This window comes from Larimichthys crocea, chromosome XX, assembly GCF_000972845.2.
Source record: "Larimichthys crocea isolate SSNF chromosome XX, L_crocea_2.0, whole genome shotgun sequence".
NCBI lineage: Eukaryota > Metazoa > Chordata > Actinopteri > Sciaenidae > Larimichthys > Larimichthys crocea.
In genome coordinates this window covers 1,118,174-1,184,613 of record NC_040030.1, presented here as the reverse complement: position 1 = coordinate 1,184,613, position 66,440 = coordinate 1,118,174, and the positions used below count along the sequence as shown (strand labels likewise).

General features: G+C 44.0%; 2 protein-coding genes across 11 annotated transcripts in view; one reads left to right on the top strand and one right to left on the bottom strand.

Moving 5' to 3' along the window:
- The first annotated feature begins 6,715 nt into the window (after positions 1 to 6,715).
- Positions 6,716 to 32,673, top strand: kmt2e (lysine (K)-specific methyltransferase 2E). Of its 9 annotated transcripts, none has more exons than XM_019278448.2 (25): positions 6,716 to 7,084; positions 15,782 to 15,966; positions 20,289 to 20,400; positions 20,648 to 20,877; positions 20,979 to 21,118; positions 21,582 to 21,763; positions 21,860 to 21,898; positions 22,001 to 22,195; positions 22,314 to 22,444; positions 22,656 to 22,773; positions 22,916 to 23,025; positions 23,129 to 23,375; positions 24,323 to 24,421; positions 26,288 to 26,425; positions 27,002 to 27,187; positions 27,277 to 27,603; positions 27,701 to 28,000; positions 28,252 to 28,402; positions 28,507 to 28,733; positions 28,820 to 28,876; positions 28,981 to 29,526; positions 29,659 to 29,927; positions 30,017 to 30,096; positions 30,182 to 30,261; positions 30,343 to 32,673. In XM_019278448.2, the coding sequence occupies exons 2-25, from the start codon at positions 15,896 to 15,898 to the stop codon at positions 31,360 to 31,362; spliced, it is 5,055 nt and encodes a 1,684-aa protein (XP_019133993.2). In that variant the 5' UTR covers positions 6,716 to 7,084; positions 15,782 to 15,895; the 3' UTR covers positions 31,363 to 32,673. The 9 variants fall into 9 exon arrangements, with proteins under 9 accessions (XP_019133993.2, XP_019133992.2, XP_019133994.2 ...); XM_019278447.2 differs by having other exon boundaries at positions 20,286 to 20,400; XM_010738910.3 differs by having other exon boundaries at positions 6,717 to 7,084; positions 20,286 to 20,400; positions 26,288 to 26,359.
- Positions 32,674 to 35,807: 3,134 nt separating this feature from the next.
- lhfpl3 (LHFPL tetraspan subfamily member 3) overlaps positions 35,808 to 66,440 on the bottom strand; it is a 39,478-nt gene continuing 8,845 nt past the window's right edge. Inside the window, exons 2-4 of one of the 2 annotated variants that reach the window (XM_027272488.1) lie at positions 40,197 to 40,456; positions 37,969 to 38,025; positions 35,808 to 36,749 (exon numbers count right to left, since the gene is read on the bottom strand). In XM_027272488.1, coding sequence (XP_027128289.1) covers positions 37,993 to 38,025; positions 40,197 to 40,456 — 293 coding nt within the window. In that variant the 3' untranslated portion in view covers positions 35,808 to 36,749; positions 37,969 to 37,992. The remainder of the gene's footprint in view (positions 36,750 to 37,968; positions 38,026 to 40,196; positions 40,457 to 66,440) is intronic. The other variant, XM_010738915.3, reaches the window with a different exon arrangement.

The following is a 66,440-nucleotide window of genomic DNA, read 5'->3' as shown; positions in this document are numbered from 1 at the left end:
TTCAAGCTGCGCCATGTGGAAGAAAAGACAGTAATAACAGCAGTAGTTGTCATGTTAACAAAGACAAAGAAACACCTACAGCACCTAGTCTTTTCCCTTTATAGATACCATTGTGGTGTATTAATTTACATTTAATAATAATATATTTTATTTCATAGGCGCCTTTCTGTCACCCAAGGACACCTTACAATATATAAAAGTAGACAGCAAATTAGATTAGATTAGATTAGATTAGATTAGATATACTTTATTCATCCCACCACGGGGAAATTTACTTATAACAGCAGCAAGATATAGAAACAAAAGTAGAAGAGGCCAAAACATTAAAAAAAAACCCCACAATAAACAGACAGAAATATCTAAACTACACAAAAAAGTATAACAAACAAAAAAGTATATCAAATTACTGTATAAGAATACAACATTAAAAACAGGTTAAAATAGGACAAGGCTATTATACAAGTGGGTTTTAAGTGCAGACTTGAATTGGAGTGAGTTGATGTTCCTTTTGACAGGTGGGGTAAAGAGTCCCAGAGCTGTGGAGCAGGCAGATGTTGGTTTGCAGAGGGAGAGATGTACAGGACAACAGTGCTGACATGCGGGATCTCTCTCAGCAGATAGTAAAGATGGAGTCCAACGGCTAGCAGTTCAACATCCAGGCGACAGGGCTGTGTGAATTAGACGTGACATGCACTGATTAAGTCATCCAATGACTGTTTACTTTATTTAATCTAGACTCAAATGTACAAGAGAGACTTTTTGATTTGTATTCTCGTCTTCAAACACTGACTTGTTAACCCATCTACTAGTTCAAACTCAAGTTTAATTGTCACATATAACTCGATCACACAAGTGCACTCATAGTGAGATGTATAATTATGATTAGTAGTAAAAAAAATAAAACATTTATCAGCTTATGTCAGGGTTGTTAAAAACATAAAAATGGTTGTAAATTGCAGGTATTAGTAGGTGATTAAAGGGAAAAACAAACAAAAAACATACAAAAGGAATGATATTTTAATTTGAGGGCTTTCAGACACTAAATCTCGAGTATGAGTCTAATTATACACAGTTAATTTGTTTAAATGTTTCTAAACCTACAAAAGAGATTTTTATTTGTATTCTCATCTTTAATTGTCGCATATAATCACACAAGTACACTCATAGTGAGATGTATAACTACGATTAGAAGTAAAAATGTGTAATATTAAAGTACTACATAACAAGTATTGTCAAGTCAAGTGGGTTTTATTGTCATTTCAATATACACACAGTAAGCAGTGAAACAACACAACAGGACTACATTAAAGTGCACACACAGTACAGCACAGCGGGCGACATAAAGTGCAGTACGTTCACAAGAAACAACAGACAGACATGGAGGTTTATGCACATAGGCAACATTTTGCCCTTTTCTCCTATTTTTCTAGACCATCTTTGTTTTTGTTTTCCAATGCTGTGACATTTAATCTGTTATGTTTTTTTTTTTGTTTGTTTCTTGATCTTAACCTGTGTGGCCTTCTTTTGCGTCTGCGGCACTTTGTGTAAACTCTGTTTTTTTTTTTAAAGGTGCTATATAAATAATGTTATTATTTACTGTATATACAGTAATATGCAATTGGGTTACTTGTACCACTATTTGCACAACATCATAATAGTGATAGTGTGAGTGGTGCACAAGTACGGTCATATTTATGAGAACAAATTAAGGTTTCTCTATTAGTACTTAATGTAAGACACATTAAAACTTACTTAAAAATATGTTTTTTAAATCCCACACAGGAGAAATTTACTTGTTACAGTGTCTCGTGATATATACATGGTGAATAAGAAAAATAGTAAAAAATAGGGGCACCCCAGTGGCTTAACTGTTTAAAAAATAATATAATAATACCATAAATAATTCAGTGAATGTTTTGTTTTCCAATGCTGTGACATTTAATCTGTTATGTTTTATGCTTGTTTCTTGATCTTAACCTGTGTGGCCTTCTTTTGTGTCTGCTGCACTTTGTAAACTGTTTTTTTTTAAAGGTGCTATATAAATAATGTTATTATTTACTGTATATACAGTAATATGCAGTTGGGTTACTTGTACAACTATTTGCATAACACCATAATAGTGATAGTGTGAGTGGTGCACAAGTACGGTCATATTTATGAGAACAAATTAAGGTTTCTCCATTAGTACTTATGCAAGACACATTAAAACTAAATAATAAAGAGAGTCAATTATAAGATAAGATACATTTTTAAAACCCACACAGGAGAAATTTACTTGTTACAGTGGCTCATGATATATACATGGTGAATAAGAAAAATAGTAAAAAATAGGGGCACCCCAGTGGCTCAACTGTTTAAAAAATAATATAATAATACCATAAATAATTCAGTGAATGTTTTGTTTTCCAATGCTGTGACATTTAATCTGTTATGTTTTATGCTTGTTTCTTGATCTTAACCTGTGTGGCCTTCTTTTGTGTCTGCTGCACTTTGTAAACTGTTTTTTTTAAAGGTGCTATATAAATAATGTTATTATTTACTGTATATACAGTAATATGCAGTTGGGTTACTTGTACAACTATTTGCATAACACCATAATAGTGACAGTGTGAGTGGTGCACAAGTACGGTCATATTTATGAGAACAAATTAAGGTTTCTTTATTAGTACTTATGTAAGACACATTAAAACTTACTTTAAAATATGTTTTTTAAATCCCACACAGGAGAAATTTACTTGTTACAGTGTCTCATGATATATACATGGTGAATAAGAAAAATAGAGGCACCCCAGTGGCTTAACTGTTTAAAAAATAATATAATAATACCATAAATAATTCAGTGAATGTTATAATTTCCATATTTCAAGCAGTAAATCTGAATAAAAGGCCCTATTTTTACCCACTAGATGGGGCTAAGAGCTAAACAAAACTGGAAAATGGTGTGTTCCCCGGATGATGTGCTGGTTTTGTGTGTTGCATGAGTGTTTATGAAGAGTTTATTGGTGTGGAAAACAAAAACAAAAATGCTTATGCAACTGGTGTTATACACAAACCACCAAATAGTGGAAATGGTTTCCTTCAGAGAGTTCACATCACATTTCCGTGGCAAAGTGTGGTTTTGTCGGGCAGTAAAAAACTCAGACTACCACAGACAAATGTAAAAAGAAAAACAAAACCAAAGCTCGGTTTGGTGCCTTGAGTTAAAAAGTTTAACCTCTCAGGATATGAACACAGGAAATAATAACAACACGGTGGCGAGAGCGCGCACGGCGCCGCCGCCCATCGAGTGCTCGACAAGAAGAGAAGAATCCTCGACGCCATCTTGTTTCCAGTCACCAACGTTCACATTTCGGTCGACGGCGGGACGCTTAATAAAAAATAAATCAACCCCCTTTACTTAATGGACACAAAAATGGCACATTGCCCCGTCGACGTATGTTGCTTTTTACCCATCAGGAAGCCTCTTAGATATACAAACACACACATTACTTTGTTACCTAATGGCGCCTGGTCGGCAGTTGCTCTCCGGTTGCGCCCCTCTCCCCTCACAGCTCAGAGCCCGCCCACAAATACTAGCTGCATGATGTCATCACAAACCAACCGTTTCTCCGACCAAAAAAAAAACAATTTTTATCTTTTTTTTTTGGACAATTATTAATCTCACACCAACTGAGAGCGATTATCTTTAACATAAAATCATCTTCAAATTAAATTAAAAAAAAAAAAAAAAAAAAAAAAAAAAAATGGGCACAAACGGTCATCCTCTCCGGGAAAAATCGACCGTTTTAACAAAAAGCTGCAGCCTCCACACAGCCGAACATTTCCGTTAAAAAAGCGGGTGAGGTTGGCTTTTTATATATATATATTTAAATATATATATAAATATGCCTCCGTCCTCCCCCAAGTTTATTTCAAAAACAACCTGACTGCCCGTAACACCAGCAGTTTGCAGCGGTCCCCGTACGAGTGCGCATGCGTGTGGGGATGCGGTTTAAGGGTGGGGGAGGGTCAATATATGGAAACGATGAGAACATCCTCTCTCAACATATGATGTCAAAGGGATTTCTACAGACATATTTCTGAGGGGAGATACACAATAAACCGATTTAACACAACAGTAAAAGTCCATCTGAATTATCTTTTAAACATTTATCAGCTTATGTCCACAAGGGTTGTTAAAAACATTTTTAAAAAATGGTTGTAAATTGCAAGTATTAGTAGGTGATTAAAGGGCAAAAAAAAAAAAAGACACACACACACACACAAAAGATGATGTTTTACAGAAGCTTTAATTTGAAGGATTTCAAACACTAAATCTTGAGTATGTGTCTAATTATACACGGTTTGATTTAAATGTTTCTAAACCTAAACAATGTCTTTATTCTGATATTTGCATGTAGGTTTTAATATGTGTGATCTATAACACCTAAAATAATCCCGTAGCCTCATATTTATTCATGATTTAATCCTTCTGGTCAGTGTTTCATAGGCTATCCCTTCCAATAGACAAACCACTGCTCTTGTATAAGGGGTTACATAACTGCTTAGTTGCCTCCTACTGTGTTGTGTAGCAGATTTAGATACTTTTATGCACTCTTTTGGCAATGTAAGTGGTGAAATTAAGGATTTGAATCCAAAATAGCCTCATATCGGTTATTAAAACTGTGAGTGTCACAAGCATTATGGCAGCAGGCCTATTAATAGACAATCTGGACTGGCCTACACAGCCAGCCTTGTTTGGGTGTCAATTTGTCGTCTATTTCTGCTTGTGGATCTATAAAACAACAGATACATACTTAATAAATCAAATGCATGTAGATTCAATGGAATAAAAACTGGAAATCAATTCTTGTTGAGGCAAAATAACCCATTATCAGATTTACCAAACCCTGTTTTTACCCTGAGGGGAAGAAGAAGAGGAAACAGGAGGGGAAACAACAATTAGTTTAAACAAAACCTCCTGATTTCATTTCCCACAGCTGCCTTCACTTTCAGGATGATCGTGAAGATAACACATCATGTTGTGCTGGATATGAGCTGCTGTAAGCTCGTTTTTTTTTCCTATCCTGAAAGAAAATACACCAACTATATCATAACTTCAGCAAGTTTAATTATCATGTATAACTTATTTAACAAGCTACGGCCCATTCTTTCTATTAAATGTCCATTTAGCCAGTCTTGGAGTCATATACATGGAGCTTTCAACAGCTCGGATTAATGATGCTAATGAAAACACCTGGCGTAGCACCGCTGAGGGGCGCCGTATAGGGGGTAAAAGTTAGGACAGTTCCAAGGGCCCACGACTGACAGGGCCCCCCAAAAAATAGGCCCCAAAAATAGGTAAACACCAATATAAAATTAACAAACCATCATCATTGAGTATATATATATTTCAAATATAATAATAAAATTAATTATCTCTTTGTTTTTACGTGTTTTGGGCAGTAAAAGTTAAATAAAAATTTATGGTGGCTTTTAATCTCGCATCAAATAGTGAACTGCACTGCATACTGTATGCAGACTTGCATGCATGTGCAAATCACCAGCAGTAAACATTGTTGTAAGGGCCATTTAGGGCCAGTTAAGCAATAGTAATTTGAGTTAAAACAGTTAAAAATTATTGATGATACCTTAATTATAATTCATACAAGGTTTAGAGTATGTTAGTTTAAAATACACAATTAGTAACGTGTAAACTGTTAAAAAGAACGTTTTCTATGTGGTAACTATGGCAACTGACTGTGTATACGTTGGTTTCGGGTCAGAACGTAGGGGAAGCAGCACAGTCTTTTAACCGTGCGTCAGAATTTGTAGTTTACTTTGTTTTTTTTGAGTAAACGTTTTATAAGACAAAGGAAGTTGTCATGTCTCGTTGTTGCTCGTGTGGAAAAAGAGTGTTTTTTCGACTGACTCTAGAAGTGGTACAGTAAAGAAAGAAGAGTGCCATCACTATTGTGCTAGTATAGAAGAAGAAGAAGATATATACTTTATTAATCCCTCGATGGGGAAATTCTTTTTTCACTCTATTTTATTTTCACATGCATTTTTAACCCAGAGACACATGCAGTACAAGGGCATAGACATGCAAATGTGGAGAGAGATGGTGGAGTGATGGGCAGCCCCCCTGAGGAGCGCCCAGGGGGTCGGTGCCTTGCTCAAGGGCACCTCGGCAGTGCCCAGGAGGTGAACTGGCACCTCTCCAGCTACCGGTCCAGACTTGAACCGGCCACCCTCCGGGTCCCAATGGACTGAGCTACTGCCGTATTGAACTAGTAGACGCAAAACAGCTGCAAGCCTTTAATTAATTTGAGTTATGTAAAGCTTTTGATGGGATAGTTAGGTCCTAGAGATGTGGTGACAACAGCTGCGCAGAGGGGGGGCCTAATTTCATTTTTTTGTCATGGGGCACAAAATTCCTGGCGGCGCCCCTGCTTGGGCCAACTGACCCTACTGATATTGTATATTTTATTCCCTGGATTATTTCTATTGGACCTAATGAAAATAAAAAATAAAAATTTGATCGCAAAAAAGTAAATTTAGGAGTGTTAAATCCAGACTGAAATAGCAAAGAGGAGACTTTGGAGGGAAGGAATCGCAGCCCGTGAACGCGCAAAGCAATGTTTGAGGCACGGTCACGACCGCCCCTGTGAAACCGGCAGGGCAGCCCCGCAGCGCGTGGAGGCGGAGCTCCGGGTTAGTGATGGGGAGGGAGGGAGAAGGGGGGGCTCGCGGGGGGGGGAGGCGGAGTCTCGGCAGACCTGGCAGGGCCGCCATTTTTTCAGACTGGTTTGAGGGGATCTAATTTCTGAAAGTCGCCGTTGACTAGGACACAGTTTTAACGGTTTCCCACTAATTTCCAGTCAAATTCGTGCCACCGCGTACAACAAGAGGCAAGGCGTTTTTCAACGAGAGCGGACTCTCCAGAGGACACCGTTAAACACAGACGTTTTAAAGCTTTGCCAGGGATCCGCAGTGTGTGGACAGAAGTATTGTTTTGGTTGTGGAAGCTGTGTTGAAAAGCGACGGGGGTCTCACCCAGGTCCCCTTATTCGCTATTCAGCTCCTCCAGAGTGGACATAAAACGGTAAGTAAACTGCATTAAGTCGTAGGTTGAAAGAGGGTGAGCACAAATCCCGACCTGGAAAGGCTATTGTTGGCTTTAGTTAGCTGGCTAGGCACATCATGCTGATGCTCGGGCTAACGTTAGTATGTAGTACCAGCTACCTAGCCTAGCCTGGTCAACACCGTTACTTCAGGGTTCTTGTTGGTCCAAATTTGGTTTATATTCACGTTGATTTAAAATTTAAAAAGCTAACCAGATGACGTAAGTTTCCAAACGCCAGTGTCAAGTTGGCGAGCGTAACGCCAAAGAAGACCACTTGCTAACTAGCGCATGCTACTAGCTCGACTTAGCTTGGCTCTTCGTTGACTTTTCGTTGATCGTGTGGCGATAAACGAGACGTCACACACCCAGATCATCGGGTAAATATTACTAACAGGTCGTGGTGATCTGTGCAAGTATCTGCCACATCGTTAAACCAAACACAAGGCGACTAAAAACACACACATTAACACCAGGACGACAAAAAACGCTGCAATTAGATTAATGCCCCCCCCAGTAGCCTTTAACGTGTAACAACAGTTAGCATCGCCAGCAGTGAACTTGTCCTTAAAAAAAATGACATAATATTATTCGCACGTTGACTCAAGGTAACTAGAGAGAGAGAGAGAGAGGAGAAGAGAGGAGGAGGAGGGGGACTCACTTCATGTTTAGTTTGACACAGTGATACTGCGGGCCATATTGCGCACGGTTTCATCCGTTTATTCGTGTAAATAACGTGACCTAAAATATCATTACCCGCTTTTTTTTATATATATTACAACCAGATCATTTACTTTTTACAACCAGCTGTGAGCAAACGCGCCTTTTTTTTCCTCCTTCTCCTCTCTCTATCTCTCTCCCTCTCTCTTTTTTTGGTCATACAGTGTTTGCAACAGTGTCAAACCACGCATGAACACAACAGTACATTTAAGCTTTTTAGTTATTACTAACTTGAATTTGTCGTGGTGGTGGTAGTAGTGGTGGCTCACCATCTCTTTTTTTTTGTTTTTTTTTGCTCTCAACCTCAAAAAAAAAGAGAGTGAGAGAGCACGGGACATTATTTCCGTTCAGCTAAATTTAACAATGCCAAAGAGAACAATGAGCTTTTACATGCATGTACACACACACATATATCTCTCTCTCTATATATAAAGGGATGTTTAAGTCTTATATACAAGCTGTTTAAAATAGCCTGGCTACACTGCGCAGTAATCTCACTGAGCTTTTTTTTGTTGTTGTATTGAATTCAATAACAGATCCAATGTCACACGACTATATATATATTTTTTTGCTATGATCTTTAACTTTAACACACATTTAAAAGTCTCGATTTTAGATTCAGGAGTGTATTGGGTTCAAATGCTGCAAGCGTGTTTGTGGGGGGGGGAGGGGATGTTTCCACTTGGGCATCTCGCCCCATAGTCAGTCATTACAATTTGTAACAACCCTTAAAGCCACGCTTGAACATTTTTTTTTTTTTACAGTCGCAATTGGTGATGGGGTGTTTGTGTTTTCTTTTTTTCTTTTAAAGCAAACAAATTACCGTATATGCATGAGCAATCGGCTTTGCTTCAAAGCAGATCTCCCTCCCTCTCTCTCTCTGATATTGTGGCTCTTTCCTGTCAGTGACGAAGCCGAGGCATTAATCCACTTTCTTTCGGTGCTAGCTTTAAAATCCACTACGCCAGCTTTGCATGGTTATCATCATTATTATTGCCTCTTAACAGTTTTAAAAAATAAAAAGTCACATTTAAAAGGCGGTTCGTGCTTCCCTTGTCTCTCTCTCTCTCTCTCTCTCTGAGGCCATAATTGCTAGCCGATTAGCTTCACTTTTTTTTTTTTGCGTCGACGAATTCACAAACAAACCCTCAACTGGTAAACAACACAGAGACTGAACCGACAGAGTGATACTTAAGGTAGAGTGTATGAAAGGAGGCGATTGAATGCATTCTTGGGGGGATATTCTTCCCATGGCGAGGCTCCCCCGGCCACACGGATTTGTCTCGCCGTCCTGAGAAAAGCGCTATGAAAATGGCGACAGCAGCAGCAGCAGCAGCAGGGTGTTGTGGTAACATAATAGCAACGTTGTAGCCCTCCACACCCCTATCGGCAGGACTGACTGCAGCGCCGACACACTCACTAAGGAAGTAACTACACAACACATGATTTTTTTGCTCTGGAGGTTAAGGCGTAACAATAACGTCAAATAAACCAGATCGTGCCTCGATAATACTGCGCTTGCTTTCCTTTTTAATTTATTTTAGTCATCAGTGATGCTGCCTATTCCCCAAAAACGAGCCAGCATAGTATCCCTGTAACATGCGTCACTGCTTATGCCTGTGTGTTTATTGTGATAGAAAGTACTCACAACTGATTTTGTCCAGATTAAATCTATTGCAGATTTTGCTTCGTGAAGTCATCTCACCTTGTGTAGTTTCGTCTCCCACACATGGTTCGCATTTCCTCTGTACTGTTTGTCCCCCTTTTTTTGTGTGTGTGACAGAAACACACACACGAGTTGTGAGTTTTAATGTTGCTTAAGAAAGTGTAGTGAGAAATCTCGATGATCGGCGTTTGCTCTTTGTATTCATGAACAATCTGTTTATATTAGACCTCTTGAAATGTCTCGGATCTGTGTGTTTATCTGATTTATATTCTACAAAGTAAAATAAAAAACACAGATTGCTTCAGCACAATCTCATAAAACAGGATATAACTTAAACTTGTTACTGTTCTAGGACACACACACCGTGCAGGCTTAATTTTTTCCTGTATTAACCATCAAACATGAAAATATCGAAGGAGCTGAATCAAAGCAGCGTTTCCAAGTCTGTGGATGGTTGTGGCACAGATGTCCTCTTCCTCTACGTCACGCTGTGGGACAAACTTTGGCACTTTATTCAGCTCAAATGCCTGTTCGTGGATGTTGCCAAGTAGTGTTTTTTTTTTTCTCCCCCCCTGCTGATAATTTTAATGTCAGTCGAGTGAAGAAAAGTAAAATATCAAAGTTGCTGAAGCGCATCAAATCTCTAGTAATATGATAATGTAATCCATTTGTAGCTGCTCTGTGAGGATGTTGTACTGTTGTCGTGGACCTACAAAGGTGTCTGTAGCAGGAGTGATCTATGATACAGGCCTCCAAAACCCTGCAACCTTACTATGTGACATAGGAAGGCAACAGAGGGTCGTTTTGTGTCACTGTTTCATGCGCCGGCAAAGAGTCTTTTCTTCTGTGAAGGGTTTATAAGTACTAGAGGAGCACTTAATCAGTCTCTGATACACAATACACAAAATCCCCAGCCGGCTTGTTCTTCCTCGTAAAGGAGCAGAGGCCTTTGTCCCGATACTCGCTTCTTTTTTTCATCCTCGGTCTTACACGATATCGGAGCTGACAGCGTTAAATACCTGACTGGCTGTATATGTGCCTGGATGCCTCGTGCAGCAAAGTGTGTTTGCTTGCTGTGTTGACAGAGACGGTGACGGGAGGTGAGCTGCTGCCCCTCCACCTCCTCCCCCCCTTCCCTCCGCCATAGGGACAGAGCACTCTGCCAGGCGGCAAAGAGTCATAGCAGTCTCAGATGACACACCTTTCCTCTCGCCATAACCCAGAGACAGACTGTCAGACACACGTACGATCAAGTAGCCACAAGCCGAGCACAAAAAAAGTATTTCGTTTTTCAGTGTGCTCAGCAGAGAGGCAGAGACAGTAAGGAAGTGAAGCAGGTGCACAGGATGTCTATCAGTGTATTGACATATCGATAGGGCAGATGAAGGCCACAGCCTCATCAGCTTTATCTCCTCGACACTCCTCCTATACTCGGACGAGCTTTCCCTTGTTGTTGTTCTCTTCCCCGTCTCCAGATAATAAACTCTCATCCCTGAAACAGTAGCACCTTCTGCGTAGGTGAAGTGTGTGTGTGTCTCTGCAGATACACACCTCGCCATGTGGGGTTAAGCTTGTGCGGCTGTGGCCCAGTCTCCAGTGATCTCACTTGTGTGGTACCCAGACCCTGAGAGACCCAGAGACAAAGATGCCTGGCTCCGAGGCCCCGACACAGTCACATGGTATCCCAGCTGGGAGGAGAAGCCAGGGCTCAGGTGACCTGTTTTTGTGCTGCTAGCTGGGCCGTAACAGATCCCTCTTTTAAACTAGCAAGCTGCCTCCCCGACAGGTGGCTTTATGGCTGGGGCTGCTGAGGCTGCAGCCTCTACTATCCTCGCCCTGTGTTACAATTCATGGGTAGTAGCACATGGCAGGATGGGCCAAATTAAAAAAAATAAAAAAGGAGGGGGCTGTGCCATCAGTGTTGGTGATATAACAGCACTGCGGTCCAGGCGTGGAATTGATCCCCGAACACTGCTGTAATGGGACCTGAGTGCCTCTTACTGTACTTTTTACCCTGTAGATACTGAGCGGCCTATCCCTCCCGGACATACACGCACATGCATAGCTCACATTTTTAGTCTAGCTGCACATTCTCCCAATGCTCGCAGCATGTGTGCCCCGCTTGTCAGTGTCTGAGAATCAGGCTGTGCCACACAGATAAAAGACGAAACTCTGTAACTGTAACGTATACCTGTCGAATTCACAGACGTTTCACAGGAAGTAACCCTTGACCACGCGTGAGCCCCGGCCGTGATACTCTGCGAGCAGGAGTGAGAGGGAGATGGAGAGATTGTGCCACAGGGGTTCTCCTGAACAGACATTACTCAGGCTACAGGAGGGCTGCCCCAGCTTTGCTGCCAGAACCAGTTCTCGTTGACTTTACCTCGCTCTCTCTCCCAGGCTGTTTGAGCCGAGCACAGTTTGGAGTTTTCATATGGGATGTTGCGTTAGGACTATATGCCTCTCACATCAGTTTACAAACATAAAACAGCCCTGAAACAGACATTTTCAGGCATGCGTTGCTTAGTTTCTTCAGTCTGCTGCACCGCTCCCCCTTTATTGTTTACTACTTATGGGACACGAGCACTGCAACACATCTTCTCCTCATCATCTGACTCCTAAGTGGACTGATTTTTACAGTCTGATGAGGTTTTGGCTCGCACTCATAGTTCCTATTGTGGCCGCAAAAATTGCTTGTGTGGACTCTTCACATGCACCCCCCCCCCCCCCCCCGCTGTATTGATGTATGACTTCACCTTCAGTGGCTCGAGTGCAGAGGGAGCGTTTGGCAGCCATGGGCACGCTGATTTATGAAGGACGGGGCAGATGCAATGTGTCCGACTGTGGGCACCGTGAAAAAAGGAGGGCCAGGCCTACATTCCATCTGGGTCATACTTCCTCCTGTGGATATGACTGTGTTTGTATGAGTTTGTGTTATCCGTGTGTTTCTGAGCTGAGTCATTGCAGCCAGCCATGAAGATGGTGTGAAGTCACATCAGCGTGGCGGGGAGGAGGAGGAGGACGAGGAGGAATTGGAGGGGGGGGATTCGGTTGGAATCCCTTGTTTTCCTTGTTTTCGATCGCTCCTCCTACTTATCGAAAAACATAATCTGCCGGGGTACTTGGCTGCGAAAAACGAGAATGAAAACACTCGCAACACGGAGCGGCGGTAATAAACCGAGGAGAGAGGAAAGCTGTTTGTCTGTAGCGGCATGGTTTCAGTGTGATGGTGTGGGTTTTCCCTCGCCGACTCGAGTGCGGTGCCGTCTTAAAAGGATAGTTATTCCCCCCCTACACAATGACGTGACTGTGTCCCCTTCTGCCGAGGGGAGGGAAGGAGGAGAAAGGAGAAGACTGGCTTACGCTATGTGCTCCACTCTGCCACCCAGAGTCCACCCAGGTCTCCGCTGTGTAGCGTCACTGTCAGACAGACCCCGTGTACACCTCCCCCACCCCGCTGCCCTCTGAAATAGAGGGGGGGCTGTGGATGATCTCTAACGCTCCCTACCCAGCACAGAAAGATCATAAGCTGAACACTTTTAGAAGAATTAAAACGCTCCGCGAGCTTAAACCACTTCCCTCCCGCGCCTCCTTCTACTGTTGTCCACTTTATCTACATGCCTTTTGGCTATGTCCCTCCTCAACTCGCCCTCCCCCTGTTCATGTTCCCCCATTTTTTTTCTCCCCCCACCCCATCGCTCCTCTCATGCGTTTCCATAACAGCAGTGGATTTGGCCAAAGGTGGCTTTAAATGGTCTCTCCCTGCCTCCTTGTAATTAGGAACTGCGTCTGCGACACTCCCCTTCCCCTCCGCTCGCTCTCTGCGCTTCAGTCTCAGGTTTATTTAGGAAATGCACAGAGGAGGGAGAGAAATCCGGCTGGGCGGGGTGACTGGGCACAGGAAGGAGGAGGGGTAGGAGGTGGTATGTTTTTTTTTTTTTTTTTTTTTTTTTTTTTTTTTTCTTCCCTCCTTTCCTTTCTTTGGCTGCGTTTCTACTCCCGTGATGGACAGCTCCTCTAGAGGAAGTAGGAGGAGCGGACAGAGCAGAGGCAGCTCAGATTTAGTCAGGAATGCTGCTGTACTGTACTTGTGTTTTTTTTTTTTCCACCCGCCTTTTGTCGGTCTTGACTGTGTCTGGCTGCGCACGTATGTTGACGCACAGCTCCTCGTAGAGAGGAAAGGATAGGGTGAGGGGTTATCTCTGTATGTGTGTGTGTGTGCATTCCTCAGTAGTGACAGCAGGATTCCCTGGATGAAGAAGTGGACGAGGGAACAAACAGTCTGCTTTAGAAAGACTCGGGGAAAGGAGCTGTTTACCAGTGCTAAAACATACTGGGCCTCTCAGATAATACAAAGGAGGAGGAGAGGGGGGCCGTCACTTCAAACTGTCCTGTCCTTGTTGAAAGAAAATGTTCCGGTTACATCAGTTTCAACAGCCAAGTGATACTTTTAACCCTTAAAATCAGAGGAGGTGATCTCACCAATAGCCTTGGCCCGACACACAGACACTCACAGGGGTCTTCTTCCTCCTATTAATTAGGCCTGTGGCTGACAGCTGTCATGTCTGTGAGCCTCTCACCAGTCCTGCTGGCTCAAATGGTGCATTTGTGGGCAAATTAGTGCCTGATTATTACTGTTATCATGCCTTTTTTATTATTATTTTCCTGATTATTACTGTTATCATGCCTTTTTTATTATTATTTTTTCTTACAGTAGCCCAGAACAGACGAAGCAAACACTGATCTGACCAGCCAGAGTTTTTTTTCCTACATGCTTACAGCATACACGTTCTTGTGGGCCATTTCCAGTATACCCATAAATATTTATCCCTGTGTACATCTTTCCCACACATGTCCATCAAATAAACTACATGTACACTAGAGCCAAGGTGAGCAAACATTACTGTTACCCACATCAAGAAAAGGGGAAGTCGCACGCCTCAGTGGAGTCGTACAAAGTGTGCTCGCATCACGGTTATAAATTCACCCTGTTTAGTCCAGATTTGTCCTTTTTGGAGTCAACTTTTCCATTTTTAAATATTTCCAAAGTTCCTCCATACCAATCAGCCAATGTTATGCCTATTTTTAAAACAAAAACTTGTGTGAAGTTCCCCTGACAGAAGCCGTGTAGTCCGCCTTGATGACAGCTTAACCTGGTAATGAAATACAGATTTCCTGGAGAGAGTAGCGAGTATGTGAGTGCTCCAGAGGACATGCTGAGGCCAGATACCTCATAGGCATGCAGAGACAAGCTCTCGGTGTGGCGGTGTGTGTTATTGTTTTGCCCCGTGTGTGTGAAGTATGCCCTATGCTCAACAATACATGACACATCCCTGCTTTCTAACCCCGCTCCTTCCCCAGCTACACCCATGAGCCGCCAATCTGAGCCTTTGTCTGGCCCCAAGTGTGTGTGTGAGTGTGTGTGAGCATGAGCAGGCGGAGGTGTGACCTCCAGCCTATTCTGTCTCTGCATCTGTCCCTCCCACTAATCCCGCTTATCAACAGAGCTCTCCGTATCAGGAGCAGCCACACTGACACATATGCTCCCGTCTGGATTCACATCAGCCGGTGTATAATTTATTAGTCCAACCAGCCTCCCCTACCTCTGGATCAAAAAGGAGCACCACATTAATCGGCTGACACCTAACGGAGTCAACTATTGATGCCTTGTGACTTACAGTTTAGAGATCCAAACAGTAGCATTCATATCAATGAAATGTCTTTTTTTTTATTGGGGATGTGTGAGCGCTCAGAATAGAGCGAGTCCTCTTCAGTCGAAGGGGGGAAAAAATGGCCTCTGTGTGTTGTTGCGTTTTTCTCCCTCCCCTCCTTTTCATGGCGGCCCCGGCTGCTGTGTTCTCTTGCTCCCCTTTGTGGGAGCTTTCTCACAGTGCAGCCTTCCTGCATTCCTGCCGTATAGTGTGTGTAGAGGTCGCTTTAGCGCAGTTCACAGCAGCAGCGCAGGGCTTCGCTTTTTTTTTTTTTTTTTTTTTTTTTTTTCAGTGTTGTATCTTCTTGCTTTTTGTCAGTCAAAACCTCTGTCACAGGGGAAATTCCTGTCAAAGAACCGTGTTCTTGGTCTGAAAGTATGAATCACCCGTTAACGTGCGCTGGAAATACCCCGTTTTCACTATGATTTGTAATTTCAGGCTTTGCAAGTGCTTTGTTCTCAGTATGAAAGAAATGACACGTTGTTAAACTGTTTACACGTTATGCTTTTACATAACACTAACTGATTTTCTTTGTTCTTTTTCCTCTTTGTCTACTTTTCCCCACCTCTACTACATGTCCAGGCCTTGTGGATGCACTTAGATGTCTGCAATGACTGCTGTGGCTGGCATGCCTCAGTGTTTTGGACTCCCATTCTCTGGACTCAGTAGGACAAGAACTGATCAGCAGAGAACATCATGAGCATAGTCATCCCAGTAGGGGTGGACACAGCAGACACCTCATACCTGGACATGGCTGCGGGCTCAGAGTGAGTAACACCCCCACCAAACCAACACGCAAAGCCTCGAGTGTTTTCACACCGCTCCGTGGTTCCTCATTTCCTCATTCATTCTCTACAACCATCATACCATCTTTGGCATTGTCAAGACTTCATTCTCAGTTTCGCTCAGTGCTCACTACCTTTCACCTTCTCCCTGCCAGTGTTCAGCCCCGTCTCTCACCTCTCTTTGGTGTTTGATTCGACACACTATGATTCCCCCTCTCTCTTCTATATACGCCCCGACCTGCCCTCTGTCATCTATTTTTTTTTTAACTTTCCACACAGATCTCCTCTCCCACGTTTACAAAGTTACTGTTAATGGGAAAGGAATGTGCAGTGTGCTCTAATGGACACTTGAGCCTTGTCATTGATTATACTCGCACTCAGCTGTTGACTACATCTGCCCTGAAACGCAGACTGTGTCAAGCGTACATGTTCTTTTTCTTGATTCTTTTCCTAACCTCGGTAGATTGATGCTTGTCCATGTGTGCGCTGCATCGAGTCAGTAGAGCAGAAATGGTGCATGGAGCCATGGCAACAAGCCGTCTATTGCCCCCTCCTCTCCGTTTCCTATAGTCTTGTCAAGGGCATTGCCGTGGCTTTTTCTGGTCAAATAAATGAAGCAAGAGGTTCTCGTATGACTAAAAGAATAACACACGTCATCAACTTATGGAGGGGGCTCCTGTCTCTTTAAAAGAGAGAGCCCTCCTCCTCCTCTTCCCCCATCAGAGCTGTTGCCGTGACAGCTTGTGTTGCCATGGTATCTGCCCCCTCGATCTCCCCCTCCTCCTCTCCCCTCTGCACTGCGCAGGGCCTGTTGCCATGGTCACTGTCCTGAGTGACAGGTGGCCCTCACATAGACATGGCGTCTTAAACAGTCCCACCGCGCCCCCCTCCTTTACCAACCCCTCCTCCTCCTCCTCCTCCTCCGTGGAGCTCTGCTGCCACTGGGGAAAAAAAAAAAAAAAAGGAGTAAAAGCCCCCTCGCCTTGACTCGTTCTTTGTCCGTCGGTGCTCTGCGTCCGATCGCCTGCTGCAGATTTATTCAAAAGCAGATAACAAGCTTGAAAAGGGGGCTTCCACCTGCTGCTGCAGGTCCCATCCAGACCAGAGGGACACACACACACACACACACACACACACACACACACACACACGGGAATATTGTGAGTATACCAGCCGAGTCTGGGATATCGGGGCTGGCTACTCACCAGCGAAACAGCGTCACGTCCTTTTCCACATCCCCCTGAAGTCTGCAGCAGCGTGACCAGCTGTTGGCTAATGCGGTGTATGTGTGTGTGTATATATGTGTGTGTGTGTGTGTGTGTCCACGGTGACACACCAGAGGAGCCCGGCGTGCGCGCACACGCCGACAGAATACGTAGTGTTGCCATGGCAGCAAGTGGGAGCTCTTTAGGAGCGAAGGCGTTGCCTCTGGCTGTTTGGCTTTTTCTTTTTTTTCCTTTTCTCTCTCCTGCTGTTGATCTCTCCATTCTCCACACTCGTCCACTCTGCCTCTTCGCCCTCTCTCAGCAGGTGTTTGCATTTTTTAAAACGACAGCCGTCTCTTGTTAAACACTCCTGACGTTTTACGAGCTATAAATAGCACGCACCTAAGCCGCCACCTTTTTCATTTTTTTATTTAAACTTCCAAGTTCAGAACGTGACACATTCCTCTCGCTTACCATTGACGCAGGTCATATCTGCTCATGTTTGAGTCTGATTATGACTGGCGGTACGTCTGCAAACCCTCCCTCTTATCTGTACTCTCTCTCTCTCTAGTCCCTCCTTTACACATCCCAGCAGCAACGACACGAGTGACACAAACCCTCCAGCTATGCACACATACATTCAAACATGCTTATTTCCTTCCCGCTCAACAGGCTGGCTCACTTGTTTGTCTTCGACTGTCACTGCCTCTGTGTTTTGTTTGCTCTCTGTCACTCTCTCATAGGTTAAAGTCTGATATAATTCTCTTGAACCTGTAATAAAAAGAGTGATTCATGCCTCTGCTGGATCTTAGTCGCCCGTTTTATAAAGTACAGACTTTGATCTAGTTAATCATTAATGGGAGAAAAAGTTATTGAGCTTCGTGCGCTCGAGTCTAGTTTGATTTTTTAAAATTCTTCTATCTTTCAAAGTCGGGCACACTTAAACATTTAGACACAGTCATCCATGTGGCAGTTGATCTGTTGTGTGCGCACACACACACACACCTTACTCTGGATCCGCCTCCAGACCTCATGTATGCACTTACGTTTTCACTTTGACAGCGAATACTTGAGCGGCAACACACACAGGAAGTGTTGCACATTGCTCTTACGGCATGCAACAAGAGCAATAAGGCTGAGAGGGGCTCACGCAGGTACCGTACCACCACTTTACCTTTATTTTAAAAAGGAGGGGAACTCAGGAGACGTGTGCTTCTCTTCTTGTTTATTATTTGGCGTGTATCGTTAATACTTTGTGGGTCTGTTCGCTGCGCTGAATGGGAGCTCTGGTTGAGTGAAAGCGAAGCTGTCAGTTTGACATAGGCAGAAATGCTGCATGGCCTGTTCAGAGTCCACGTAATCTTTTTAGTCTTTGTACCCATCTTACTCACATATCTAAGAGGCTGTCAAGCGTGCTTCGTGAGGTTTTTCTGCCTCATTCGTGGGAAATTGTCGGCCCTCGTGGAGTTAGTTTTGAGTAAGAAAACAAGCTCGAACAGCTAAAACTCCTTGATGGTGTTTTGTGTGTCTCTGACCTTGGAGCATGTTTCTAGACAGGACTGTGTGAAAATAAGACTGAAGTTTTCGCACGATTGAATCATTAACACGTACATTACCTTTGATTCCTTCCTTGTCGGGCTGCAGTGCTCCTCAAATTTCCCTCTCTTCCTTCTTTCTTCCCCCTTCATACCTGACTATCCTGTCTCATGACATCTGTTTTGCCAGCTCCACTTCCTTCTTCCTTTTAGAGCCACCCCCTCAGCAACTGAAGAATAGATTAATCATGTCATAATAAGGGTGGGTTGGCCTCGCTCTCAAACGGCCAAACAGGCTCCCTCCTCGACTGCATTGTGATCCGGGGAAAGTGGATCTACTGGTTTGAAAAAGCTTTAAAAAAAAACGGCAGTGTGTTTGTTGTTTATTGTGAATGAAACAGCGAGAGACAGCATATTTCAAATGATTGTCTGCCTCGTAGATATGAGTTCAGCAGTATTTTGATATCTTTCTATTATTCGTCTGGCTCTCAGAGTTTGAGTTTTCCAGCCAAGGTGGCATGACAGCAGTCTGTGGTGGAAGTATTCAGATCCTTTACTCAAGCAAAAATGCTTCTGCATTTAAAATCCTACTTCAGTTTAAGTATTACAGATGTTATATCGGACATTATTAGACTTTGAATACTTTTTACAGCTGTAGCTGAGGTGAGTTGAGGTGGAGCTAGTTTTAACTTGTCCATATATACTTATTTAGATAAGTCCAGTGGTTCCCAACCAAAGAGTCACAAGGTAAATCTCAGGGACTGTGATATGATTATAGGTTAGGAAAGTTCTGCCACACAAATCTGTATAAATTTTTCCTCTAATCTGTGAAATAAATAGCATAATTTTACCTCTTGATTGAAGGCCCTGACTACACTTAAGCTCTCAAGCTTAAAAAGACTGGAAACCACCATTTTTAAACTTTTATTACATTAAATATTTGTTTGTTTCTCTGAGCTATAGCTGTGAAATAAATGTAATGACGTGCCAAGTAAAAAGTACAATATTTTACCCCTGAAATAACGCGCAGTACAAGTATGAAGTTGCCTAAAATTGGGTCTTTTAGCAGGTATAGCAGATAAGTTTACCTCTTGATTTAAGGCCCCAGTTACACTTTGCTTTTAGGTGAGAAGTCACAGGCTAAAAAAAAAAGGCTGGAAACCAGCGTTTTAATCTTTGAATACGTGAAACATTTTTGTTTATATGTGCAAAATCTTGTATCTATGGACTGTGAGATAAACATAACAATATTTACCCCTGGAACGTATCACAGTACAAGTATGAAGTTGCCTGAAATGTAAACAGTAAGCTGGCTACCTCAGAATTGGGTCTTTTACTGCCTGTGGCCACCGGGCTGTGTTACTCTATAGAAATGCATCTATATTCTTGCCACTGAACCTTTTGTCTCACCCTGCTTCCCTGCTAAAGCGCGCTGACGCACACACACACTTCCTCACACTGTTGGTTGGAAACAATTAACTGTGCGTAACCTTGTTATTGAAGTTTTTTTTTTTCAGCGTACAGTAACAATTTCTCTCTTTTGTTTTGTGTCGCTGCCCAGCAGACCAGAATCGGTGGAGGCCAGCCCTGTGGTGGTGGAAAAGTCCAGCTACCCACACCAGATCTACAGCAGCAGTTCTCACCATTCCCACAGTTACATTGGCCTGCCTTACGCTGTGAGTAAACACACTTTTGTTACAAATCGCCTGCATATGTTGCGAACCCTCCCTCCTCTGTTAATCATTGAGTGCAGCATGACTAACTCACACACCGGTTTATGACAAAATAAGGCGTTTATTGACATGAACTTGGACTCTGCTGTGGGACATGAGACGGAGTGTATCACTTTGAGCTCCTCAGGTTGCCTTCTCTCATTTACCTGCACCACCTGACCTCCCATCTCTTCCCATCCTTCCCCCGCAGGACCATAACTATGGGGCGCGGCCCCCACCTACACCACCAGCCTCCCCTCCCCCCTCCATGTTGATCCGACAAGGAGAGGGGGGGTTGTTTGTTCCAGGGGGCCAGGACGAAGCATCAAGGGGCACGACGCTCAGCACCTCAGAGGATGGCAGCTACGGGGCTGACATCACCCGCTGCATCTGTGGCTTCACCCACGATGACGGCTACATGATCTGCTGTGATAAGTGCAGGTAACAGCTGATTCCCTGATGTTAGTTTGATGGTTTCATGTTGATGTTGTGACTTTTAAAAGTTTATTAAGAGTCTTCTGCTGTGTTTTTTTTTGCTGTAGTGCCTGGCAGCATATAGACTGCATGGGCATCGACAGGCAGAACATTCCTGAGACCTACCTGTGTGAACGCTGCCAACCACGACACCTGGATCGAGAGAGGGCCATCCTGCTGCAGACCAGGAAACGGGAATGTTTGTCTGGTGAGCACGATCACACAGACTGATATACATTAAGGTTTCTTTACTTAAATCACAGTTTACTGACTCAAACTTGGATGAAATACACAGAGTAGGTTGTTATTTTGAGAGCGGCATTCCCCCTGTGCCTGTTATGGGGTGCTAAAAGTTTTCAATGAGAGATCTTTCAGTTCTGCTTTTACTGGCTTCCTTGCTGCAGTAAATGGCCAGCTTGTTAGTGCACAGAGCAGGTTGTAGGCTGTGTGAGGGTGCAGCCTCCTCCCCCTGCAGACCAGGCAACTTCACTCAGCCTGAGCCTGGAACACAATGCCACCTGCTGGACAAGAAGCAAACTTCCCTCTGTGCTCTAACATGTCTCATGTTGTATTATTGCGACTTGGTTAGCGTTTCTTTGCCTGCAGCAGATTTGTGTAGCTTTGTTCATTACTTCCCGTCTCATATTTAATATATTTGTTTGGTTATTCAGATGGGGACACGAGTGCTACAGAGAGTGGAGATGAGGTGCCGCTAGAGCTCTACTCCACCTTCCAACACACGCCTACCACCATCACCCTGACTACCGCGCGCCTTGGCAATAAGCAGGCTGATAAGAAACGCAAAAAGAGCGGTGATAAAGAGCCTCCAGCGTCTTCTGCCCGAGCAAAGAAGGTCAGGATTGACTAACTAATTTATACAGCCAGTACGTTATGCATTACATGCCTGAACTTCAGCTCACATTAAACTTTCTGCTTCTTTCCTGGGCAGGCCTTCCGAGAAGGGTCCAGAAAGTCCTCCAGAGTAAAGGTGAGCACGCAGATGCAACAAACAGCCACGGCGCACTCTGTCGTTTTGTTCAAACTTGAACCACGTGTGTCAACAAGCGCTGTATGTTTTTTGTTTTCTCAGGGTGCAGCGCCAGAGCAGGAGCCAACAGAGTCCCTGTGGGAGAACAAGATCAAGACGTGGATGGAGCGTTATGAGGAGGCCAGCAGCAATCAGTACAGCGAGGATGTCCAGGTCCTGTTGCGTGTCAAAGAACAAGGCGATGGCAAGAGCCTGGCGTACAACACGCACCCTGCCTCTTTCAAACCCCCTGTGGAGGTATGAACTCACCCATCCTTTAAAATGTCTGAGAATTGTAGTCAGCCTTCTGGATTTTGGTGTAATTTAATATGCTGTCCAAGATCTGTCCTCATGTCTGACTGTGTCTGTCTTCCAGAGTCAAGTTCAGAAGAACAAGAAGATCCTCAAAGCGGTGCGAGACTTGGCCCCAGACTCCCTCATCATTGAGTACAGGGGCAAGTTCATGCTCAGACAGCAGTTTGAGGCCAACGGATACTTCTTTAAGAGGTCAGGATGCCGATCTCTCCGGATTTGTTTCTTCTGAGTGTGAATTGCCGCGTTTCATTACGCAGGTCAAACAAATTAACCAACATGAAGTGGTCTGGGGTCTTGGGGATGGACAGCTATGCGGTGTGGTTCATTACAATGTCCTGGTATCTGTGAATTATTAACACTCGTGCACTGACCTCACTTGTTTTCCTTTTAATTTTTTTTGTAGGCCATACCCATTTGTGTTATTTTATTCTAAATTTGACGGACTGGAGATGTGCGTGGACGCTCGTAGCTTCGGCAACGAAGCGCGCTTCATCCGTCGCTCCTGCACCCCTAATTCTGAAGTAAGTGAACATCCCAAATAAACTGATCAAACAGATGAATATTACTTGTTTCTAATTAAATCCGCCCCAGTACATCGTCATGATCCTGCGCCACTCTCTGGATTAATTTTTCTTCTCTAATGTTTTGCTCGACCTCCCTCAGGTGCGGCACGTCATTGAGGACGGCATGCTGCATTTATACATCTACTCATTGAGGCCGATCACCAAGGGCACAGAGATCACCATCGGTTTTGATTTTGACTATGGCAGCTGGTGAGTTATGAAAGGAAAATGACAAAAGTAGCAAGGCGACGTCCTTTTTGCGTTCTAACGTCACGTAACTTTGCTCTCCGCTCCTTTGTTGTGTTTCTCGCAGTAAATACAAGGTGGACTGTGCCTGCGTGAAGGGGAATCAGGAGTGCCCGGTGCTCAAGCACAACCTCGAACCCACAGAGAACCTGGTCGGCCGGCGCAGAGGGAGTCGTAAGGACAAGGAGACGGTTCGAGACGACCTGGGCCAGAACCAGAACATGGGTCTGGACGGCGAGGGGAAGGGCAAGAGCGTGGGCGACGGCAAACAGAGGAAGCTCTCTCCTCTTCGCCTCTCTATCTCAAACAACCAGGCAAGATTACACTTTGAACGTCACACTAATGCACCAATTTCACTCTTCTTTAACACTTGACTGCTCATGTGTTTTAGAGTTTGTCTACTTTCATTTTTTTGTTAATATACATTTACCCTTGTGGTCCATGCATGCAGTTTTATCTTTTGTGAAATGTTATGTGCATGTTTTTATTTTTTCATCGTCACTCTTTGTTACTGTACATCCTCTTTAGTTCCCTCTTTTTTCCCCATCATCCCTTTGTTGCATTCACCTTTGTCCCCCCTCAACTTTTGTCGGCATAGTTCAGATTTTTAACTTTCATTTGCACAAGACACTTTTATGCCACCTGTCTGGCAGAGATGTGTACCCTTCTGTGCAGGCGTACATGTTTTAAACGCAGTCAGAGAACGGCGTTTCTCTTCGACAGAAGTCTCGTCTATCGTCTGTTCCAGAAAGCGTTTTTTTCACTTGCCATGACCAGGCCAAATTTGTTCGAAATTGGGTTCATTCAGGAGTTTCAAATCAGCGAAATGTTGTTTGTCTAGAGGTGTATTTTTCTGACCATTGAGAAAGCAGCCCAGTGTGTTCCCTGTAGCTTAAACTGTACGAGGTTTTGGAGTTGTAAAGAAGACAGGTGAGATGAGAAGTCCCGTCAAAGGAGATAAAATGTCTTGGAGTGGAACAGTTACGAGGTGCAGATTCATTAATCATCATTTCCGAACAAAAGTGCACCGTTTTAAGTCCATGATCGAGTTCTGAGCAGGTGTTTTGTGCACAGACCGACTACTAAAGGCAAGAGTTACGCCCCTCGTTATGTTTCAGATTACTCCCCTCCCCCCGCCCTCCCTCTCTTCCTCACCTCCCCCTTCTCCTCCACTCTTACCTGTCCTCCCTCTAGTCTGTAGCCAGACTTGACTGATCAGCCATGATAAAGCGCCATACCCCGCTCTCCCCTCCTCTTACAGGATCCTGAGTTATATGAGGATCTAGAAGACAAAACCTCCGTTAGCAATGAAGTAGAGATGGAGTCAGAGGAGCAGATTGCAGAGAGGAGGAGGAAGATGGTAAGTGTGACCAAGCTAGGGGCTACAGCTTTTTTTTGTTTTGTTTGTTTTTGCCATGCAGCCACCCAGCAAACGAGCGAAAATAAAAATAAAACTGTCCCCTGTTGCTCTGGGTGTGGACTTCACTATTGTCTGCTAAAGGTGCTGTGGCTTGGATAGGAGCAGCTGTCCTCTTACCTCCCTACCTTCCATAAAACTACCCTCCTCTTCATCACTCATCTGCTGCTTGTGCTCCCACCACTGTCAGCGACCCTGTTGCTGTTTTTCCTCCAGTCGAATTAGTTTTTTATTTCCTCCCTCCTTCAGCCTCCCTCTTCCTCTGATGCTTTGTGCCTTGTCTGTCGTTACGCAGTGACATTCATTTCCCTCATTTGTTGCCTTTTTCTCCCTCCCCACCCTCCAGCATATAAGACAATTAACAGGCCTCAAGCGCCTCATGCTCGATTACAACACCATCTCCCGCCAGTGGGAACAAACCAGCATATTGTGTCGTCACGCAAGCTCAAACTGTCCCCCAGTGTGTATTATAGTTGGAATATAGCTCTCCTCCCTCTCACCTTCATTGCGGTTATGAGTTTGAGATGGTCAATTACTGGTTCAACCACCCTTTCCCCTGCCAAACAGCCTCACGTCCCTGAGAGATGGGATAAACAGGCATGGCACACTACACGCACACACAACACACACTGAAAATTACCCTGCAGTCAGCTTCATTTCACACGGTGGACCCAAGGTGCAAAGTGCTGACTCATCTTTGGCAACATATAGTTCTGCTAATCGGCCAGAGAGGGATAGCTAGTTGAAAAGAGGGGAGGGTGGCGGCAGACAGAGGGGCTGCAGAGGGTTGGAGCCTTGTTGCCAGGGCCACATTGACTTTGGGAGATCCAATAGGCTGCTTTCTTCCTGTGGAACGTAGCCCAGGAGAGAGCTCCGCCGCCGCCGGAGCAAAAGAAGCGCACATTCACAAACTGACGATCACAAGCGTAGTAGATGCGCATGGGTGTTTTTTGTAAATTCATGCCACGACAAGGTGTGGAGGAGATAACACCAGCGTGCGTTGGCATCGTATCCTGCCTCCCTAAACTTGTATTGTTTGGAAAGGCTGTTTATGTAATGTCGCCCAGATTCAGCATTTTTACCTTTGTGGGCCTGAAGTCCTGAGACTTTTAAGTTAAGTTAAAGCTTTTAAGTCCATCTATCCTTGTGGTGGAGGGGAGGGCTGGAGTCACCTGACATTGGGTGAGAGACGGGGGGGGGATAAATTCACACCTACAGACAATTTAGAGTCGCCATTTTCTCCCATTTGCACGTGTGTCCTGCTTATTTTTGCCCCCTAAACTTTCTCAGTAATGGCGCTCAGCGATATGAGTCATTTCATCATCATTTAATCATCTTGTGATTGGTTTGTTTCGTACACGCACGTCTTCATAGTAGCCCCAAATTCACTAAATCTCCATATTACCTCGATCTAGGAAGGAAGACCACCACATTTCTCTCATGACTGTCAAATTTTGTCACAGTCAGCCCAAAAACGCCATTTAAAGAGAACTCCAACATACCTTGCGATGTATACCCAGAGAAGTTATCGCGAGGATGGAAAAAGAAAAGTGGTGTGGCAGGTTTTTGAGGAAAAAACCTGGAATAAGTTCACTCAGCGTGTCCTGAAGCAGCCCGATATTAACCATCATCCAACATAGTAAGACGTTACAAAGTCCAATCTGATCCACAGTTCGTGACACGAGCCGATTTTTAAAACCACCAGAAGATCAGCGAGTGACACGTGCAGCTCTGTCCAGTGTTTGTGAAGCCTTGTTTAGGGGGGACATGTCTCTTCTAAACTGGGCTGTCTCTTTATTGAACATTCAGGCCAACCCAGCGGAGCAGTCCCATCTCCCTGTCGGGGCGGCTTCCAGCTGGAAAGAACTGAAACACAAGGAGGTAAACTTTACTCCACCCATCTACCAGCCTCCCCACCACCACCTCTCCCCCAAATCTCCCAGAGAGGTGACTGACTCACAAGCGTACTAACTGTCCCGTCTTTACAGCAGACGCCTGACTTCAGGCTGACCTAGGCAGCAATGTGTCTTGTTGTTTCAGTATGTTCTGTGGTATGAAAATCTTTTCAAAGAGGTGTTATGACTTTAGGTGGAGCTCTTTGTTTTTTTGTTTTTTTTTGGTGGAGGTAGACCTGGGAAAATTCGTGGCACAAATACACACACAGGCACACATAAGAGGTTTTATTATCCTGGTTTGTCAGGGTTGGATTGTGAAGCGCTTTGTCTGTTAAAGGTAGAAAAGCGCAGTCCATTTACCATTTTTACATCCTCACAACATTCTTCCTGTTGCTCCTGTCTGACCTCTGTCTCTCCTTTTTTTTTTTTGTTTTGCCTTAGTGTGAAAGCAAGGGGTCACTTGTACGCCTTTGTCTCCACTCTGCACTCAGCTAGATCGGCTTTCGCTGTTTAGCACACATTAACCCTGTTGTATCGCTAACTCTGTGGCTCTGTGGCAGAGTGAAACTCTGTGGACTTATGTTCCTGCGCTCTCCTCCCACCTCCGAACCCTTCTATCCCACTGCAGACACGAGAGGAGAGGAAGATGGAGGCCATCCTGCAAGCGTTTGCCCGAATGGAGAAGAGAGAGAAGCGAAGGGAGCAGGCGCTGGAAAGAATCGGTAGCATCAAGTCGGAGGTCGGGGGACGCAGTGACATCAAGGAGGAGCCTCCAGCCACGCCAGAGACGGCAGATTCTCCAGCTGTTATGCAGGTGAGAAAAGTGAACTTGACTGCAGAAGTCTGAAGCTATTTTGTGTTCAGCAACAAGTGGTTTAAATGCTCGACTGTCTTTCCTCATAGCCGCTCCTGGAGGTGAAAGAGGAGCCAGGATTAAAGCCGGCCAAGGTCAAAGGCTCGAGGAACAGGAAAAGTTTCTCAAGGAACCGCACGCACATTGGCCAACAGCGCCGGAGAGCTCGCACCATCAGCACCTGCTCTGACCTGCAGCCTGGCTCTCCAATTGAATCTGTGGAGCCTCTGAGCAACGAAGCCCCCGAAGGAGAGACACCCACCGCACCAGAGCCGGAGGCAATCTCTTCCCAAGCACCAGACACCAGCCCTCCGCACAGCAGCTCACCTGCACCTGACAGAAACCGCACCGGGAGCAAGAACTTCAAAACTAAAAAGGTACTGCCGTCGTAAAAGAATTACTAATAGTTATTTATTCATGCAAATATACACAGATAAACTTATTTAATGTATGAAAAACAACTTTTTTTCACAGCACTTTGTGAGTGAGTGGGTGGGAGAGAAGCAGCAGGACCGTGGTGCAGTACGAACCCCAGAGCCGGCCCCCGAGAGGCCGCTGAGAATAAGCAGTGACCCCGAAGTACTCGCCACACAGCTGAACGCCCTCCCAGGCATGGCCTGCTCTCCACAGGTCTACAGCACGCCCAAACACTACGTCCGCTTCTCGTCCCCTTTCCTGGCGAACCGCAGTCCGACAACTCCCGGAGTCCCCACTGGGAGACGGCGTTCCAGAGAACTGCCAGAAACGCCGCCAACCACCGGCTCCTGCAAGAAGGTAGAGTCCCGCTTTAGAGATTTTTCCTGTTTGGCTTTGATACTTGTGGAAAAAAAAGTACATCCAGCCAGTTTTTGGACAGTCATGGATCTGTGAGTTTAGAAATGATCATTAGCTTTGACTGTCTGACTGCGGCGAACGCTTTCCAGTGTGTTAAACTCATTTGATCACCTGCAACGATGAAGGAAAACTCACCGGTATCAGTATCTGCTTCAATTGTTGAGTTACTCAACCTCTCCTGTTTCTTTCAGCGATGGTTGAAGCAGGCCCTTGAGGAAGAGGGATCCACCAGCCCAGCCAGACGACCAAGCCTCCTCATGCCCTGTGAGGGTCCTCTTAGCCCCTCAATCAACGGAGACTCTGACAGCCCTCTTCCCTACAATGGCACCTGCTCGCTACCTGGTAAGTCTTGGTGGGAACTGTGCGGCCAGCGATGTCTGACCACGATACTCGGAAAGTACCGTATGAATGTTCATCTAAAGCACACGCCATGTTTCTTCCCACAGAGTTGCCCACGCCTTTGAAAAAGCGCCGGTTGAGTCCATTAGATGCCTGTATGTCTGAGAGCTCCACACCCTACGGCTCCCCTTGTGCCACGCCCACCAGGGCAGACCAATCGGAGACACCCGCAACCCCCATCTTACTGGCTACCCCACCGCGTCCCAGAACGGAGGAGCCCAGTACAGAGCCCCCGCCCAACACCCCAACGCAGACACTTAACGCCCCTCTGGAGGTAATAACACTGTCTGTGTGGAGGTTACACGTTTGTTTACATTAGAAAAAGAGCTGGAGTGACTAAATCTGTTCTTGTTTCCACAGAGTGAATCCTCTGTGGAGAGCTCCCCAGAGCTCAGCCGGAAACCCAGTGTACAAGAGGTGAGTGAAGGACGCAGCAGCAGTTCATCAGTAGACCATCATTGGTGCTCCATCTCATTATGGCTTGACAGTTCCCTGACATTGATTCCTCCCTCCTTTCGTAGGCCGATCGTCCTCCTTCGTTGGTCTCCTCTCCCTGCATCAGGGCTCCCAGTTCAGACGGACTCCCGGCTGAAGCCAAAGTGTCGGTTCCTGAGAGTCCACAGCCTCCGGTCGCCGACTCTGTGGACTGTGGAGAGGACAGGACCGATGGTGGGGTTGTAGAAGGCAGTAGTGAGCCTTCCTCGTCCGCAGAAACATGTGCTTCCTCTTTTCCTGGCTGGATAAAAAGCCCAGACAGAGGCCCGACTGGACCAGCTGGCCTGAACTTCTCTCCAGTCAACTCAAACCTAAGGGACCTCACCCCCTCACACACTCTGGAGCCCCTGGCGGCTCCCTTCAGGCCCGACGCTGCAGCTGGGGCTGCGGCAGGGTCCACAGCAGGGACCGGGTCATTGGTTGGCCCTCAAGCCCCCTTCAGTGAAGGCCAGGGGCAGCTGTTTTACCCCTGCTCTGAGGAGGGAGGTTCACTCGGCTTCTCGCGCTCACTGAATGGGGATGGCAGCGGTGAAGGAGGAGGATCAGCGCAGAACCCCCCACAGAAGAAAAAGGTAAGTTATCACAAGAGCTGCCTCGATGTAGATTCAATGATCTCATTGACTCAGTAACTGTCAACATGCTGCCCTCTACTGGTCAAACACAAGCCGTGCTCTTTGTTCATCAATGACGTTGTGTCTTCCCAGGTTTCCCTGCTAGAATACAGGAAACGTCAGCGCGAAGCCCGTCGCAGCGGCTCCAAGACCGAGTGCAGCTCTCCTGTCTCCACAGTGCCACCTCTGACCGTGGACGCCTTCCCCGTCGCGCTGGAGACGACAAGCGAACCTCCACTACCCCCTGCTCCTACAGCTGTCTGCAACGCCAACAACACCATCGTTGTTAAAGAGCCCCAGACGAGCGAGGAGGCCGAGACGCCCGGAGAGAAAGGCGAGAAGGAAGGAGGAGAAGGACAGTGGTACGTACCATGAAAACTGCCTTTGTTTAAAACATGAAGGAGCTGCAGAGCCTTGAGGTCCAACGTTTTTCTGTTGTTTTTTTTTGTAGGACGTCGTCCACTTCTGTAGAGCAGGCCCGAGAACGCAGCTACCACAGAGCTCTGCTGCTCAGCAAAGACAAGGACACGGGTGAGGATGATGACACCGACTGTAAATCGTCTGCATTAAAGGAGTAGTTCAACAGTTTGAGGAATAAACGTTTGTCCTCTTTCAGATGGTGAGACAGAAGGTGGAGATACACCTGCACTGAGAGATTGCCCGTCTCCAAGTCTTCAGAAGACCCCGACTCACACCGTAAGTCAACGCGAAGAAGATCCGACTCGTCTCAGAGAGTTGTCGACAAGTTTCTAACGTTCCCTCTGTCTTCCCTCGCAGCCCTGCTCTCCTGGTCCTCTCGCTCAGTCCACCAATCGGCCACCGAAGGAGGAAGACGGCGACGGGCAGCCGAGCAAGCCTGCGGGACCCAAGTCGGCTCCTCTGACCCCCACAAAGCTGCATCCCACCCCGTTACCCTCCTCGCCGGTCCACTATCCGGGACCCTCCCTCCTGCACTCGCCCAAGCCTCAGCCTCAGGGCTCGCCGTACCGCAGCCAGAGGGCGCTGTTCTCCGCTCAGCCTCAAAACCAACCGCAGCCCCAGGCTCAGACTGGCCCAGCTCCTTTCCCCCAGTATAACACACAGAGTGCTCCACCGCCACCTCCCCCTCCTCCACCAGCACCACCGGCCTCCACGGCGTATTTTCCCAGCCAGAGCCCCTCGCCTGCTGGACCTTTCCCCGGGTTCAAACCCGCTGTCACACCCCCTTACCCTCCGTGTTCTCAGCCCCTGATGCAGACTCTTCCCCACAGCGTGCACTATCAGAGCTCAGCCGCTCCACCGCCGCCGCCTCCTCCGCCCCCGCACCCGATGCCCGGCCCCACCCTGCTGCACGTCAACCTGCAGCCCCCTCCCATCCAGCAGCACCAGCTCATGCTGACCACCGCCCCTCCGCCGCCTCCTCCCCCACAGGGCCAGACCTCACAGCAGCAGCAGCAGCAGCCTCCCGCTGGCAGCTCCCTGCTGTCGCTCACCCCTCCTCCGCCGCCTCCTCCACCTCCTCCAGCCCCCTCGACCAACGCCCCGATGCAGGCCCACCACTTTCAGAACTTAGGGGGTTTTCAGCCGGCGTTGCTACACCCGGGCGGCGCCGCCACAAACCCTTCAGTGCCCCAATCCACGTACCCCCCACCCCTTCAGCAGACCGGACTGCCTCCACCTCCCCCTCCTCCTCCCCAACAGACTCAACAAGGCCAGGCTCAGGCCGCCGCCTCCCAGATGCCTTCTGGGACTCGTGGAGCTCCTGCGTCCTCGACCCCCTTCCACAGCTCGGGGTACCTGAGCACAGGGTGGCACTGACGGCCCCTTCCCCTCAACCACCCACCCAAACCAACCCCACCCACCCAGCAGCAGCCCCTGAGAACTCAGCCTGAGAGGGGCGTGTACCATAAGCTGTAGATATGTTTTCTATGTACCCGAACACATGGCCAGTGGAAAAACAGCTGATTGTGGGATAAAAGGATACTTTTTAAAAAATTGGAAAAAAAAAACAAGGACAGAAATTTTTTTTTAGAAAAAAAGGACAGTAATTAAGACAAACTGTAAAAAAAAATGAAGATGGACGATCCCTGCGGTGCTCATAGCCCTCTCTCTCTCTCTCTCTCTCTCTCTCTCTCTCTCTCTCTCTCTCTCTCTGGCCTCCTTTTTTGTTTTTATATATCCTTCCTGTGATGGAGAGGAAAACTCTCTGTTCTGTGTCTTGTTTGAACTCCCGTTGTAACGCCCCGCACTTTGTTTATCAATGGACATTCCAGCCTATACCCTCCCTCCCTCCCTCCTTTCTTTCTTTGTCAGTTATTCCTCTCCTCTCTCGTCTGTTGTCGGCTCTCTACAAACATTTATTTGTTTTAATCTAGTGGCTCATTATAGCAAAGAGAAAAAAAGCTTTTTGTATAGAGAAAAAAAAACACACAATTATTTTTTTTATTCCTCTGTCTAACAACAAATAATCTGTTCACCGCTGCAGATTCAGAAAAGAAAAAGAGAAAAAGACCCGTTTCTGGGAGCCTGCCTCACCGCCCTGGGAGGCTGCACTCATGTATGGATGTGTGTGTGAATGCCTGTGTGTGTGTTAAGAGGAGGAAAGTGTGTGAGTGTGTGTGATGAGTGCTTGTAGTCTTCTAAGGTAGGCAGAGGTCTTGACCCCACAGGTAGGACGTTAGCGGTTTATTTTTGAATATCAATGGTTATTTGTAGAAAGTGTAATTTAATGTATAGGTGGTTACTCCAGCTTTCACCAGGAACAGGTTGTAAATATTTGCTTCTTTTCTTTTTCTATGCTTGTACAATTCGCTCCCATCCCATTTTGAAATATGGTTGTACATATGAACGCTCTTCTTGGCAAAGCTGAATGTTTCTGTGACTGTAGCATTATTTTTATTTTATTTTTCCACCCCTCCTCTTCCTCTTCCTCCTCCTCTTCTCTCTGGACTCTTTTGTCTTTTTTTTTTTTTTTTCTAATTTTTATTATTTGTGTGTGTGAGTGTATGTTTGTGCGGAGGGGAGAGACTCACAGACACTGCACTGGTTGGCTATTTTCATGGTTCATTATAATAAATCACTGTAATGACAGTTTTATACAACTTGTCGTGACATGTGTCTCTGGGAGAATTTGTGCCGTCGTCTTGTTTTTTTTCCTTCGCTGCCTTGGGGAGAGAAGACGTTCAAGGACGGCGAAAAAAGGTTCTGCTGCAGAGATACGACTGTTCGGCAACGTTGGGGTAATTTGTTAGACAATCCCCAGGAGGCACGTGAACATCCATAAATCTATATAATGCACATGAATTGCAGAAACACACATGCACAGTGCTGTTTTATTCCCAATTCTTCTGATGCTGTAACAAGAGGAAGAAAGACCCATACGTGGTCAAAGTGCTGAGTGAACTGGGAGCGAGAAAGCAGCGTGTAACATACAGATTAATTGGTAATAATCACCCTCGGAAAGTTGGTTCATTACATAAATATATAACACTAAACAAGAACAGAGCTGGAACTATTAAGATAAGATAGACTTTAATGATCCCACACCGGGAAATTCACTTGTCACAGCAGCTCGTGCACACAATAAATAAATTACTCATAAATAGGAAATCTATAGAAGAAGAGAGCCGTCTGTGGCTGAAGGAGCTGATTTGCAGAGGCGAGTGTTCGTCAAGATGACCCTTCACAAAATAATTTCTTCATCTCTTCTTGTTTTGGAGAATATAAATATGCTCAGGGTGGCCTGAGCGTGTCATCGAGCCACCCTTTAAAGCCGCCTAAAAAAATCCTGATCTGAAAACTGCTGAAACTGTTCTAACCTCTAACTCCACATGTCAGTAATATATCGTTTAAAGTCTTTTGACATGTTTACAGCAACTATTTTCCAACATATTTAATGTATTTTGAAAGAAACACAGACTTTAAGGCCCCCACAGTCTCATGCATGAGGTGAGAGGAGTTGTTCATGATGGACGTCAACTTTGCTGACATCCTCCTCTCCCTCACGTCCTCTATGAAGTCTAGGGGGCAGTCCAAGACAGAGCTGGACCTCTTGACTAGTTTGTCAAGACTTTTCCTCTCTCTGAATAATACAAATGCCACCACAGAGTCATAGAAAGTTTTTAACTACCCTGCACACTCCAAAAGAACCTCAGTCTCCTCAGTAAGTGAAGACAACTTTGACCTTTCTTGTACAGCACCAGTCCAGTTTATCGTTGGGGTGAACATCCAGGTATTAGTATGCTCCCGTCATCTTGATATCCAATCCCTGGATGTTCACGGGTGTGGTCTGAGGTGTCTTCGTCCTGCAATGCCAGTATCTTTAGAGAACTTCTCGAGGTGTCAGCTGTCGATGTCTAAAGTCTGATATGTACAGGGTGAAGAGAAAAGCAAATCACCACATCATACATGAAGCTTTACATACTATGGTCTGTCGGTGATGTAGTTGATAGTCCACGCAGCTAGGTGGCGCTCAACTCCAGCCCCTTCTAGCTTCCCCTCTTAGCAGTGATGGCTGTATTGAAAGCGTCTGAAAAGTCACATTACTTGTTTAAAAAGATGACGGAGAGAGTTTAAGATGTCCTAAAATAGCCACCACACAGAGGAAAGCATCTTTTGTGTTTGGTGACAACTTGGCCTTTTCCCTGCTACCACCCTCGGTCTAATGTTGACATCTTCTGCCCCACTGGTTGTTTGAATATAATAGCAAAGTATATTTTTAAACCCATCAGCCTGTCTGCCTCATGTCGTATAGACTTTTAGTCTTGTCTAAACAAAATGACTGACATCTTGTAGTCTCATAAAACAAAGATTTCCCCTGTTAGATGTGTACAGCCCCCCTGCAGGGTGTTAGGATTCATGTGAGCAGATGGTCTCGTACACCTACGCCTCTGATCCAGGAGCCTTTGTGCGTTCATGATTATGATAATGTGCTTCATAACGAGGACAACCACAATGTGAAGTCTTTGTTGCATTCGGCAGCAGTTGTTCTGCTGTACTACTGAAGTGATTAACTGTTGAACAGTTTAATCAGTATGAGTAAATAGACGCTACTTGGTCACCTGAATATTGCACCTATTCCCAGTCGGCGTTCCAGTTATCCCAAAAGATGTTGGGGTCATGGCTTGGTGAATACATACAGGAGATAACAGACGGGAAACCGATTTCTCTTTGGACAGGACTTCCACTAACTGTGAAAACAATACCACTTATCTGTTTTTCTAAAAATATGATGTTTCCTCATGTGCCGGTGGCTACCTGGATAGGAAATAGTCGAAACTTGGAGAGGGTTAAAAATCATACATTTCTTCTATAGGCTAAGATTCAAAGAGTCTTTGAGGATTGTAGGAAAACCCCCTGATCTATCATCTTATGGGTTCTCCAAACATCAACTCATATGCTTGGCTCTGTAGCTCAAATGAGAGGTACTCTGGGGCCAAGATATTCCCATGTTTACATGAGTAATGAGCATGTCCTTTCTGAAACAGTTTGAAAGACCCGAAAAGTTCAAATCTATCTATATCTAAGTCATGAAAACCAGACCAGTATGTGTATTTACATACTTACGGACATATACAGCGTGTAGTGTAGTTACAAAAATGTTTATCCTTGATGTAATTTTATTAAAATCGTTTTAGTTCTTCAAAGTAAAGACTTTTTAAAATGTATTTCTTTCAATTATGTCACACTAAAATACTCTTTGTGACTTGATGATGTGGCAGGAAAGTAAAATTGGGCCTTTTTGGTTCATTAGGAATAAGAGTCAGTCTTTGTAGCATTGTGAGACACTGTAACAACCAATCAAATACAAAAAACCAAAGTGTAAAAGTGACATTTCGCCGTTTTTACAGGTTAACGTTAGCTTCTTCAGCTCGACCAGCTACCATCTGAAGTAGCAGTGATAATATCAAAAGGGGTTCACGGGGGATAATGTTGCGTGACACTTGAAACTATACTATTTATTTTAAAACAGTGTGAGAAATATGGTTTACTAACGTTCTGACTAAGAGTTATAGCAGATACCACTTTCCGTTAGCCGGTTAGCTCTGTCTCTCTGGCAAATGGTGACCAAATCTGCGTACCATCAGCTCTGAAGCTCATTAAGTAATGTTATAATCACATTTCTTTAAACAGTATAAAAACCAAAAAGTAAAAGTGACAATTCACGGTTTAATCTTACGTTAGCTATGTTGGCTACTTGGCTAGCCTGGTTGCCTAGCAGCAAGAACTGTTTTTTTTTCTTCCGTCGTCATAGTTACAAAAACAAATTTTATCTTTTAATGAACAAACGATGAAGAATGACAGGAAACTCAAAGATGCAACAACAGAGTCGAACATGTTCGTGTTCAGTTCAGCTTTTCTTTGAGCCCTTTTTTAGTAGCTACTCCACAACACTGTCAGATTACAAGATACTGTATGGCACACACTAATAATGGTCCAATAGCTCGACATTTCAAAGTGTACATTTCAAAGTCAAGACAAAGTACAGGGACATAATCAACATATAGCTATACACAGATTATAGACTTCATACAATTGATGTTTTCTTCTATTTAGTATCTGTTAATCTCTAATTACTACCTTTTGATTCTATCACATCAAACATTTAATTATAACAAAAGCTGTCTTTTTCTTTCCTATAATTGTCTTTAGTCCTCACTTTGCTGATACCACTTTGGTCCTTTGCAGGGCGTTTGTTGACTTGATAAGAAAGAAGATCTGACAGCTTTAACCTCCAGTCTGTTAAGTCCTTGTTTGTGCCAGTCAAAGTCTGTATAATTTGTTGTGATTTGATTCGATTTGAGCGTCCGTCGCACGGTGTCCTGGAGCTGAATTTACCACACGAAGGAGTCTTTTCGGTTGCGACGGCAGCCTTCCTCACATCCATACGGAAAACATTTCAGTTCAGAACAGATCAGGTAAGATGATGCAGTGACATACCAACACAGGTAAACTTTAGATAAAGTCTTGAGAATTTATCCTGCAAAAATAAACAGTTTGAGATGAAGGCTATTTTACAGAGGGAGCTTTCAGAGAGGACGATTTAGAGGCATCCATCAAGGTTGTGTGTCCTCTTCCAGACCTCCTCATCTTCTTCTTCTTCGATCTGTTCTTTCCCCACACATCAGCTCTGCATCCCAGCCACAGGCTGGACCAGGAGGAGGAAGCTGGATCCTGAAGGAAACATCACATCTAGGCAACAAAACCTGCAGGACAGAAGAAGAATCTGCAGTTGTCACATCTGGTTTGCACTATGTCCAATCAATGAAGCCAGTAAATAGCCTAAAACGTGTTTGCTTTGTCTTCTCTAGAAAGGACTAGGTGGGTGTTTTTGGGTTGTTTTGCATGATGGACTGACCGCTGCCACGATCGTGACCATGCTCACTGGCAAAACATTGGTTGCCATGGTGGTAATGTTTTAAATAGTTGTATTGTCAAGCTTTTCAAAGGTCCTAAATGTTCTTAATCAGCACAATAGCTGAGTTTTTGTTTTTTGGAAGCGTTCCCAAAATTGAATGTCATCGATATACACCGATCAGCCATAACATTATGACCACTGACAGGTGAATGACACTGATTATCTCATTATCATGGTACCTGTCAGTGGGTGGGACAGCAAGTGAACATTTTGTCCTCAAAGCTGACATGTTAGAAGCAGGAAAAATGGGCAAGCATAGAAATTTGAGACATTTGACAGGGGCCAAATTGTGATGGCTCGACGTCTGGGTCAGAGCATCTCCAAAACTGTAGTTCTTGTGGGGGAGTTCCTGGTCTGCAGTGGACAGCGCCTATCAAAAGACGTCCAAGAGCAACAGTGTCATGGGCAGTGTAGGATCATTGATGCACATGAGGAGCAAAAGCTGGCTCGTGTGGTCCGATCAAACAGTGAATCCAAAAGAGAATACTGGTTCTGATAGAAAGGTGTCAGAACACATAGTCCATGGCAGTTTGTTGCGTATATGGGGGCTGCGTAGCTGCAGACCAGTCAGGGTACCCATGCTAACCCCTGTCCATTGCCAAAAACTCTAACAATGAGCATGTGAGCATGGAAACGGTATTCCCTGATGGCCTCTTTCGCAAAAATGGTTCAGGAATGGTTTGAGGAACACAACAAGGAGTTAAAGGTGTTAACCTGGCCTCCAAATTCCCCAAATCTCAGTCCAATTGATGGATCTGTGGGATTTGCTGGATCCACAGAGGCCCCACCTCGCAATTTACAAGACTTAAAGCATCTGCTGCTAACGTCTTGGCGCCGGATACCTCAGCGCCTTGATGAATCAGGGCTCTTTTGGTGGCAAAAGGGGGACCTACATCGTGTTAGTGGTGGTAATGGCTGATCGGTGTATACATGAGATCTGAAACAACAGGAATAGGAAGATACATGTCTTTTTACTCGAGACTTACATTGGTAAATATGATCCTTACCTGTTTCTGCTTGTGATTTTACCATTACCAGATGTTATATGGCGTTATTGCCGCTCTCTGTGAGGGGAAAAAGAGAGAAACCAGTTCAGTAAAAGAGGATACTGTAACATATTTTAACCAGTAGGTGGCATTGTTAGACAAAACTTCTCCTCTGTGGGCGCTTACAGCTGCTTGAATTAAAACACTGATGTTTCTAACTTGGACAGGTGTCACTATCCATCCTCCTGAGTGACAAGATAAGAAAACATCCCATTTAAACTTCATCTGCTGTTTGATTAATCTCCCACTTTTCACTTTCATTCTCATATTTCATGTACATCTGCCTCCTCCTCCTCGGCTCATTATCCCTCTCTTCCCCTCTGTCTTGTCCTTCCTCTCCGGTCCTTTCAGTTGATAATGGCTTCTTCCTTCCAGTCTTTTTGCTTATATGAGCGAACAGGCGACTGTGTCCCGGCTGATATGGTGGCTGTGATTCATTTAGACAGGCTGGCAGCAAGCTGTGTAAACAGCCATTAGTAATTCATGACTGTGTCCAGCATCCCCAGGCTTCAATTAACCCTTGATATCGGTGCATTCTTCCTCTACAGTCACCCATTTTTCTCTCTTATTGCTTTTCATCTTCATCTGTATTCCCCTCTTCTTCCCGCCTCCTCACCGTTTAGATCATTCTCTTCGGGTCTGAGTGCAGTTTGTAGTTTCACTCAATCAGCGATAGAAAAACCTCATTGGGAAGAGGGGCAGATGGTATATAACATCCATCTAATGTATGCAAATTAATAACCAGAGCATAGGAAATTATGCAAGGAAATCTTAGAGGAAATAAGGTGTGTTTTTAATTTCAAGCTGCCGGTGGGATGTGTAGCACGGCAGCGGGAATCAGATCTTTGATGTGTACCGTCTCATTACGTTATTGAGCTTTAATGGAAAGGATAATTAAGCACAAAAACCTAGGAGAGGAGTGGAAAGTTAATGTCCTCAGACTTGCAGCTCGCTTTGACTTTGCTTGGAGTTGAGCCTCACAACTTAAAGGACTTACAGTAATAATAATAATACACTACCAAAGCCAAAAGTGTAATAAAATCTGGCTGCAGACAGTCAGGCCAGCGTTAAATTGATTTTTTTTTTAAATAAGTTTAGTAGCACTTGCTTTGTTTTGTTTTGAACATTGCCTGGATTTCATTTCAGGTACAATTGCACTACAGCTTTTATATAAAGTGAATCGCTATAAAACAGGTTTAGAGAAGTAAAAAATGTACAATTAGTTCTTGAAATCTGGTGTAGAAAGTCTTATAGCTTGTCCAAGACTTGCCTGTCTTAACTTGGGAGTTAATCGTTAAGAGTACAGCTGAAACAATTAGCTGATCAATCTGGATGAGTCTGTTGGTTTCCAACCTTTTTTGTCTTGAGGTAAAGCAACGTTTACTTGTGGCGTTTCGTCATATGTTGCACCCAGTAAATCTACAATTTGCAATGTGATCAGAGAAGGTTAGTTGGTCATTAATCATGACTCCTTAGTTTTTCACTATTCTGATTAATGTTGATGTCATGGTGTATAATAGGTTTAGCAGTTTTTGAGAGGCACAGCTGGAGGTGGTTTGCCTTCATCCATGTAGATACGTCTGAGAGGCATTCAGATATCTGTGCAGGAAGGAGGACTCATCAGGTGTAAATGACAGATAGAGCGGTGTGTCATCAGCATAGTGAAGATTCTGGCTTCAGCCACAAGAGCTTTAGTGAGGTCACTTGCAGTCGGCGTTTCGGTTCATCCAAGAAATGTTGCAGACCAGTCAAGTTCTACACAATTTCTTCAGGGCTTTGTGCTTGGGGGCTTTCTACAAACATTTACCTCAACGTTGGAACCACTCTGTTATCAAAAATATCAATGAATACTGCCTTTAATTCGAAGTAATACCATGACTTCTGCCTCAGATTTAAGTACACAAAAGTATGTGGACTGTTGTGTCTTTTGCCCTAACCAACAGAATTATTATTTCAAAAAACCTGCAGTCTAACACTGTTTTTCAATCCTGGTCCTCGGAGACCACTGCCCTGCATATTTTAGATGGTTCCTCCTCCACCACACCTGATTCAAATGAGCGGCTCGTTATCAGGCCACTGCAGAGCTTGATGACGAGCTGATCATTTGAATCAGGTGTGCTGGAATCAGGAGGTCCCCGAGGACCAGGATTGAAAAACACTGGTCTAACACATGCACTGTTTCTACCCACTATGCGCGACAAGGGTATCATCCTCTTACTGTCCCCCAGCAGCTCCTCAGACATCAGACTGTCCTGACGATTTCCCAGGACGAAGGCCAAGAAGGAGAGAATGAGAGCGTCCATGATGCCCATGATGGCGAGGATGTAGGCCCAGCGCACCGAGCAGGCCCCGAGAGTGTACTTATCCGTCTGCTCGCCACACATTCGCTTCACCTCGTCGCTGTCCCATCCGTCTGGGTAGATCATGCAGCCTAGAATCAGACATGTGCCTGGAATAGGAAGGGAGAAAGAGGGGTTAGTGTTTGCAAGGGCTTAATGACACTCTGTAAACCCGAACCTATAAAAGATGCACAAGTTATTGTTATAGTTACAAGTGTATGGTACTTAGTGTAAAAACAGTGTGCTTAGGGGGGTTGTAATAGGGTATTATTTACACTTAAAGCTTTGCAATGCAAAGGATCTAAATCTTGACTTGAGGATAAAATTCTGTTTTACCTAAAAATTTTGTTTTTGTGATGTGATGTGGGGTTGACGAAGGGATATTTGAGTTGATTTGACACAGCTGTGAGTGTACGTCAGACAAAAAAAGGTGGGAAACCACCACAAAAAGTTAACACATGTCTGTAAATTAGAGATTTAAGACAAACGAGATAGAAGAAATAAGCGAAGACAAGGAAAGGAGGAGACAGCGTCACAGAAAGGTGAAGAAGAAGGCACAAAGAGAGAATATGTTACCACATGTCACAGCACCATGTGGTGGTGAGTCGGGCTGCCTTCATTAGCCGTCTGCTGCATGGCCGACAATGACAGACTGAGCTGTTAGAGAGCATCTAACAACACTTCTGCTGCAGAGCTGTTTTCACATTCACACACACAGCCGGCCGAGGCAATCAAGTGATTTTACAGGTCTGAGAGGTCTGTATTTATTTGTTGACAATGCTGCCAAAAGCTAAGTCTGAATGTCAGAGGTTTTGTGTGTCTGTGTGTGGGTGTCTCCTGTCTTTGTGAGAACCAGCTTGAGTTTTGGATAATGAGAGAGAGAGAGGATGTTTTTTTGGAAAAGGGGTCTACCAAAAAACCCAAATGAGATTTTGTTACACAGTCTCTGTTATGATGATGATGCCATCCATTGGACTGACCTCAGTGGTCCGATTATTATAAATTCATGCCAGGCTGCCAAGAAACCTGGAAAAGAAGTCTACAGAACTTTAATCAAAATTCAAGTAGAAATCACAAAGATTGAGAAATGGGTATAAAACAATGCTCAACGAATCCACAGGTACACCTGTTCATCTGCTCGTTAACGCAATCATCTAATCAGCCAATCACACTGCAACAACCCAATGCGTTTTGGCATGCAGACATGGTCAAGACGACCTGCTGAAGTTCAAACCAAGCATCAGAATGGGGAAGAAAGGTGGTTTAAGCGACTTTGGCCTTGTTGAGAGAATGGCCAGACTGATTCAAGATGATAAACCGTAAACTGTCCTATTTGACTTCTGTAGTAATTAATATCATGGCAAGAACTACTCAACTAAGTAAACGGTGCATCATTATTATAAGATGTGAAGGTCAGTCAAGTTTTAGGCACTTTAGCAGAGGCTCTCATGAGGACCACTCCAGGAAAGAAAGACCAAGAGTAACCTCTGCTGCAAAGGATAAGTTCATTAAGTTACCAGCCTCAGAAATCACCAATTAACAGCACCTCAGATTAAAGCCCAGATAATTGCTTTAGAGTTCAAGAAGCAGACATGTCAATGTCAACTGTTTAGAGGAGGCTGCGTGAATTAGGCCTTCACGGTCGAATTGCTGCAATGGAACCACGACTGAAGAAGATTCCTTAGGCCAGAAAACACAAAGAATGGACATTAGAGCAGTGGAAATCTGTACTTCGGTCTGATGAGTTCAAATTTGAGACTTTAGATTCCAACGAGAAGGTGAATGGATGGAATCTGCATGTGTGGTTCCCACCGTGAAGCCTGGAGAAGGAGATGTGATGGTGTGGGGCTGCTTCTCTGGTGACACTGTTGGCCATCTTCACCATAACATTATCCAGCGACACGTCATCCCATCTGGTTTGCTCTTAATGGGACCATCATCCACCCACCCATCCAGGCTATCTATGGGCTATTTTAGAGAGTGATGGTGTGCCTCCACAATCACTTGACCTAAACCCAGTGGAGATCGTTTGGGATGAGTTGGACCACAGAGTGAAGGATAAGCAGCCAACAACTGCAAATGTATAATCTCTAATTGTGTCCCTCCATCCCTCAAATCTTGTTTCTTATCTTACCCACTCCTCCCTCTGGCTCTCTTCGTGGTCACCATAATGAGAAAAGATGGAGTGAGTGGTACAGTCGTGAGACGGATCTCTTTATGTATGATAGAGACAGATGATGAGTGTCTGGATGAGTCAGGGCTCCGTGCTGTGCCCTCCCGCCCGAATCATGCCCGTTTTTCTTTAAGTCATGTCTTAAACACAACCAGTCACCCCTCTCACAATTGCACCAATAAAAGCAGCAACAAGCTACCATAATAATAACCAGTATCGATGTAAAAGCACTCTAATCCATATCAGACGCCTCCCCAGGAGGCACTGAGTCTATTGACTTTCCTGCAGCCTTCCTGAATTTGAAGATCAATTTTGTTTTTTTCAGTTTAAAGCAGCAGTCGGTTGCTGTAAATAACATCTCTTTATATGATGTTTATTAGACACAGCATGTTCCCTGCTGCAAAAGTATTTTTTGACTCAGTGCTGCCTTTCGCGTGGGTGCATACTGAGAGAGAAAGTACTCATGAGATATGTTGATTTTTCTTTATTCATCGCTGTACTAACCAGTTTTTTTTTATATGTCTTGTAGATCAGATCTCTAAGTCTTTTTTTGAATCCACTTAGACTCAGCCTGTGATCACGACAACAGCGATTTAAAGTCCAAATTTGACAAATTCACCGTGCCAAAAGTCCCTCGCTGCCAAAACAAAGCTTGACAGAAAGCAACAGGGAATGTAATCTGTGAAATTCACAAGGAAACATTTGTTGTTTCTCCACTGACAGCAGCGGATGCGTGACGTCACTCGTAGGTCTCTGAAGAGCTCTTGTGGAGCTTCTGCCTCCCGGCTAATCTAAAAATGAATATAATAGTGTTCCCATGTACTTCTTATCTTTAGTCTCTGTATCTCATTCGGCTGAGAACTCGTATCCTGTTTTTCTCTGGTTTGACCTTCTGCCTGGTTATTGGATTGTGGATTTTGTTTTCTGGTACTGCTCTTCACTGTTAGTTCCTGTCCACCTGTGGAGAGAATTAAAGTACATGAAGAACCGTACCCCGTGTTGCATCTGGGTCTACCTCCGAACTGTTACACTATGATGCCGCGAAGCTCTAACAAACCTATAAACAAACCCACAAATGTCTTTTAAAGTATAAATGTGTCACGTAAAGATGTTTGACTCTTCTAATCTTTAGGAAATGTATGTCTCGTGTTCACAAAACACCAAACTTTAACCCCGTCTTCCACGGTACATTAGTGTTGATTCTATTCATGCATATTAGAGGATCTGGCACAATGCACACAGTTCTCTCCTGTGTAAACAAACTGCTCCTGCAGGCTTTTCAGTTGTAATATTAATAGACTGAGTTGATCTGCGCCGTGTCTCAATGGCAAATCTTAAATCTCCCACAGAGCTCAAGTTGAAGAGAGATGCAGGAGATCAAAGAGGCATCGGTGACTCTCATCTGAATGCCTCGAGATGTCCATCTTCGTGCCGTGGTGGTGGTTCAGACATCCAGTAGCTCCAGATTTGATGCCCCGAAATGCCGAGTTTATGTCGGCATAAATCTTAAATGTGCACTCCTCTGTGTTTGCATGCTTTTGCATAAACATACATATGAATGTAAATCCCACTTCTTCTCACTGGCTCATCTTATAAGCATCATTTTGGCTGATTTTCCTGTTCTCAAATGCATTGAATATAATTTTTCAGCTGGCACAGGTGTATCATTTTTTTTTCCCCGCTGCTATCAGCCGAGAAAGTGCAAACAAACAACAAGAAGAAATCATTTCTATCACCCAAAACTTCATCCAAATGTCTGTAAAGTAGGCTGAGGGCAATCGTTTATTTTTAGGCCCTGCACTGAAATGTTGTCGTGTAGCTACAAACAATCCTACAAATGGCACGCAGCCATGGCATAACGTGCGGTAACAAAAGTAGTAAGCCAACGGGGTCAGCCTGCTCATTTCCTGATAAATAAATTCTCCTCACCTCAACAGCCCTGCCCTCATCACAGAGGCAGCCTGCACGCAATCCCTGCCATAAATAATGTAAGATATTATGAAACCATCAGACGGAGGCGAATTGTGTCAGCTCATTTTAGAGTTTTCAAATCGTGCACAACCTAAAAGCTCGGAACAACATTTGGAGTCACAGATGAGTGATCATCAAGCTCACAGGCTGCTCCTAACATGAAGACTTCAGTATTCACACTGCAGGAGTAATGAGCTAGAACACACTGGACCTCTGGTCTCCACCACAGAGGGAAGAGGAGACCAATTAGAGATGCAATGCTACATCTTCCTCTCTCATCTCTGGTTACTACAGAGACTCCGACTCTTTGTCAGCAACATTTTCTCTCTTTGGTCGAGTCAGTTCTGAAGAGATGATGAAATATTCTGGATTTCTTAACTGTTTATACAAAACATGTGAATGTTTTCCATTAATGCTGTTATGTTCTACTTTTTCCTACTGAAACCAACTGAAGTAAAGCTGAGTTAAAGGATAAAAAGACGGTTTATGGATTCATTTATTAGTTGATGTATCATTTAAAGAGCCCTCTGGTTTCAAATCTACTGCTGTAGCCACACCCAACAGTGATGTCACAGTGTACTGACTTCGACATCACTGATGGTTTCTCCATAAGCCCCCATGTTAAAATGTCCAACTTCACAGCAGAAATAAACATGTTTACAGCCTGGTACAAAAAACAGTTTTGGTCTTGTAATAGTAAATTAAATTTCTTTGTTTTAACCACTAGAGACGCACAACCTTCCCCCTTCTTAACATCTGATACCAGGTCCTTTTGTAAATTGTGACTCAACTTTGCACCTAAATACAAGATCCTGCAGGATACTTCAGCTGTAAAACACACCAACGGGGGCTCGGCGCCAATACCTGCAACAGACAAAAGGGTGTGAAAGGAGTGTCCCTCAGGTATAAATGTTTAGGTGTCCCCATGCTTGGGGTCTTTCTTCATCTTCGACCGCTTGCGTGTTGATTTGACCTTTTCTTTGCAAAAAAAATAAAACCTTGTCGACCGGCAGAAGTCTCTGTTTTATTCTTTACCGGCAGCAGAGAAATTTCCACAACAGTCTCTATAGCTAATTTCCACGTTCATGACAATTGTACTGAGGGTGAATTTATATAGAACTCACCTGTTCACCTTTGATAAACAGGTGCGTGCTGTTACACCTATCATCATCATCATCTGTCTATCATCTCCTTGGAAGCTGGAAAATGATGTTTTTTCAGTATTTTGTGACATTTTAGAGACTAAACGTCTAAATGTTTGTTTAGTTTCAGCCGTAAAGAGAATCTAGACCACTTCATTACAGCTCTGTTATTCCACTTGAACAATCTGATTAATTATTGATTATCTTTCCAAGCGGAGGTCAGAATAAAGTTTGCTGTCAAAAAGTTTCTCAAACATCTCCTTAAAGATCATGAACGCCCTTGATTTCTCTCTTGAACACACATGTTAAACACACACACACAGACACACTTACTCCCTCCTTGAAGGCTTCCCAGCTGACAGCTGTTGGCAGAAACACCGGGAACAATCAGAGGAGGAGGTGTCATAATCTAGACCTCTGTGTCCAATCGCCACATGCTATTACACACACACACACACAAATCAAGCCACTCATTATGGTGCATTTCACAGGCCCAGCTGTAGCTGTCTACTCTGTGGAATCCATGTTCCTTTAAACATCACGGTTATTGAGGGCGTGTGTGTTTATGTGCACGCATGTGTGCTATAGAGTGTAAGAGACCTCATACTGTATGCTCTGCGCGTCAGCGTCGAGGTGGACCATGGCAAATCATATTAATGCGAGTTAATTGGGGCAGAAACTGGCAGCTGCAAGAAGGTATGAGGACAAAATACCTTTTCCTCCCCCCTTCACCCTGATCCCTTCTGCTCCAGAGAGGACTGATCGAGCATATGTGTGTGTGTGTTGAGAGATAAGTCGGGAGGAAAGGGAGCATCATTTGCAACATGAATCGTCCCACATGTCCCCGTCCTCATTAACACCTCTTGTATTAGGTCCACTGATTCGCAGGGTTTTGTCTGCGGTATCGACCACAGATTAACGGGCTGCACGCTTTATGTTTCACATGTTCCACAAAATTAGACCAAAAAAAGGGCAAAATACTACAGATTAATTAATGTTTCTACCAACATGTAATAAAGGAGAAAAGCTACTTAAGTGCCAAATGGTCCAAAATGAAAAGAGTTTATGGAACAGAGTTTATTCATTCATAAAAGATAAGTTGGCTCCAGAGCCTTTTTTATATCACAACCTGCCACTATTCCCACTCTATGCCCACTCCTGTCAGCACTTCTATGTTTGGATTTTCTAATGGTAATTATTGCACATCCAGACACCATATTGTCCATTCTGTCACTATAACTTACAGTCTTAGTCTCCACCCTATACCATTTTCAGCACCATGGAGGACTGATTGAGGAGTTCTTATAATTCTGCAACAGTTCAAAGCGCTTTGAGTCCACTGACAGTACAAAGAACAGACAGCGTTTCCATGGACAGGTTCCTGAAGAGCCTTTTTGAAGCTCAAGAGCAGTCTTCCCTGCAAATCTAAAAAAATTGGCAAAGACGTGGATCATCAGTGGACCTGAGGCGGCTGAATGATGCCTGGGTGCTCGACAAGCCATCTGTAACATAATCAAAGAGGCCCTGCTGTTATTATGCATAACTTTAAGCCTTAATATAATTTGAACAGGTGAGTTCTATATAAATTCACCCTCAGTACAGTTGTCATGAACGGGGAAATTTAGCTATACCAGGCTGTAAACATGTTTATTGCTACAGTGAAGTTGAACATTTTAATATGGGGACTTATGGAGACTGACTCGTTCAGTAGCCACAACTGAACTATATAAAATAGTAAAAGGAGCGTACAGTGTGCACGGATCATGAGACGTTAAGTTAATGTTCAGAGAAGAGTTATTGACGCCACGCTTATAAAAGTCTCTGTTATCAGGAATCTTTTATGAACGTTGGCACGAGTGTTCACCACTTTGTTCAACACTCCTGAAAATGAAACAAAACAAGCCAGGAGCTGATAAAAAAATTAAAAGAAAGTAACCATGTGTGTTCATAAAGATTGCAGATAAAAATTACAAGTAAACATCATAATATGTCCATCTGTATACTGTGAGAAAAGACTGTTTAAACTCCAAAACAATCTTATAACAAAGCTGAGAAAACCAAATAACTAACTAAACAATTATTCCTAGTGACACTTTAATTTACTTTCTAATGATTTTCCAGAAATGAAGCTGTGACTGTGTAATTATAGGGACACGTTCAGTTATGTCGCTCCGTTTAATTGGTAGCATAACCTAATTTTAACGGAGTAATTCTTGTTTTGCACAGCAGGTCAGTCTTTCTGTGTAAAATGCACAATAACAACTTAAAATACAGTACATTACTGTTTTCTTTAAAACTCCTCTAAATAGGTGGATGCTTACTGTGCACTGTCTCTGGATAATGTCTCTATTTCCCTTTAATTAGCATCGAAACACACAGTCCTATCTACAGGGTGTCTTGGTGAACTTATAGTTTACATATAGTTCATATAAATCCCTGAAAGTCACCAGTAATAGCTACAGCCCCACATTGCATGTACACATCTAAGTATTCTTAATGAAACACAGCAGTCTAACAATAAAACACAGTTGTTAACTTCTCTGCTAACACCGTGATCCTCACAAGGAGCTGTCTGTGCACTGTGTAGTGCTGAAACCTCGACCACGCGACGTGGTGGCAGCAGCTGTTTTCGTCTGTTCTCCTCTGCCTCAACAATTCTGTGTGATTTAGCCACTAACCGGGGTCACTTTGGGCCGTTCTGTATGCACGCCGGCACCCGGGCTGAAACAAAAAACGATTTGCATGCCCTCCTACGGCAACCAACAGCATGTTTCTGTTGTCACAGTGGATGATAAGGAAGAGGAATGGGAAGGGGGAGGAAGATAAAGCAAAGAGCGAAGATGAAGAGACAAGGGTGAGGAGGAGGAGGAGGGGAAGAAAGAATAAAGGCAACGGGACAGGAAACAAGGAGGAGAGAGGCGCTTGATCTATGCAGCTCGGGCTTAAAATAACATTACTGCAAGATCAGGATGTGCAACACGACAGGAAAACAACGAGGAACGAGCATTAGAATTATATGTAATCTGAGAGTCTGGCATTAATATTGTAAGATTACCTGCGTGTGTGTGCGTGTGTGTCATTCATGTGTCATTTTCAGGTGTGGATTGAGACGACAAGGCGGAGCAAGGAGGGTGTGAAGACCGAGGAAGGATTCGGCAGGAACAAGGGTTACAAGATTTGAATCCCAATGCACTTCATTTGAGACATGAAGGGAATGAAAGTGGCTGTTTGAAAATGCAGCAGCAGACAGACCACGCTCCTCTGCCGGAGAATACACAAAGAAAGACACAAAGCACGCAGACTTCAGTCAAGTCAGGGCAAAAATTATTATTTTACTCACTTTAAATGACCTCAGCCATTAGGATGTCCTCATTCGATTTATTGAAAAGCTAAATAAAATTTTACTCTGTGTCAAAGACGGGCTAGTTTGAGGATGGTCCCTTGAGGACAGAGTGCAATAAAATTGATTGAGAATCAAATTTACAATCTAATCATCTCTGAGCGGAGTGAGGTGCAAGCTACTCAGGTCTGCACTGAGTGCAGGCCGAACAGAAGTCCAAGAGTTATTATATTATTAGTGCTTTGTCATGTATCAAAGGGAAAAAAAAAAAACAGCTGACCTTGGTTGAAGGTTATAGACACCTTTATTCCAGAGGAGAAACTCAGCAGAGGCTAATTGACGGTTTGCCGCCTCCTGTTGTTACTGTTGCTACGCCTGTTGAGCTTCCTGTTGCAGTTTAGTACAATAACAAAAAGATTTGAAGCCGTGAGCCCTCGATTACAGACAAAAGCAGCTTCTTATTTCTTACCACTGCCCATTAACAGCCAGTCGAACACTCCCTTTGTCAAGCTGGATTTTTGTCATGTCTTGTCATTTCCTGTTTTATTTTGAAAGATAACTCTCCTCTCGTTTCAGGTCACTTGCCCTTCCTCATGTGTCCCCGCCCTGATCGTTTCCACCTGTTCCCCATTACCTTGTGTATATATTGTCTGCGTCTCCCTTTGTCCTGTGCCAAAGTGTTTGGTCTCTCGTAGCCTTCACCAAAGCCTTATTTCATACCCTACAGTCACAGCATCTTAGCTCTAGTGTTCTTTTGTTTGCCTTCCTCGTAAGAGTGATTTTATGTTGTACTTCTTAGTCTAGTCCTTTTGTTTCTTTGTATTTAGCCTAGTGTGTTTCAGCCTAGTTTTGAGCGCCTTAAGTTAATGTTTCATAGCCTTTTGTTGTTCCTCGTTGAGAGTGAATTTGATTTTGTTTATCTTTATTAAGAGTAGTTCAGTGTTTTTTCCTCCTTTGGAGTGATTTTTTTGTTTCCTCTAGTTTAGGCCTTTTTCATAGCCTCACTCAGTCGAGGATATTGTCGACCTGAACAAAACAGCTGTCTGCCAAACTCTGCATCTGAGTCCTCATTGAGTCCCGGCCTGACTCCCTTTTTCCAAAAACGATGCACTCTCTGGACTTTTGGACATGCAGGAAAGGGACAAAGTCAGTATGATCAACTTTGTTAGGGTGCATTCAGAGAGAAAAATGAATAAAAAATGCATTTGAGTAGGGGTCCAGTGGCAGCGGAGAAGTTGAACACGCTATGGTGCCAATCAGGCCGGTCAAACCTCTCCACAGTCAGCCTGAAAAGTCTCTGAAACTGAGACTATCCAGGTGGATTCATGGACTAAACTCTGATACTCTACCTGTGTGTGTGTGTGTGTTCTGGCTTTTTTATTTCATGTACCAGCTTCTTTTTTTTGGGGGGGGGGGCTTTTTATGCCTTTAATGATAGTACAGCTGAAGACAGACAGGAAGCAGGGGCAGAGAGAGGGGGAGTGACACGCAGTAAATCAGCCGTCCGATGCTCGATTCAAACCAGGGCCAGCTGCAGCGAGGACTATAGCCTCCACACACGGGGCGGCCGCTTAACTGCCCCCATGTACCAGCTTCTAAATCTAAGTCTGAATCGCAATTTACGCTGCAAAATAGTGACAGGTTGAAGGAGAAACTATGGTCCTATTTAGAGTCGGCGTTTGTTCTGGGCGACTGTAGAAACGTGGTGGACACTGGACCTTTAAATGCTGAATATCTGTTGTATTCAGCTGCTACACTAAGATAGGACTATCCCTGTGAGCTCCTTCAAAGAAAATAATAAAAGTAATGTAATGAAAACGTCTCTTAGGGTGATGATGTGAAAACAAATCTCGATAACAAGTGTGTGTTAGCACTTTAAGATACCTCCTGTGGCCCTGCAGCGCTGCAGAAACAAAGACTTCTTCTTTTAGTAATAATCTGCATAAAAGTTATTATGATAACCCTCCTGGGTGGAGGCATTGTTTTCCTTTTCTCTAATGCATGAGCCCCCCTGCTGCTTTACTGTACACAGGAGACGACATTTAGAAGTTGCATCCAAACACATTTAGATTTCCGTTGCCCCCCCGTCTCGTTTGAAGTCCTAGTCGGAACGGTCGTCTTCGTCTTCTTGACTTCTCGAACAAGCTTTAATCAAAGCTTCCTCTGATTTCTTATGAGCACAAAACATGTTCGTGGGAGTGGGAGGTCGCTCCTTTTTTACGCCGAGGATCCAATCAAGTGGGATGAGGAGAGATGCTGCATCGCCATGGAGACGGGCTGCCTGCTGTCCCCAGCATCGACTGATATGTGGATTTTTGTATGGATGAGCGTCGAACACCTAAGTTCTCTGTGAATGTGACACAAAAAAGCCACTTCTTCTGCAACATATCGTCACACTACGACCATGATCTGTAGTAGTTTTAGATCTCTGGATGTGTGGTGAGGCGTGTGGAGGATTGAAGGTGATTTAGAGCAAGCGTTCCCATTAATTAAACAGCTCCCACCAGTGAACCTCACGAGTAAATCTGCCAAATGGGATCCCAGACACAGAGAAAAACACGTGTTAAGCCGTGTATGCTCGCTGTCAGTGAAGCTAAAATCCTCCTGCAGTGATAATGTTTGTGGAAGCTCAATATTGGCTCAGCGGGGTAGCGAGGTGACAAGGCGAGGAACAAAAACAACAGTGAGATGTTTTATTTTCTCAGCTGGAGGGCGAGGTAAAGCCCCGCCGGTCACATTTTATTTACAACATTCTCTCCGACGGATGTTTCATTCCTAATAATAAGCTCGGGTATGTTACATGTCTGATCAATCGTCTCCTCGTCGCGACAGCGTTCAGGCGACTTTGGCAGCTCTGAATCTTTAACGGTTGTCCTTATTTTGCCTCCAAAAAGCCGTCTGCTTTTGAAGTCAGGCCGAGGGGATTGCTTCACTCCGTTTCAGTAACTTCTAATGTGTCTCTGATCTTTGGGTGATGGCAGAGATTCTTTCAAGCCCACCCCCACTCCACCCTCCATCCTTTTCTCTGTCTTTCTCGCACTACTGAGCACTGATGATACAAGGAGAACAAAATGAGCCTCCTGTCTTACCGAGGAACATCCACCCGGCATGATCAGAGAAATGCAAGCTGGTAAGAATGGACACCTTTAAAAAGAAGGATACCAGCTACCGTTGGCAAAACAAGGTTCATTTAGTCGCTGCTCTGGAGCTTTTGACCTTATTACAAAGTGCTGAGACATCACTAAAGTTTAGATGTACTTCCAATTTACCAGCTCATGTTTGTGTTACCTTTTCCATCATAAAATATTTATATTTCACTATTTTTCACATCTATTTCACTGATTTTTGGTGAAACTGCATCATACTTTATGGAGAAAAATGTTTTTCTGTTCCGATGTCCTCCATCTGCTCCGCCTCAACTCGAGACTGTGAGCTCAGAGCACCGGGGGAGTGTTTGTGTTTGTACCACAGGCGTTTTTGGACTACTCTGGAAGAAGGAAGAGGAGATTTTTTAGGCAGGCGTCGTGCCAGAACTGGAGCTGGCAATCAGCGGCCTCTATGGACAGAGGAGAAGAGACCGGAGGTGACGTTGAGGGAGGAAGAGTGAGCAAGACGGCGCTAAGCCAGAAAAAGTCACGTAACTTTTTTACGTTTTCTTTAGATCTTCTATTATTTCTGTGTAATTTCTGTGTTATATATTTATGCATCAATGTATATGTTAAACCGTGGATGATATCGTTGTTATACAGATTATTGCCGTTTATATATTAGGTATACAGATAGATTAGTGACTTAGTGAGGCAGTTTCCAGTGCACATAATAATATGCTAAGAAGTCAGCTAAGTTATGAATAGACACAGGTTATTGAACGTGTAATCGTGTATCAAGTTGGTAATGGACCAGGTTGAGATTTCTGAATCATTTTTGACGTTGTAAGACGTTAATATTTAAATAAATCATTGTTCAACTCTCCCTTCCTCGTTGCATCGTGATCACATCTGGTTTTCACACAGAAGACTGAATTTTCTGAAAGTTTATGAGCATGAATCAAAATAGGATTCACTCAGCAGACTGAGGGAACATGGAGCTTGTGGCCTTTACAAAACGGTGCGGTGAACTGTAGCTGCAGCTGTTAGCCGGGCTGCCCCGGACTGTGAGCTCAAAGCACTTGGGGAGTGTTAAGGAGGCATAAAAGGGGGAAACGGCTGTTAAGCAGCTTGAATGTTCACTCTTGTATTAATGTAACAAGGAAAATCCCTTTACCCAGCCACTTATCATGAAGCTGTGACGCTTCGACGCTTCAGGGACGCTCCTCTGACCTGCACTTGCGCCCTGAAGCAAGCGGTTGGCTTTAGGGAGCTTTAAGGGAGGGAGCACCTGAACTGACTCAAATCACTTCACTTGAATCCGTGCAGGTTGCCATGGAGACACCTTGAACCTCTCCAAGGGGTTGGGTGGGTTCTCCTCCTCCTCCTCCTCCTCCTCCTCCTCCTTCCTGCTCCTGCAGCTCCTGAAGGATCCTGCTGATCCCCGAGCTCGCCGCTCACCTCCCGGCGAGGAGAGTGAGAGTGATCGGATGCTGCCAGCAGCAGCAGCAGCAGCAGCAGCAGCAGGAGGAACAGGAGCAGCAGGATGGAGGATGGAGGATGGAGAGGCGTTTCCATGGCAACCAGCAAACTCGGAGGGAGGGAGAAAGAGCGTTAATGGGTGGCTGAGGTGACTGCGAAACATCACTGAAACAACACACGTCCCCTCTAACTCTCTCCACACACTTAGAGTCCGTGTTCTCTGATCCGTGACCTTCAGGAAAAAAATAATAAAACACAGCGACTGTAAACAAACTGCAGAGCAGGAGCTAACTGTTAACACACACTCTCACTCAGACCTGACAGGGCCTCCAGAGAGGAGCTATTGTTCCTCTGCTGTTTCCCCCAGTGTAAATCATAAGTAAGTCCACTGAGGATGCAAACACTCCAACAACTCCCTCCGCTAAGTTTCTCAAATAACAACCCTCGCTGTGCCGCTACACGAGGAACCTTTTGATGTCTTCTCGAGCTCGAACCTCATTTGTATTCCTCTTCTACCTCCGGTTTCCACAAAGCTTTCTTTGATTCCCGCCAACATGTTTTCCCAATGTTAACACTGTTAGTCATGTTTTCCACACAGCATGGAGCACCTCCTCATTTGCAGCTCAATACCACTGTTATAATCGTCGATGGATGATCAGTGTAATTAAGCGTCCACCTCGGGGGGGTTACCAGCGGGAGTAGACGCTGTGCGACTCCGCAAACTGTTTTTCTCACCAATTTTTAGCAGGTAAACATCAGGTGCACTGTTAAAAATAGTTCTACGGTGAAAAACTGTCAAACCATAATAGTAAAAAACCATAAAATATGAGTGAAAGTGAAAGTGAGTGAAATATGTTTATGTTTTATTGTATACACTAAAACAGTCACATTTTAAGGGAACTTTCACAGAAGTATTTTTTATTTTCATGTCAGTTTTACGGCAAACCAGTCTTGGATATGGAATAAAACACCAACCTTATGTGTAAAATCAACAGAACTAATATCCTTTTACTGTAATATTAGGAAAAAGTTGTAAAGGATTTTTTAAACGTAAAATTCTGGCCAGTTTTTTACCTTAAAAGCATTTTTTACTGTCATTTTATGGCAGAACCTTTATAAATTCCCTTAAAAAGCTGTATAAATACAGAATAAAATATATATTTTTAAGAGACCGTAATAATTGATGTCATATTTTACTTTCATGCTTTAAAAGATATTTTACAATATGGAATAAAACACCAACCTTAAACATGAAACAATAATAATACTGTCCCTTTCCCATGATCTTAGGAAAAAGTTATTACTGTAAACTTCTGACAGCATTCTGGATGTCACGTCTGTAAGATTGCTAAAAGGCTGCAGTCGTCAAACAGCTTCTCTCTCGTCTGATATGAAGGTATTGATTGATGAGTGGATGGGATTGTGGAAATGAAATGTCCCGCTGAGGAAGCTATTTGTGGAGGGGAAATAGATCTAATGGGTTCTGAGTTTTGTTGTGGCTCCTCGGGGAGGAAATGTTTTTGCAGAGATGACCAGATTCAGCGGTTTGAATGGCATAAATGGGATATCAAGCCCAGACAGAATGTAAGGAGAGTGAACACTTGGCTGAATTAACAGTTGAGGAAGTTGGCTAGATCGACGTAGAGTGCAAAGTTTGATCCATAAACTCGACTGGAAATTTACAGTGTTGGTGAGAATGGCAGACGGGTGTGGTAGAGTCCAAAACTCTTTAGGAACATTAAATGAAATCACTGCAGAGTGATGAACCCCTCCCCGTCTTTACTTCACAAGCGTCTCCAGGCTTTTGTCTAACTCCAACTGTTGCAACTGTTGCTGTGCTGGCGTGGAAACATTGATGGTTTGATCGAAACCTGTCACAGAGCAGTGTAAAGAGCTGGATTACGAAGGTGACGATGTAACTGCACATTCTGTGTGGTCTCTCCACTCCGTTACATGTTCCATATGTACAGGTCAAGGTCAAGATGCAAGACTGACCCAAGAAACAAGACAAGACCACAAGACTCTTTCTGTAAAAGGAGACCAACCCACCAAATGCTAAGCTGATCGAGGGACAACAGAAAAGAGGTGCTTACTGACGAGTCACACCCAGCGTTCTCTGAAGGAGAAGGCTGCTGCGACATTAAGACGGTTGAAAATGTGGACTGAGATGACCATGTTATGTTATCAGGAGAGGCTCCCCACCACGAGTAGAGTCTGCCCGATCCCTGGATGTGACAGACACACCTGGGTGCACATATGCCCTGTACATATGCAATATGTACCGGGATGGAGAACAGCGGTTTCTGACAGTGATGAGCTGTTTATAATTCGCACACAGCGTCAACATATCATAATAAACAGTGGCATCCGTCACTGACTGCCGGTATGTGCCAGTGGGAAGTTGTATATGACAGAAGAACATGAGTGATACAATAAAAACCCAACAGAGACATCATTTGTGATATCAGCTAAAATGGGAAAGTAGCTATTTTAAAGTTATGTTCCATCCCGTCGTGTCGAGTTTATTGCTGTTTCCCAGACTTTAAAATTAGACTGTGTGCCGCAACCTTCACTGAAGTGTCTTTTCTATAAATCAAGGAGCATCTGAGCATCATTCACCCTCAAACAATGACAGCCAGGTGTCATAACAGTCCTCTCAGACAATCTGATATATGATGTAGACCTGAGCCCGTGCGTCAGTCTCCTCGACACCGGCAGGCACCGGCATCACTCATTAACTCAAACGCTCACACGTTGAAATGAACATCACTCAAACGCCCGTGCACGGACACACACAGGCTTATCCGAGGCAGATAGTTTCAAATGGGTCACCGTGTCCTTGTCCTGCTGCCTAACTCGGGAGGAGGAGAATAAATCAACCGCCTGTCTTCTCCATCCCGGCCCAGTGATCAAGAAGATAAACCCCCGATGGGAAATCTATAAAGCCTGCCTCTCCTCTGGGTGCATGTGAAAGCTCGCTGCAGAGGGAGAGACGTATTGACATCGCGCTATAGAGGACACAACCGAGTCTAATGGATCAAACAGGAGCTTGATGTAGCTGCTGTCTGTTGCTCATTCAGTTGTTTACCAAAGGAAGAAAGATGGCTTCGGTGCGGAGGAGAGGAATCATTCTTCACATTTAGCTGTTTCGTGGCCTCTTGTGTTTATTCATTAAAACAAAACATAAAGCAAAAGACTGAAAGTCAAAACGTACGACTGATTTCAAACCTGGAGGTCCTGACCCCGAGTAGGAGTCTGTAAAGCGTCACAGGGATTGTGAGGCCAATTTAAAGGGGTCTAAGACTTTTTATAAATATACCACTTTTTCTGTAACCCATTATTCATATCAGCAGGTATTGGACGAGGGCGGGGTACACGCTGGGCGCCAGAAGCCAGTTTGCTATAGATTAATTAAGTCTTTAGACTGTTTGTTTGTTAGGACTTCTGATTTATCTTGGACTTATCTCGGAGTTGTTGTTGCCTGGACTCCTCAGCCATTTGTGTTTGCCAACCTTTTCTTACCGTAGTTAACTTTTTCTGTTGAATTCGGGTCAAATACTTCTTGAACTTGCTCAACTCTCTCCTTTTCTCTCCTTAGCTTCCTCCATCAATGTTCTCTTTGCTCTCTTCTCCTCTGTTACATTGCCCACTCACCGAGCTCCTGTTCTGGCACGACACTGAAGCGTTATGTAGCCCAAAGTTACGTAGTGTGAGGACAGAAATACGAATGATTGCAACAGTATTTCACTTTCTTTGCTTTGTCTTTCTTTTGTTTTTCTTGGACCATCTCCCTCAACATGCTGCATGTAAGTCACTCACTTAAATTTAGACATGATGATGAAAATAGACTGGTCGTCAGGGAGAAGAAAAAGCACCAAATTTGTCTATTAAGCCTATTAAGTTTGTATGATTGTTAAAATTGAACAAATGTATCATGTAAATGTTTAATTGAATAAAATGTGACTTAGACAGGTGTTGTGAGGCTATTCAGAGATATAAAAAGGGGTCAATTAAGGACCAGGTTGTCCTTTTTTCAAATGTAATCACTGAAACATCGACTCCTATGTATATTTATATTTGTATCCATCTTGTGCAACATTTCTTCACAGCACTTCTAACACAGGATGTTACTTAATACTCAAACAGCCTTTCCAACTTTTCCCGTGGATTATCTGTTTTCAGATGGCGACAGACTAAAAGCTTCCATCTTGCGTCTGAGCTTTGCAAAGTATTTTCCCCCGCCAACACAGAAATAGCCGAAACCAGCCCACAGACATGCTGGCGAATTAAAATGCAGACAAATATGAATATATATTTGTGGAGTGTACTCACGCATAACCATCTCTAGTTTGATGGATTAACTGGATTACTTTATCGGTTTTTAAAAATGACAACAGTCACATCAGCTGCTCATAAATAAGCCTTTTTAAGCCGTTGAGAAATATCTTTGCTTGCTCACAATTTTAAACACTTGCAAGTTTAAATCTTGGAGATCCACTGACATGTTGCAGATAAGACTGGAGCGCCGTTTTGAGTTTTGAGCATTTGTTTGATCGCCTGGAACAGACATAAATATCAGCTGTCAGCTGAGAATCAACTCATAATCAGCCGGTTTTATCTTAACACTGCATCAAATAATTAAAGGTGATGAATTACACCTGACCTGGCTCTGCAGAGCTCTTTAACGCCTCATCGTTTTCCATGTTGGTCCACTCTTATTCTGTTTTTTAACACAGACAACGACTTTCAGTGGTCAACAATCTCTCGGTCTTCAGAAACCTGTGGGTGACGTCACGGAGACTACGTCTGCTGCCTCCATGTGAGTCACTTTAATAGTTGTCTTATCTTATTTTGCATGGTTTATAGCGGAAGCAGCATTTTAGAGTTTTGAATAACCTGCAATGTGTTCATAAATCAGCGAGATATATGAGGGTGGGGGTCTGTTAGGCGTTCAGGGGTTAGAGAGTGAAGAGGAAAACATTTATTTATAATACTAGAGATTAGTAGCATCTCAGTAGTGAGCTCTTGTTGTATGTATTATCTTTCCCTGCACGGTAAACATGTTCATACAAACATGATGTCTTCTTGTTAATATGCCTCAACCTCCCCCTCCCTCCCCTTCGACATTTTACTTGCCAAAACACAGTACCCTCTCGTCGCCCTTGGGCTGAGATTAATTGTGTGAAGTTATTCTCTCTCTCTTTGCCCTCAGGTCCTAATTAAATGGAATTCAGCTTCCTTCATCTCGTAATTATGAAGCCTTGGAGAGAGAGAGGAGCTCACTCCGGACTGAGTGGATATACAAACAGATTGAGGGAGGGATTTGTTGTTGGTTGGGTGTTTGTGTTCATATTTTTTACCGGACGTGATTCCAGAAAAGCTACAGATGAATTTGAGCGTTCTTAAGCCACAGAGAATCAGCATAGTTACGGCTGCTATCTGCGGATTAAATGAGGATATTTACTATGTACAACTGAATTTCTGCTCACAAGAAAGACTTTCATTCATGTCGAAGAGTGTAATGATTGTGTTTGCATTTATAATTCATATCAAAAGTGACCTGAGCAGGAAGAGACGCAATGAAAAGACAAGCAGCAGCATTTAATCTGCGTGGTTGTGATGTCCAAAACGTCTCGACTGCGCGCTGCGGTTGAAAGGCCCGAGGTTTGAAGAAGCAACATTCAGCATACTGTTGTTTCGATCACAGCAAGACGAGCCTCAAAGCTCAGTCTTTGTTTTTTTAAAGCCCTGATGGGAAAGTTTCAGGCCTCCTCATAAGCTCGCAGGGATGAGCGGTACAGGCCAGGGCTGCCTCTCTCTCTACTCCACCCCTCCTCCACCATCCTGGTTACACTAATTACATTACTCCTGGGGAGACGGGATAATCAAATCTTAATGAGGCGTGGAAGACTTCAGCGCTGTGCTTGACATGTCAGTCTGTACTAACGGAGGTGGCTGAACCTTTTGTTGGTTTTTAGAAGCCTCTTTGGGATTTTGGACGTACGGCAACTGCACAAAAAAGCATCTGAAACCCATTTTACAGCAGATCTGTCAGGATATTTACAGTTCTTCTTCTTCTTCTTGGCATTATTTAGTTTTCTTTTATTTGTCTGTGTGGATCAGGATGTGAATAATCATCTCGATATCAAATGAATCATTATTCCTTTGAAACCCAAATCTGGCAGACTTGTCTTAACACGTTTACTCTGATTAAGTGAGCAACATGTTAAAAGCAACTTCAACTTTTTCTACCTTAAATCAGGGTATTTAGTGATACTGATTACAGATATAAAGGATCTCTTTTCTCCTCTTTAAAACATGTTTACTTTACTGTATGAAACTCATCGCCTCTGCAGCCCAGAGGATAAACCCGCACCCCGCTCTGAGGGCCAATACGACCCTGACAAACAGAAGCATTGGACAGTTTGTGGATGATTTTTGTCTTTTCAATCAATGAAATCAAACTTTTTTTGGTGCAAATCTTGTTTCAAGTTTTACTCCAGCAATCAACCATGTACATAACTTTTCAGTATTCAGTGATTTTGTACCGTAATACTAACCCACAAACTTCTTGAGAACCATTCCAAAAGTTCCCGTAACCACGATGCCTCACGGTGCCGGAGGAGAGGGAGCGACGCTGAATGCCGTTTTTTTACACGATAATGTCAGATCTTCATCCAACTCAGACAGGACCCAGAACAATGAGGCTTTCCTGTCCTGCAAACTGGTCTGACTGGAAGGATTTTAGTGATTACTTAATAAGGGGAATCACTCAGGACCAGGTCCAGCTGTGATTAATGGAGTGGAGTTTGTCCAAAACTGTCTGGATGATGGGATGGATGGATTTTAAAATTCAGACACTCAATCAAAATTACTCTTCTTATAGAACAGATACAGCTGGGCGCCCTGGTGGCTCAACTTGCACAGAAGTCCTTGCTGTGGTGACCCAGGTCCAACTCCTGGCCTGTGGTGCTTTTGCTATGTGAACGTCCACTATCTCTCTCCCTGCGTTCATGTCTATCTAAGGCAACAAGCAGGCAGGTTGTGGGGGGCAGCTGGCTGTCGGTCTATTTATGCTGAATGAAACGATAACAGAAAAGTTATTTGCTACTTTTTATTTTGCTGATTAACCAGCTTTATCGAGGCTCCCTCACTCCCATTCACTGTCTATGTCTCTCAACCCAATGCTTACTCTCTCACTCTGTGTCAAGCCATCAGACGCGAACCAAAATAAACTTTTGCAGCGTGAATTGCAAGTCAGACTCAGATTTAGCTGAGTATGTGAAATTAAAAAAAGCCAGAACACGACAGGTAGAGTAGTAGAGACATTTCAGGCTGACCGTGGCGGTTTGACCAATCTGATCTGTCTGATTGGCAGCGACAGTGTGACGATGGGATGTGTTTCTCCAAAAGTTGGAACTCGGCTCAACTTCTCCAGCTGCGCTTATAGTCGGGACATCCACTCAAATTAATGAAAGAACCTGCATGCACAGAGCCAGATCCTGTCTGAATGTACCACAAGTCGCTCTGTGGTCTTTGTTTCATGTCATGCCCTCTCTCTTTCTCCATGCTTTCCTGTCTGGCTTTGGCTGTCCTGTTTGAGATTCAAAGATTGGTTAGCCTTTGATATGCAGAACAGACTGATATCCACAACTCCAACGAATAAATTTGTGTTATTCTGGAGTTCCCCATTAGACTTAGAGGCAGCACAAAACAGAGACTATTTTGTTCTCCTCTGGGACAAGCTTACGCTCCTTGAGATTATCACTTTCCCCCTGCTGGGGGATTTGTCACTGATCCCTCATGCAGTAGGGAGCAGGCTATTTAGTGACGCTCCCTCAGGGGTACATAATACAATAGGATAATACAACAGCAGATTGGGAACATTTTCTTTTTGCAGAGAGGAAAATAACACAACCTCGACGGCTGCTGCTCGCGTCGGTGATACTCCCACTCAGCCGGTCTGAAACACATTCGGATGAATAAACCTCTTGTCTCTCATACACACACAGACGCTGTCGTTCCACCCTGCTCAACAACACACCGGGGATGTCAAACTCAGAGTTGCCAATCACTCCTCTTCCTCTCCTCATGCCGCTCAGCACTCTCATTTCCATCCAAACCCCCCCCTGCTGTTAGCTCTCCTGCTGCTCCGTAACTAGCACCTGATTAGGAGTGTTATTAAGCCCTATAACTTCAGCACGTCCACATCCTGCAGAGACTCCTCGTTATCTCCCCATCAGCTTCAACACCTGCTCTTTCTCTGTCTGGCAACTGGACACTATCCCATCATCATCCTCCAACCAATTTTAAAGGGCAGCACAGCTTTTTTTTCTCGAAAATGCAGACAGACTTCCCAAAAAAGATGCACAGTTTTCCTTTCTCTGACCTCAGCGAAAACATAAGAGAACCAGAAAGGCCTCATGAAACATGTATAAAGCCTCGTTCTGCAGAAATCAAGGCTACAGGCGGCCTCGCAAAACGCTCTTCAGGAAGCGCGCTGCTTCATGCAAGCAAATTGTTGGTGTTGGTGTAATTAGACGTTTCGCCTCTGACAGTTTTTAATAACAGCAGCGTTGACGAATTTCCCTCCGCGATGCCGTAACATCACGATCGTCATGTAGGTAATGAAGCCTGTGACGCCCATAAAGCAGCTGTCCGGAACTGAGTAATAAAAGTGTAATTTAGTGTAAAGTAAGGCGTTCAAAACAAATGGAAAGAAATCAGACAGGACTCATACGTCCACTAAGGCTGCTTTATTCTGATAGTAGCGAGTGTTTGCAAGTTTTTAATGTGGATCTGCATCATAATAGACACAGTCATGGATGTGGATGGCCATCGTTCTTAATTCTGCAAGTATTCGGTCCTTGTACAAGGATGAAGCGTGCCAGACTTCTCTTGACAGCCGAGATATGACTGTTAAGATTTATACAATGCCTGCAGAAACAACTTTAAATATAAATGTGTTAATGTGTAATGTGAGCTTTAATTTGCAATTTCTGTCCAATAGATTACGCGAATTTGGCAATAGTCAATTTTCCGTGTATCATTGAATAATCTACAAATTACAAACCACAAATTAATCCACAAAGACAAATGATCTGTTGAGAAAATGGTGTCCTTTTCTTAAAACACATTGCATGTTTAAAGTTGCAATCAACTAGTGCTATGCCCTAGTATCAGCGCCAACCTTCTAGTGAACACGGCTGCACCCTCTGAAACCGGCGATGGCCAGTCTTGTAGGGAATACAACAGCATACTGAGGTGGTTTTCTTGCCGGGTTTGGCTCCTGACATCCAGTGGCTGGGTCAGTTTGGTCAGTTACCGCTAAATGAGTTAATGACGAGTAGTGGTATAGCTAGGAAAGTCACCATGTGAGTAAATCACCTCGATAGTGTAACGTTATTCCCTGTTGGACTGTGTTCGAACCTGGTCCGGTCCAGCTGCAGAGCTCGGTTAAGTTGCCTGTAGTAGATAAAACTGTCCATCAGGAAACTCCAGTAGTACTACAGTAGATATATTTTCAGTTTCACCAAAATCATTGAATAAAGTTATAAAGCTGTGCATATATACAGTAATTAGTGAGACAAACTCTAAAATATCATGCAAAATACCCAAATGTACCTCAAAATTTTTCTTCATACTGGAGTCTAGGTGACATACAGCACTAGACATATGTGATAAAAGCACATAAACATCAATTAATGCAGCACTACAATCTGTAAAAACATCTTTAAGCATTGTGCTAACAGACAAACAAACATTTGTAGCTGCTGTAGCGAAGGTAATAAGGCGTCTATGATACCCCATATCAGTCAAACGTCAGTCAGTGGCCTGGAGCTATTATATTGTGTTTTGTTTGTGCATGTAAATGCCCCGTGTCAATAAACACCTCTATCACTGCTGTTCATTTCTTTGCAGTTTACCCGGAGCGGACTATCCATTTTGTGGAGGATAATTACAGTCCTGGAGCCCTCTGAAGAACGGCGGGGGACTCTGGATGTCATTTTCATCTGGTTGTCAGCCCTGACAGTCTCCTCTACTTCTCCCCGTCTCAGATAATCTCCATCTCTCTGCTCATTCCACGTCCTAACTACTCTGCAATCAAAACTGTCAGTCACACTTAAGGCTCTAAATACCTTGCGATTCTCCAATCAGACACACCACTCGTTGCTTTTACCTCGAACGAACGGTCTCCAGCGTCTGCTGCGAGCCTGCGTCTGTCCATCACGCCTCGGCTAATTTTTTTAAACTCATCATCACCTCAGGATGACATCTTAACATCTTCATTATAAAGCTGTAGTAAATGTGAACTTGACAATTCAACAGATTTTGCTCATATTTTGATCTGATGGTGGGTCTGTGAGTCCAATCGGAGTATAGATCCGCAGGAATACAGCTGGAGTTGGTGGTTGGTGACAAAAACTGGAGACACTTGCCTCCCAAAATCAGCCAATAGCAAAATTAAAATGCAACATCCAAGTTTCAACCAGTACAGGGAGATAGTTATGCATATTTATAGCACACTGTGCAGAATTTACATACTTTGCATTAAGTCGTGAAGTGGTTTGAGAGTTCAGTTACACTTTAAAGTACATAGACCTCGCGTTGAGTTGTTTTCGTGAAGGTCGAGAGTAAAACTCACTGTTTAAGCCAACGTGAATGATAAATGCTCAGATCTACATGTCTATGATAAAAGGAAGATCATATATTATGACTGAAAGCTCCAGAAGAGTTACAAAATAGACCTTTTGGTGAAATTGTTTTCTCATGAACTAATAAATTTAATCAATTTAGGCAACTGACATTTAACCCAATATTGCTCCCAAAGAAATGCATATATAGAAACATTATTAAAAAGCTAAACGTATACACACACCACTACAAGCTCCATAAATATTTCAGGAATAGTTTCTTTCATAGCATATTTACCAGTTAAATGTTTTATCACATGTACAATACAACTTTTCTCAGCCCCATGGATGAGTTATGGTTGTTCTAAATGTTTCGAAAAGATCTATCTCACTCAATGCCCCTTTAAAGACAGACATAAAACATATAGAGCATGCACAAAACCTCCCCAAAAAAAGCCTGAAACGTGTCCTTTAAAGTCTGCCACCCAGATGATCAGTGATCTACTTAACAGAGCTGTCAGCCTGAGAATAAATCCGACCACGGTGGCGGCGAGGTGATGTAAAGGTGCCACAGAGGGCGAGGTGTTTTATGGGGTGTGTGGTCTGGTGGAGAGGTGAGATTGAACATCGAGATGCTACGATCGCAGCCAGACTTAAGGTCGTCATATCTGCCTGTCAGCCGCTCACAAATCTGCTGCAAACAGGGGAGCGAGCTGACATTAATGTGCACTAACAGTTTCAAAGGTAACGGTGTCGTCAGTGCTACAAGCTGCTGCGGCAGTTCACTGACAGGGATTACAAGGTCTCTTCTGATGTAACTCTATAAACGGTGTGTAGCGTTGATATCTATTTCATTGTTCCACAACAAGTACTAAGCGGAAAACCTTTGTTTTCGACAGTTGTAATGCAGCCTTGTAAAAAAGTCTGCTATCATTTGACAACAGTTTAGCCTCTGGCAGCAACAGCCAATGTTTCTGGGCTTCTGGTGTAGCCAGCAGACATCCAGAAAATGGATATCAGGGCTAAGACTTCCTTTGCAGTCTCACTATCAACTCGATAGGTGAGGATGACAAGAAGATTAGATTATTTTTCCTCTGCCCACATGAAAAAACTATCCTTGAGTTGCAACAAGATGTGTGTCAAGCCAAGTAACAGTGCAGTAGTCAAGTCCACCTAAACCGAGACTAAGTCATGACTAGTGTATCGAGACAAGACCAAAACTTTGAGGGGTTGAGACCAAGTGAAGACCAGGATCTTGAGTATTACTGCCAAGTAATGAAATGTAGAATTGTTGGTCAAAGTGATACATAAACATTGGCTTTCTATCAAATCTAAATCTGAAGACCGCTGTCACACTCTACATTGTTTCCCCAAATATTCCTGTTTTATTCTTTGAAAAGTAATCTTGTTGTCAAAGGGGGACATTGAAGTAATGAAAGTGCCTGTCTTGTCTCCTACAAGTCAACTTCAGAGGCTGATCGAGGCCACAGATCGGTTACTGTCCCTTTAAAACCCACATCAGCTAAAGGAGGTGATCCACTTTCTTAATCCTCATACTCAGAATTAGTCTGTAGTTAAGATCCACGAGCTTCAGCTGACTTGGCTGGCTTTTAATTTGGCTGATTCACTCGTGCGTGCGTTGCCATCTCTTGTCTTTTTGTTTATGCTTCTGTGGCGTTTCTTTGACTCGCCGTTCATCCTCTGAGCTTAGAAAAAAAAAGAGAAATGTTTTGGCACCTTTAAGACAGGAGGGAACCAGCTGAGCACTTCACTGAATGTAGAGGGCGGAGGGGTTTCATCTAAAAACCTTCGGGTGGTGAAGACATATTTTTTCTTTGCAGCTAATAGCTTCATCTTCTTCTTCTGTGTGTGTTCATGTCTGCGTCTGAGCCTCATGTGTGGTCATGTTACATCACCGCAAAGCCTCTCAGACTCTTCCGGTCTTTCATTATATGTGTGAGAGGATAAAGACGGGGCTGATGTCATTAGCTGCTTTAAATCCAGACCATCTCAACGACACTGCAAATGTTCTCCGAGCTTTTTTTTATTAGAGATGCTTTGATCAGCAGCCAATTATCACCAGCAGATTACAGGCTTTTATTTATTTATTTAATATCTATTTTTATATAGGGACAAGCACATAGCGTTGACACATCACCAGCTGGTGGTGTGCAGTGGGTTTTTAGAGCTATTTTACTAAAAACAGCTGCCTGCTGTAGCAAAAAAAAAGACACTAGGAATGCAGTGGGAGTAAATTAAAACAGTA

Coding starts and splice junctions, on each gene's coding strand:
- kmt2e (XM_019278447.2), top strand. CDS start 15,896: ATGAGCATAGTCATCCCAGTAGGGGTGGACACAGCAGACACCTCATAC. Junction 20,878..20,978: donor ATCTGCTGTGATAAGTGCAG/GTAACAGCTGAT, acceptor TTTTTGCTGTAG/TGCCTGGCAGCATATAGACT. Junction 26,426..27,001: donor CCCCCAAATCTCCCAGAGAG/GTGACTGACTCA, acceptor ATCCCACTGCAG/ACACGAGAGGAGAGGAAGAT.